The 72089-nt window shown below is 44.1% G+C and overlaps 2 protein-coding genes across 3 annotated transcripts; one reads left to right on the forward strand and one right to left on the reverse strand.

The window, feature by feature from the left end:
- The first annotated feature begins 38770 nt into the window (after positions 1–38770).
- LOC147991928 (NADH dehydrogenase ubiquinone 1 alpha subcomplex subunit) lies at positions 38771–41103 on the forward strand. The gene is made up of 3 exons (XM_087526534.1): positions 38771–39027; positions 39117–39200; positions 40827–41103. The coding sequence occupies exons 1-2, from the start codon at positions 38911–38913 to the stop codon at positions 39198–39200; spliced, it is 201 nt and encodes a 66-aa protein (XP_087382660.1). The 5' UTR covers positions 38771–38910; the 3' UTR covers positions 40827–41103.
- Positions 41104–42000: 897 nt separating this feature from the next.
- LOC147991929 (uncharacterized) lies at positions 42001–44521 on the reverse strand. 2 transcript variants are annotated; one of them, XM_087526533.1, is made up of 6 exons: positions 43961–44520; positions 43685–43879; positions 43442–43558; positions 43159–43344; positions 42914–43072; positions 42001–42820 (listed from the first exon to the last, which is right to left on the reverse strand). In XM_087526533.1, the coding sequence occupies exons 1-6, from the start codon at positions 44393–44395 to the stop codon at positions 42200–42202; spliced, it is 1713 nt and encodes a 570-aa protein (XP_087382659.1). In that variant the 5' UTR covers positions 44396–44520; the 3' UTR covers positions 42001–42199. The 2 variants fall into 2 exon arrangements, with proteins under 2 accessions (XP_087382659.1, XP_087382657.1); XM_087526531.1 differs by having other exon boundaries at positions 42001–43072; positions 43961–44521.
- Between the last annotated feature and the right edge of the window lie 27568 nt (positions 44522–72089).

Genomic DNA, 72089 nt, shown 5'->3' on the forward strand with positions numbered 1-72089 from the left:
CAAGCAGGAAAATGGTTCTCTTCGTCCCTCGCCCTTGGTACCAACGATACCGTCAACATAACTGATAGGCTATCCTCTGACATGCCTTGCTTACATGATCGTGCAAGACGTCATCGCCCTTCCTACTTTTAACCCACATGGTGGGCCCATAACCCACAGTTCCACAGGATCGAAACCTGACCCACCTGTACAATCATGTTTCTAATGGTTATTCCCCATGTTTGGCTTCATATTAAATTACGAGCCACCTTCCTAGTGCTCTATTCTGGTATCAGACGCTATACTTACTCTCGCCACTCTGAACCCCTTTCTCACTCTGGTTCAGACTTCGAGCAACTATCAATCTGCTTGGAACCTCTTATTGTACCTTCGTACCTCACTCTCGATGTATTTTATATGTTCAACTCGAGAGAAAATCTTATGCTCATTCATGGGTTAACCCCCAGATTGTTTCCCTCATAGGCATTTTGTCGTAGCCGAGCTGCCCCTTACCTATTCGTAAGTACGTTGCAGTTCCCAAAGAAAAGGATGACTTCACCATGATGACCTGAAGCAGAGAAATGAAGACATCAGTGTATTGGACCGGCCTCTTCGAAAAAAGCAAGCCAAGATGAGAAGACATGCTAGATTCGATACTAAACCTTCCCCTTACTCCCCTCTTAAATCTCGGGACGAGATTTCTTGTAGTGGAGGAGAATTGTGATGCCCGGATAATTAAGCTACAGTAATTCTCTGCTAATGATGCCACGTCACTTTGATTACTGCTGCCAACCTCTCGTTGATTCAAAAATCAATTCAAAATTCAAATTTAAAATAAAGTCAAACATTAAAAGTTTTCAAATGTCAAAACTAAGATGTTCAAAATGTGACAAATAAATCATAAGGAATAATGGTGGGGAAACCACATTTTTATAAAATGTTTAAATGCGCTAAACTAATTAAAACAGTAGCAAAGACAATTATTTAAATGCCTTTTATAATTAATAAAATATTAAACTAATTTATTTGTGGACTAAACCTTATGTGGTAGTAGTATATTTAGTTATACTAATTTAGGAGATACTCCTATATTTTAGAATTAAAATTAATGTAAGAATAAAATTTAAACAATAAAGAATAAAATAAGAAAAAGAAAAGGTAAGTAAAAAGAAAAGATAAAACCCCCATCCATTGGTCCAATTGGACCAGCCGGCCAACAAGCCACCATGGCCGGCCCAAAGCCCACCTAAATCCCCTGTAACCCTAGACGATCGTGAGTCCAGCCTCCTAATCAATCCCCATCTCTCCCGATCCCCTCGCTCCTTGCCTCTTTCCTCCTCGCGCCGCCACCCACAGAGGGAAGCGCTCGCGCTCGCGCTTGACCCCCTTTCATGCTCGCCCGACCATGCTGCCTCGCAGCTTCTCCCGCTGTCCTCGCGCCGCCGCCTGGATCTCCACGCCCGGCCATGGGCGGCGCTCACCGGCGCGCGTGTGTGCTCGCCTGAGCCGCCCGTCCACTGCCTCGTCACCGGCGCCCCTGCCTAGTCGGCCACCGAAGCAAGCTGGCCAGCACCACCGGCTCCTTCCGTGCGACGCTCGCACCCTCCTCTGTCGACAGGCCCGCACCCACCTCGTGCAGGGGAACTCGCGCCAGAGCCTTCCTCCTCAAGGCCATGGCGTCCGTCGTGGATGCACCATCTTCGCTGCGCCCTCCTTCTACTCACCATCGCTGTGAGCCCTCACGTCTTCCCGTCTCTCCCCTAGCTCGAATGCATGCCGTCTCGTGAAACCACCGCGCTGTCGTCCGCCATGACCGGGGCTCCACCTCCACAAGCTCATAGTGGCGCCCACACCCCCTGCGCGCCCTGGCCGAGCCGCAGCCGCCGCGCCCGGCGCCCGTCTGCACCGCTTGCTGCTGCTCTGGTCGGCGCCGCCTAGCGCCACTGCTGCGCGCCGCTGCTACTTCGGTGTAGCTGCAGCTGCTACGAGCTACTGCTCGCCCTGGCCGCCGGCGTCCCTGTACGCCGTGCGTGCTGAGGCCGCTACTAACTGGGCCGGCCCCCTGTTAATTAGTGGGAGCAAATCTCCCTTTATTACTAACCCCCACTGACCATTGGACCCCCCTTGTTAATTATTTAAGTTAATTAATCTAATTGCCTAGATATTTTAGTTAATAGACACGGACCGGTGGACCCCATCTAGTTAGATAAGCTACTAAAACTCAGTGTATAACATGTTCCTATGACACATGTGTCCCGCTGGTCCCTTTTGACCAGTCAAACTGCTGACTAGGATAACCCACACAATGACATGCGGGTCCCCTGAGACCTTTGACTAGTCAACGGTCTTAGTTGACTGCTGACTTGGCAGTCAACTAGACCCCACCTGTCAGCCCCTGTGCAAATAGCTGGGTACACTTATGTGTACCCATAGCAATTTAGCCATTTAATTTTGAAATAATAATAATTCCAGAATATTCTTAAAACTTTGAAAATTCATATAAAATAAATCGTAGCTCGGATGAAAAAGTTTTATACATGAAAGTTGCTCAGAACGACGAGACGAATTCGGATACGCATCCCATTCGTCTGCCACGCATCCCTAGCATAGCGAACACGCAACTTTTCCCCTCTGATTCATCTGTCCGAAAACGCGAAACACCAGGGATACTTTCCCGGATGTTTTCCCCCCTTTGCCAGTATCGCCTAGTACTGCGTTAGGTCACCCGTAGCACTGCATATTGCCATGTTATGCTTTGTGTTGCTTTGATTGCTCCATTATTTATTGTGTTCCCCCGTTACTTCTTTCCGGTAGACCCCGAGACTGCCGGTGACCCCAGTTCGACTACGGTGTTGACGACCCCTCTCTCTCTTGCCAGAACAACCAGGCAAGCCCCCCCTTTGATCACCAGATATCGCCTACTCTTCTCTATACTGCTTGCATTAGAGTAGTGTAGTATGTTACTGCTTTCCGTTATTCCTATCCTGATGCATAGCCTATCCTTGCTACTACTGTTGATACCATTACCTGCTATCCTACTGCTTAGTATAGGATGCTAGTGTTCCATCAGTGGCCTTACACTCTTGTCCGTCTGCCATGCTATACTACTGGGCCGTGATCACTTCGGGAGGTGATCACGGGCATATACAATATACTTTACACAGTTACCTTACCTGTGATACTGTTCGGAGATGGGGGCTGAAGGGGCAGGTGGCTCCATCCCGGTAGAGGTGGGCCTGGGTTCCCGACGGCCCCCGACTGTTACTTTGAGGCGGAGCGACAGGGCAGGTTGAGACCACCTAGGAGAGAGGTGGGCCTGGCCCTGGTCGGCGTTCGCGGATACTTAACACGCTTAACGAGATCTGGGTTTTTGATCTGAGTCTGTCCATTTGGTCTATACGCACTAACCATCTACGCGGGAGTAGTTATGGGTATCCCGGCGTCGTGGTATCAGCCGAAGCCTTCGTGACGTCAGCGACTGAGCGGCGCGCGCCGGGTTGGAACATAAGCCTGCTCTTGTATTAAGGGGGCTAGTTCTGCTCTCGGCCGCGTTCACAACGTGCAGGTGTGCTAAGGGCGATGGGCCCAGACCCCTGGGCGCTTAGGTTTAGACCGGTGTGCTGACGTCTCTGTTGGTCTAGGTGGGGCTGCGACGTGTTGATCTTCCGAGGCCGGGCATGACCCAGAAAAGTGTGTCCGGCCAAATGGGATCAAGCTATTGGGGAATGTGGTGCACCCCTGCAGGGAAGTTAATCTATTCGAATAGCCGTGATCTTCGGTAACAGGACGACTTGGAGTTGTACCTTGACCTTATGACAACTAGAACTGGATACTTAATAAAACACACCCTTCCAAGTGCCAGATACAACCGGTGATCGCTCTCTCACAGGGCGACGAGGGGAGGATCATCGGTTAGGATTATGCTATGCGATGCTACTTGGAGGACTTCCGTCTAGTCTCTTCTACATGCTGCAAGATGGAGGTTGCCAGAAGCGTAGTCTTCGAAAGGACTAGCTATCCCCCTCTTATTCTGGCATTCTGCAGTTCAGTCCACACATGATACCCTTATTCCATTTGTTACCCATGCATATGTAGTGTAGCTCCTTGCTTGCGAGTACTTTGGATGAGTACTCACGGTTGCTTTCTCCCTCTTTTCCCCCTATCCCTTCTACCTGGTTGTCGCAACCAGATGTTGGAGCCCAGGAGCCAGACGCCACTGTCGACGACGACTCCTACTACACCGGAGGTGCCTACTACTACGTGCTGCCCGCTGACGACGACCAGGAGTAGTTAGGAGGATCCCAGGCAGGAGGCCTGCGCCTCTTTCGATCTGTATCCCAGTTTGTGCTAGCCTTCTTAAGGCAAACTTGTTTAACTTATGTCTGTACTCAGATATTGTTGCTTCCGCTGACTCTTGTGCCTTCGAGCATTGTATTCGAGCCTTCGAGGCCCCTGGCTTGTAATATAAGCTTGTATTATTTTAATTTGTGTCTAGAGTTGTGTTGTGATATCTTCCCGTGATTTCCTGATCTTGGTCGTACACATTTGCGTGTATGATTAGTGTACGATCAAACCGGGGGCGTCACACCTGGGTATATAAGAAAACACTTTAACAGTTTTGATGAAATCCATCACTTCTTCTCCCCTGACGCCCCTGCTCCTCCTCGTTGCCGTCGCCGCCCGACGCCCCTGCTCCACCTTGCCGTCGCCGCCGCCACCGACGCCGTCAGGCTACTCAACGTCCTCGTCGCCACCGCTGACGCCCTCTGCCCTGACGACGGCGTCGACCCTCGCGCCCCTGCCGGCCCCGACGCCCCCTGTGAGCACCAGCCTGCTCCCGCGCCCTTCCCCTGTCCCGCGCCCCTGCGCCCCCACCCTGCCCCGCCGGCGCCGGCCCCTCCATCGTGCCCCTCCGCCCGTGCGCGGTGCTATTATATTTGTATATGTTTTTAGATGTTTTTAGATGCTATTCTTAGATGTTTTTACATGTTTTTAGATTATTTTAGTTTATGTTTAGTTTAGTTTTAAGATTAAGAAAATTTCGGATGTGTAGTTATATTTATTTAGATGTCTAGTTAATCTAGATGTTGTAATTTGTTTATAAAAATTGTGCACTTCTGTATAGAAACTTTATTTTTTTCATATGTACAAAAATGTAGAGTGAAAAAATTTATATATGAAAAAGTTACATTTTTAGAAAAGTTTTATATATCTAGCTAGGAAAGGAAAGAAGAAGAAAAGGAATGAGAGGAAAAAGAAAAATAAGAAGAGGAAGAAAGGAGAAGAAGAGGAGAAATAAATAAGAAGAGGAAAAAGAAGAAAAAGAAGAGGAGGAGAAGAAGAAAGCAATAGAGGAGAAGAAGAGAAAATTTCAAGCAATAGAGGAGAAGAAGAAAGCAATAGAGGAGAAGAAGAGAAAATTGAAATTTTCTCTTCTTTTCCTCTATTGCTTTCTTCTTCTCCTCTTTTTTTATTCTTTTTTTTCTTCGTTATCGATATGCCCCGTCCCGATAACTTGTTTAGTTTTAGGACTATTTTAGTTTATGTTTAGTTTAGGAAGAAGGAAAAAAAGTAGAAGAAGAGGAGAGGAAGAAGAGGAGAAATAAATAAGAAGAGGAAAAAAGGGGAAAAAAGAGGAGAGGAGGAAAGGAATAGAGGAGAAGAAGAGAAAATAGAAATCTATTCCTTTCTTCTTCTCCTCTTTTTTTCTTCTTTTTTTTCCTTCGATCTTCTCCTCTATTCCTTTCTTCTTCTCCTCTTTTTATTTCTTCTTCGTCTTCTTACTTTTTATCGGGTATGTCGTTGTCGATATACCCCGTCGCCGATAACTTTGACATGAGGGGGGGAGGGGTCGCCGAGGGTTCGAGGGGCGAGGGTCAGGACTAGCTAGGGTAGAGGGTCGAGGGTCACCGAGGGGTCGAGGGTCGCCGAGGGTTTGAGGGTCGAGGGGTCGTTGTATGTCGTCGTTGTCGATATACCCCCTCTCGACCGTGATAACTTATACCACGGGAGCACCCCCGGCCCTCTCGCTCGACCAAAACTCTTGAGGATACCGAAACCATAGAAAAAAACGATGTCGGTCTCCTACCCCCTCCCGCCGCGCCCCTACCGGACAAACTCTCTCGAGGCCACCAAAATTTACCAAGTAAAAAGAGCGTTGTCGTCGAGGCCACCCCATACCCTTGAAGCGTTGTCGAGGCCACCCCAAACCCTTGAAGCGTTGCCGATCAAGGCCACTCCAAACCCTAGAGAAGCAGCGTCGAGGCCACTAATTAATATGATTCCTTATTGTGATTAGCTAGCTAGTTCTACGTTTGCCACTAATATATCCATCTGTCATGTTTGAATAATAATTGCCATGTTGTAAAAATTTGCAGAAACTATGGACCCCCGAGACAAAGCAACAGAAGCGATTTTGGGGGACATAATCACACACGGAACTGAGGCCGTCTTGTCGTTTCTCAATGACACCGATGGTCTGGAAGGAGAGAGTGAAGAAGCAGACTACGGTGATCGAACAATGGAGGAGGAAGGACATGATCATGATGGCTCCGGTGACCCAATGCCGGTGCAAGAAGGACACCGTGATGACGGCTCTGGTGACCTAACGGAGTCCGGCCAGGTATATATATTAATTAAGCATGTGTTGACTATAGCTAGCTAATTGATGCATTAATTGTTTTTGGTATGTACACATATATTAATGAACTCTCATCTTTCTTCTTTTTTCTAGCCCTTCGGATCGAGCACAACTTCGGTAAAGAGACGAGGCCCGAAGAAAAAGTTGCGCTCGGATGAAAGGTTTGAGATCATAGAAATCGCGCGCGATGGCATGCCGATTGAACCCATCTAGACAAAGGTAGCATTTGCTGCTCAGTGCGGGGTTCTTGTTAGGGACAAGATCCCGATCAGCATCCACCAATGGTTAAAGCCAGCTAAAGAAGACCTTGAGGTGTCTTATGTCTCCGATATGCAGAAAGATGATCTTTGGATCGCGCTGAAGGCAAATTTCACCCTATCGCCAGAGGAGGATCTGGAGAAGCCAGTTAAAGAGCAATTGATCAAGTCTCATGCTCTTAAGAAGATGGCAGAACTATTCAGGAGGTGGAAGAATGAGCTGAAAAAATTTGTCGACAAAGAAGAGACACCAGAATTCATCGGCCGGTATGAGAAGATCAGAGATCACTGGCCCGCATTTGTGGCCCACAAGACATCGGACAAGAGTAAGAAGATGTCAGTGACAAACAAGAACAATGCTGCGAAGAAGAAGCTTCACCATTGCACGGGGTCAGGTGGATACCTCAAAGCCCGACTATTGTGGGACAAGGCTGAGAATGGCCTGCTTGATAAAGGGGTCGAACCAGAGACATTGAGGTGGCCAGACCGTTGCCGGACTTGGTTCTTCGGGGCTGGTGGAACCTTGGACCCTGTATCAGGGAAGTGCATTTGGACGGACGAGCAAATGAGAATACCAATCATGAGGCTTCAGGAGTATATCAATGCAGCCCAGCAAGGGACGTTCGTTCCAGACAGAGAGAACAACAAGCTCACAATGGCCCCGAGCACCCTGGACGGACACGAGGCACGCCAAGCTCCGTTCCGTGGAGGGCTGGGTTTCCGGATAGAGGCGGTTACAAATGCCAGGAGAGGAGGAAGAAAGTGGAGCAGATCCAAATTCAGGCGCTACACGCAAGGGTACAAGCGATAGAGCAACGAGAAGCAGATCGCAACAAGCGACCCGCCGAAGCTTCCCCCGAAGCTACCCCGCCATCTCAGCGGAGAAGCAGCGTGGCTTCCACCGAGCTGCAGCAGCTGGAGCCTGTCTTCACGGCTCCTGCTAGCTACCCCGTGGACTTAATCACGGAGTCTCAAAATTGCCACCTTATGACGCAATGGATGAAAATGAAAGTCAAGGCGGCTGTTGGCTCTGTTGCACCTCCTGAACCTGGCGCAACTTTTCACTGCCGGCCGATTCCAGAAGGATATCCTAGGGTGATGGTGGACAAAATAACGGAGGGATTTGAGGAGCTCCAGCTTGACCACCCTACCGGTGAAGGGGAGACTCGGCTGGGTTCTGCTCTGAAGACTCCATGCCTATGGCGGAAGGAGCTCATCAACCTTCCAAAATGGATGCCTCCGCCTCCTCCTCTGGCGAGTGATCAGGGCACTCAGCCTCCTTCTCCGGCGCGTGGCGGCACTCCGCCTCCTTCTCCGCCTGCGCCGGCGCGACCGAGCAGCCAGCCTACTCCTTCTCCGCCTCGTCAGCAAGGGCGGAAGAGCCCCGCCGCTGCTTCGGCTGCTCCGGCGCGTCATAGTCCTCCTCCTCGTAAGCAAGGAAAGAATACAGCCGTAGCCACTCCGTCTGCTCCGGCGTCTAGTAGTACATCCAAAGGCGGGAGGCAATACAGATTCGACCCTTCTCTGAAGACTCCAGAGACTTACCATACGAGAGGACCCCAGAGGAAAACGAGAAGATCGTGCGAGACGAAGTGAGGAACTTCTTTGAAGGGGTGAAAGCAAACAAACATCCACCTCCGGAGGAGAAGGTAGATCCGGTGAAAGCGAAGCGCACTCTAGAAGCCCTGAAGAAACCACCAAAGTCTCTGCTGAAAGGCAACTATGAGCGCATTATTGAAAGGTCATTTATCGAAGCGGAGCGATCAGGAAGTACTGTCAGTGATCAAAGGTTAGCGGAACGACGAGCTGGGGAAAAAATTGCCCAGCTCGGCGAACAAGCGAACCAATCGTTCCCCCCGCTCAAGGTGTCTAGCGATATCGTCGCTAACGATTCGAGGATGGTCCCGGTTATAACAATCTTGAAGATTACCTGCCCAACGATGTACATTATGAATTCTTGGAGGTGGAAGAACACATATACGAGTACGGGAAGCCTCTCGTCAAAGATGAAAGGTCTCTAACAACGATGATGCGAAGATTCCATGATTGGTACATGAAAATCTGCAGAGAGTCTGGGAGGAGGAATACTTTGATGCTAAGAGTTAAAGAGGAGCATGACCTCGTTGGAACTGATCTGTTGAATGTTCCATTTGAGGAGTTCTTCCAGTTTTTCAATCAGAGGGCCCTCGATAAATTAACGGTCACTTGCTACTGTCTATAAGTATGATACGTCTCCAACGTATCTATAATTTTGATTGTTCCATGCTATATTATATCCTGTTTTGGACATTATTGGGCTTTATTATACACTTTTATATTATTTTTGGGACTAACCTATTAACCGGAGGCCCAGCCCAGAATTGTTGTTTTTGCCTATTTCAGAGTTTCACAGAAAAAGAATATCAAACGGAGTCCAAACGGAATGAAACCTTCGGGAACGTGATTTTCGGAACGAACATGATCCAGAGGACTGGGACCCTATGTCAAGAAAGCAACCAGGAGGGCACGAGGTAGGGGGGTGCCTACTCCCCCAGGCGCGCCCTCCACCATCATGGGCCCTTTGTGGCTCCCCTGACGTATTTCTTCCTCCTATATATATACCAATATACCCTAAAACCATCGGGAAGCGGAATAGATCGGGAGTTCCACTGCCGCAAGCCTCTGTAGCCACCAAAAACCAATCGGGGCCCTGTTCCGGCACCCTGCCGGAGGGAGGAACCCTCACCGGTGGCCATCTTCATCATCTCGGTGCTCTCCATGACGAGGAGGGAGTAGTTCACCCTCGGGGCTGAGGGTATGTACCAATAGCTATGTGTTTGATCTCTCTCTCTCTCGTGTTCTTGAGGTGGTACGATCTTGATGTATCGCGAGATTTGCTATTATAGTTGGATCTTATGATGTTTCTCCCCCTCTACTCTCTTGTAATGGATTGAGTTTTCCCTTTGAAGTTATCTTATCGGATTGAGTCTTTAAGGATTTGAGAACACTTGATGTATGTCTTGTGTGGGATACCCGTGGTGACAATGGGGTATTCTATTGATCCACTTGATGTATGATATTATTATTATTGGGGATGTGCATATCCCCGTTGAGGTAACATAGTGTTATTCGAAATTTCTCTGGTTCCATGTTATTCGGAATGAGTTCGTTAACAAGACTTGATCAACCTTATTAGTGGATTCCTTTTGATGAGCATGAGATGGATGAAACTAGAAAACACAACTCTCTATATCCTCCTTTTACTTTCTGTTATTTATATTAAATAAAATAAAATAAGAATTTTCCGTCTATTTTCTGAATTATCCGTGCAATATAAAAACACCCCGAAAATAAAAGTTCTCCAAATGCCCTGAAATTTAAATATGATTTTTTCTGGAATATTTGAGAATATCTGGCACTGAGAACAAAGCAAGGGGAGCATCCACCTGGCCACGAGGGTGGAGGGCGCGCCCTACCCCCCTGGGCGCGCCCCCCTACCTCGTGGGCCCACGGTGGCTCCCCTCCACTTATTCCTGCACCCACACACTCCTTCTTGCTCCCACAAACACGATTATCCAGTTCAAACCCGAGTCCAAGCTCATTTTGTTGCCATTTTCGATCTCCTTGCTCAAAGCACCTCTCACAAAACTGCTTAGGGGGATTGTTCCTTGGTATGTGACTCCTCCATTGGTCCAATTAGTTTTTGTTCTATTGCTTTATTCATTGCAAATTTGTGCTGCTTAGGTGACCCTGTTCTTGAGCTTGCATGTCAAATTTATATGGTTCCAAGTAGTTTTGATGCATGACATAGGCTCTAGGCACTTATAGGAGTAGTTGCTTTCAATTTTGTTGAGTTTGGTTTACTTTTATTTGGAGTTACTAAAAATTTCAGAAATTTTCCAGAGGGAGAAATATGCTTAGGAAAATGTACCAAGGTGGTTCTTCAAGGAAGCAAGGACCCATGCTTGCAATGTGTGATGCTGACGATGAGCCACCAAGGGACGCTCCAGTGCGGCCTTGTGAATGGCCTTCGGAAAACTTTATGGATCGAGCGGGAATTAAGGAAGAATTTAACGCATATTTTCATAACGCTGATCTTGTGAGCTTCAAGGAAGAAAAGTGCCGCCAGTACCACCATCTCACTAGTTCCTTTGTGAGGAGGTTTGAATTTTCATCTTCACGTAATTCTCCAACTGTCCTGTTTGATCTTTATGAAAAATCTTATATGATGGACTTAGAGGATTTTACCACTGCTTGCAAACTTCCACAATGGGGTAGTGTTAGTGAACCTCACAAATCTGAATTTAGAGATTTTCTTGCTAGTATAACTGTGGGGGAATCTAGAGATATAACACAAGCTACCATAGGGAGCATTCACTTTCCTGCTATACATTATTTTGCTCTCTTCATAGGTAGGTGCATAAATGGTAAAGATGAAGCATGCCATATGTGTGTCCCTGACCTCAGTATTCTTAGGAGTGCTGTGTTAGGAGACAAATCTTATAATTTTGGAGCCATTGTTGCACGTAGGTTGCATAATAATAGATTTAATGGAGATTTCTTCGGTGGAATTTATGCAACCCGCTTAGCTGATTTTCTCGGTGTAACCATATGTAATGATGATATTGAATTGCCTCTTGCTTACCTTGACTTTAATGATATGGTTCACCACCAGTTTGTCGAGAGGAATGAATCACCTCTCCAGTATCGCTTAATCTTTGACAGACGTCGTGCTGTCCGTATTACTCTCCCTACTCCTGCCTTCTTTGATTATCAGACAGAAGGAAGACATTTTATTACCAGAGAGGAGGCAGATGAGTATGAGAGGAGGGCGGAGGCAGCTCGCCGCCACGCTGCAGCTCAGGAGACGATAGCCGCTGCATCGCAGTATGACCCCAACTATTATTATGGATATCCGCCAGGCCAACCGTGGCCATAGACCAACTTAGGCCAAATCCTAAGCTTGGGGGAGTACGTATTTCTCACCGACATTACATTTATGTTCACACACTCATTGTTAGATGTCGGTGCTCATATTTTTTCATTGTATCATCCATGCTAGTTTATTTCCTTTTTATGCTTTCTTCTTGTGTGTTTAATAAACCTTAAGAAAGACAAAAAAATAGTTGTAGCTTTTAGCTAGCTTTAATTCCTATGCCTGTAGTAGTAATTAAAAAGAAAACCCAAAAAGATTTCTTGTTCTTCTTTTTGCTTGTTGGGAGCTTTCCCGTGTAAATAGTTTTATTTCTTTTCTTTTCTTTGGGGGTCGATAGGAGAAGACCATAATTAAATTGTTGAAGTGGCTCTTGTATGCATTATTGTTGATCTGACAAAAGAGCCCATATTGCCTTGTCTTCTCCTGTTTATTGAATGCTCGTAGATTTCAGCTTAGTCCAATGCACGCGCACTATTATTATTATTCACATCATTCGGTCGTGCAAGTGAAAGGCAATTATGACAATATATGATGGACTGACTGAGATGAGAAAAGCTGGTATGAACTCGACCTCTCTTGTTTTTGTAAATATGATTAGTTCATCGTTCTTGATTCAGCCTATTATGAATAAACATGTTTGCAATTACAACTAGAGATCATAGTTTCTTGTGCCATGCTTGATTAGCTAGGAGCTTATAATGGTTTACCTTGCGTGCCAACATGCTATTAAAATGGTTGTGATGTGGAATGATAGGGTGGTATCCTCCTCTGAATGATTTAAGTGACTTGACTTGGCGCATGTTCATGCATGTAGTTGAAACAAAATCAACATAGCCTTCACGATATTTATGTTGATGGTGGATTATATCATACTCATGCTTGCATTCGGTGTTGATTAATTTTAATGCATGTTCATGACTGTTGTCGCTCTCTAGCTGGTCGCTGCTTCCTAGTTTTTTTCTAGCCTTCACTTGTACTAAGCGGGAATACTGCTTGTGCATCCAATCCCATAAACCCCAAAGTTATGCCATATGAGTTCACCATACCTACCTATATACGGTATTTACCTGCCGTTCCAAGTAAATTTGTATGTGCCAAACTCTAAACCTTGAAATAAATATCCGGTTTTGTATACTCGAATAGCTCATGTATCAACTAGGGCTGTCCGTATCTTCCATGTTAGGCGGGTTATTCTCAAGAGGAGTGGACTCCGCTCCTCACTCACGAGAAAGTGGCTGGTCACCGGGATGCCCAGTCCCATGCTTTATGCAAACTAAATCAAAATAACTGCAAACAAAACTCCCCCTGGGACTCTTGTTAGTTGGAGGCACTCGTTGTTTCGAGCAAGCCATGGATTGTTGCTTGTTGATGGAGGGGGAGTATAAACTTTACCATTCTGTTTGGGAACCGCCTATAATGTGTGTAGCATGGAAGATATCGCCATCTCTTGGTTGTTATGTTGACAATGAAAGTATAACGCTCAAAATATTATTCACCTCTATTTCAAAACCGAGCTCTAGCACCTCTATAAATCCCTGCTTCCCTCTACGAAGGGCCTATCTATTTACTTTTATGTTGAGTCATCACCCTCTTATTAAAAAGCACTAGCTGGAGAGCACCGCTGTCATTTGCATTCATTACTGTTAGTTTACATTGAGTATGACTTGACTGGATCTTTTTTACCATGAATTACAATGTCTAGTCAGTCCTTGATCTTTAAAGGTGCTCTGCATTTATGTTTTGCGGTCTCAGAAAGGGCTAGCGAGATACCATCTTGTTATATCATATTATGATTGTTTTGAGAAAGTGTTGTCATCCGAGATTTATTATTATTGCTCGCTAGTTGATTATGCCATTGATATGAGTAAACATGAGCCCTATGCGTTATTGTGAATATGGTTAGTGCATAATCTTTGCTGAAAACTTGAACGCTGGCTTTACATATTTACAACAACAAGAGAAAACAGAGTTTGTAAAAGTTTTTCTTTATCACTTTCAATTTATCAACTGAATTGCTTGAGGACAAGCAAAGGTTTAAGCTTGGGGGAGTTGATACGTCTCCGTCGTATCTACTTTTCCAAACACTTTTGCCCTTGTTTTGGACTCTAACTTGCATGATTTGAATGGAACTAACCCGGACTGACGCTGTTTTCAGCAGAATTGTCATGGTGTTATTTATATGCAGAAACAAAAGTTCTCGGAATGACCTGAAACTTCACGGAATGTCTTTTTGGAAATAATAAAAAATCCTTACAAAAGATGAAGACCAGGGGGCCCACACCCTAGCAACGAGGGTGGGGGGCGCGCCTGCCCCCCTGGGCGCGCCCCTACCTCATGGGCCCCCTGAAGCTCCTCCGACCTCAACTTCAACTCTATATACTCGTGTTCGGAGAGAAAAAAATCAAAGAGAAGGATTCATCGCATTTTACGATACGGAGCCACCGCCAAGCCCTAAAACCTCTCGGGAGGGCTGATCTGGAGTCCGTTTGGGGCTCAGGAGAGGGGAATCCGTCGCCATCATCATCATCAACCTTCCTCCATCACCAATTTCATGATGCTCATCGCCGTGCATGAGTAATTCCATCTTAGGCTTGCTGGACGATGATGGGTTGAATGAGATTTATCATGTAATCGAGTTAGTTTTGTTAGGGTTTGATCCCTAGTATCCACTATGTTCTGGAATTGATGTTGCGATGACTTTGCTATGCTTAATGATTGTCACTAGGGCCCGAGTGCCATGATTTCAGATCTGAACCTATTATGTTTTCATCAATATATGAGAGTTCTTGATCCTATCTTGCAAGTCTATAGTCACCTACTATGCGTTATGATCCGGCAACCCCGAAGTGACAATAATCGGGACCACTCCCGGTGATGATCGTAGTTTGAGGAGTTCATGTATTCACTATGTGTTAATGCTTTGGTCCGGTACTCTATTAAAAGGAGGCCTTAATATCCCTTAGTTTCCGCTAGGACCCCGCTGCCACGGGAGGGTAGGACAAAAGATGTCATGCAAGTTCTTTTCCATAAGCACGTATGACTATATTCGGAATACATGCCTACATTACATTGATGAATTAGAGCTAGTTCTGTGTCACCCTAGTTTATGACTGTTACATGATGAACCGCATCCGGCATAATTCTCTATCACCGATCCATTGCCTACAATATTTCCATATATTGTTCTTCGCTTATTTACTTTTCCGTTGCTATTGTTACAATCACTACAAAATACCAAAAACATTACTTTTGCTATCATTACCTTTTGCTACTGTTACCACTACTATCATATTACTTTGCTACTAAACACTTAGCTGCAGATATTAAGTTTCCAGGTGTGGTTGAATTGACAACTCAGATGCTAATACTTGAGAATATTCTTTGGCTCCCCTTGTGTCGAATCAATAAATTTGGGTTGAATACTCTACCCTCGAAAACTGTTGCGATCCCCTATACTTGTGGGTTATCACTTTGCTTCGATAACTAATAGATTTTTGCAATAAGTATTTGAGTTCTTTATGACTAATGTTGAGTGCATGGAGTATACGCACTCTCACCCTTCCACCACTGCTAGCCTCTCTAATATCGCGCACCTTTCGTCAGTATCATACACCCACCATATACCTTCCTCAAAACAGCCACCATACCTACCTATCATGGCATTTCCATAGCCATTCTGAGATATATTGCCATGCAACTTTCCACCGTTCCGTTTATTATGACACACTTCATCTTTGTCATATTGCCTTGCATGATCATGTAGTTGACATTTTAGTTGTGGCAAAGACACCATTCATAATTCTTTCGTGCAAGTCACTCATGCAGCATTGCTATCCCGGTATACCGCCGGAGGCATTCATATAGAGTCATAATTTGTTCTAGTATCGAGTTGTAATCATTGAGTTGTAAATAAATAGAAGTGTGATGATCATCATTCATAGAGTATTGTCCCCAAAAAAATAAAAAAAAGGGGAAAGGCCAAAAAAAGAAGACCCCAAATAATAATAATAATAATAATAATAAGGGACAATACTACTATCCTTTTTCCTCACTTGTGCTTCAAAGTAGCACCATGATCTTCATGATAGAGTCTCCTATGTTATCACTTTCATATACTAGTGGGAAATTTCCATTATAGAACTTGGCTTGTATATTCCAACAATGGGCTTCCTCAAATGCCCTAGGTCTTCGTGAGCAAGCAAGTTGGATGCACACCCACTTAGTTCTTTTTGTTGAGCTTTCATATACTTATAGCTCTAGTGCATCCGTTGCATGGCAATCCCTACTCACTCACATTGATATCTATTAATGGGCATCTCCATAGCCCGTTGATACGCCTAGTTGATGTGAGACTATCTTCTCCCTTTTTGTCTTCTCCACAACCACCATTCTATTCCACAAATAGTGCTATGTCCATGGCTCACGCTCATGTATTGCGTGAAGATTGAAAAAGTTTGAGAACACCAAAAGTATGAAACAATTGCTTGGCTTGTCATCGGGGTTGTGCATGATTTAAATACTTTGTGTGGTGAAGATGGAGCATAGCCAGACTATATGATTTTGTAGGGATAATTTTCTTTGGCCATGTTATTTTGAAGAGACATAATTGCTTAGTTAGTATGCTTGAAGTATTATTATTTCTATGTCAATATTGAAATTTTGTCTTGAATCTTTCGGATCTAAATATTTATACCACAATTAAGAGAATTACATTGCAATTATGCCAAGTAGCATTCCACATCAGAAATTCTGTTTTTATCATTTACCTACTCAAGGATGAGCAGGAATTAAGCTTGGCGATGCTTGATACGTCTCCAACGTATCTATAATTTTTGATTGTTCCATGCTATATTATATCCTGTTTTGGAGATTATTGGGCTTTATTATACACTTTTATATTATTTTTGGGACTAACCTATTAACTGGAGGCCCAGCCCAAAATTGCTGTTTTTTTCCTATTTCAGAGTTTCACAGAAAAAGAATATCAAACGGAGTCCAAACGGAATGAAACCTTCGGGAACGTGATTTTCGGAACGAACATGATCCAGAGGACTTGGACCCTATGTCAAGAAAGCAACCAGGAGGGCACGAGGTAGGAGGGCGCGCCTACCCCCCCCCCAAGCGCGCCCTCCACCCTCAGGGGCCCCTCATAGCTCCCCTGACGTATTTATTCCTCCTATATATACCAATATACCCTAAAACCATCGGGGAGGAGAATAGATCGGGAGTTCCGCCGCCGCAAGCCTCTATAGCCACCAAAAACCAATCGGGACCCTGTTTCGGCACCCTTCCGGAGGGGGGAACCCTTACCGGTGGCCATCTTCATCATCCCGGCACTCTCCATGACGAGGAGGGAGTAGTTCACCCTCGGGGCTGAGGGTATGTACCAGTAGCTATGTGTTTGATCTCTCTCTCTCTCTCGTGTTCTTGAGGTGGTACAATCTTGATGTATCGCGAGCTTTGCTATTATAGTTGGATCTTATGATGTTTCTCCCTCTCTACTCTCTTGTAATGGATTGAGTTTTCCCTTTGAAGTTATCTTATCTAATTGAGTCTTTAAGGATTTGAGAACACTTGATGTATGTCTTGCGTGGGATACCCGTGGTGACAATGGGGTATTCTATTGATCCACTTGATGTATGTTTTGGTGATCAACTTGCGGGTTCCGCCCATGAACCTATGCATAGGGGTTGGCACACGTTTTCGTCTTGACTCTCCGTTAGAAACTTTGTGGCACTCTTTGAAGTACTTTGTGTTGGTTTGAATAGATGAATATGAGATTGTGTGATGCATATCGTATAATCATACCCACGGATACTTGAGGTGACATTGGAGTATCTAGGTGACATTAGGGTTTTGGTTGATTTGTGTCTTAAGGTATTATTCTAGTACGAACTCTATGATAGATTGAACGGAAAGGATAGCTTCGTGTTATTTTACTACAGACTCTTGAATAGATCGATCAGAAAGGATAACTTTGAGCTGGTTTCATACCCTAACATAATCTCTTCGTTTGTTCTCCGCTATTAGTGACTTTGGAGTGACTCTTTGTTGCATGTTGAGGGATAGTTATATGATCTAATTATGTTATTATTGTTGAGGGAACTTGCACTAGTGAAAGAATGAACCCTAGGCCTTGTTTCAACGCATTGCAATACCGTTTACGCTCACTTTTATCATTAGTTACCTTGCTGTTTTTATATTTTCAGATTACAAAAACCTATATCTACCATCCATATTGCACTTGTGTCACCATCTCTTCGCCAAACTAGTGCACCTATACAATTTACCATTGTATTGGGTGTGTTGGGGACACAAGAGACTCTTTGTTATTTGGTTGCAGGGTTGCTTGAGAGAGACCATCTTCATCCCACGCCTCCCACGGATTGATAAATCTTAGGTCATCCACTTGAGGGAAATTTGCTACTGTCCTACAAACCTCTACACTTGGAGGCCCAACAACGTCTACAAGAAGAAGGTTGTGTAGTAGACATCAAAGTACTACTTCTGTCTTTAAGTCTCTATATATAGGCCAGCTCTTTCATTGCATGTATTTATAATTATCCTCATTATATTATGCAGATTGAAGATCGCCGAATTGAAGAAAAGACAAATCGGTGATATTGTGTTCATTAACAGAAATATCATAGATGCATATTCGGTTGAATTTAAGAAAAAAGAAACCAAGGCCAACTTGCTACGATCGTTGGTATTAAATCAAAACAAAGCTATAATACTCTTTCCTTACAACTTCAAGTGAGTGTTACTTTCTTGTGCATATTCGGTTTCCCTTATTAGTCGAGGTTATGGTAATGTAATTGATGAGTTATGCATGCGTGCGCAGGTTCCACTATATTCCCCTAGAGAATAAGCTCGAGCAGAGACTAGTAACCGTCTTAGACTCGAGACGAAAAGATCCCAAGAAGTATGCGGACATGACTGAAATTCTCAAGAAGTAAGTTAAATCGATCATTATCGCACCATATCGGCAACTTTGTTCACTTCCTGATATCAAGTAATTGTTTTCTTTGTCTGGCAGGGTTTGGAAAAAATTCACCTCAAAAGCTCCGGGACTACCGAAGAAGCTGGAATTTAAACACCCGAAAGTAAGTACTACTAGCATGTTCCGCGCATCTCCTAGTGAATCAAGTGCTAGTTTCATCAATACCATTTTAGCATGCTTTCTTATCAATTTGATTGACCTCTATTTCTTGTAAAGTGGTTGTGGCAGGAAGCCGGGAATAATTACTGTGGATACTACATTTGCGAGTCCATCTGCCACACGACCTGTGAGCGGGGCTACACTAAAAAACAATATGAAGTGCGTAAGCAATAATATTCATAATTTAACTTTATTTACCATCTTTTGTGTTGAGTTTCATTCATTCATATATATGTATTGACCCCCTTCTTCAAATTAGATGTTTCGGATGCGGGATGAACTCCTAGCACCAGATCGCATGCGAGGAATTCGAGAGGAATTGGCGGCATTCTTTCTTGACCACGTGATCGATAAAGATGGAGAATACTATGTGGACCCTGTGTTCATATATAATTAGGGGATTATATTGTAAGAGATCTTATATTATATATATATGTAGCCAGTAGCGTCGGATAGATATACGAAAACTTGTTATTCGACCAATCTCTTGGAGAAGGAGATGTCGACATCACTTCTCTCTGTATGCATATGTTCATGACGATCTTCTGTTTCCTTCATTTTTGCTTACTAGCTAGCGTGTCGAGTGCTCTCTATACGTATAGTACGTAGTGTCAACCAAGCACGGAGATAAGAGAGGACACTTCTCTCTATTAATTAATTAGCTACCTAACACAATATATGAAACACCTTAATTAACCATGCAAACCCCCCAAATCCCCCCCTTCAGAAAAAAACAAAAACCCTAGCCCCTGAACAGCTGACGCGTGGATGCCTATTGGTCCCGGTTGGTGCCACCAACCGGGACCAAAGGGCCTCCTGCCTGGGCTCGCCGCACCGGCCACGTGGAGGCCCATCTGTCCCGGTTCGTGTAAGAACCGGGACTAAAGGCCAAGGGCATTAGTAACGACCTTTTAGTCCCGGTTCCAAAACCGGGACAGAAGGCCCTTATGAACCGGGACAAATGACTCTTTTTCTACTAGTGATATGAACTAAACCTAAAAATACATACTACATATTCTATTTTATTGTTGTATAGTTGAAAATATTTATTGAATATAAGTAGCATAATATAATGGGTGAAAAAATCATGTGTGCTGAGTGGGTCTTTGATGTGGTGGCATGTGTGATGAGTTGAGATGTATGAATGTTGGATAAATAGATGTTGTGGACACTCATGTACTATATTTTAACAGTTTCGTGTCACATCACATAGCGAAAATATGGTGGTCTCATGTTGCTAAAGTAGATAATAGCTAGTGTCATGTTAGTGCCACGCTACATAGACATCTCGGAAGTGTCCTAATATAGCTTTGGTTTCACAATAGATGTATAGTTGGGTATTTGATGGCCATGTATTCCTATAACATATAAATAATTACATGGTCTGTCTCACTACGCGTTCGGTGCACGATAATCTCATAGGACTTGACAATGGTTGATACGTGCATTTTGTATCATGATTTCATAAGATAAATACTCTACTTCCATGCCTATTTGATCACCATTGCATCATTTTCACTTTAGTTCATCTTACATTGCAGAGAATTATCGAAAGGACGGCCGAAAAAGCTGCCATGGGAAAGAATAAAAGTTTCCTGAGGAAAATCACTTTCCGAGGAAAAATAAAATAAAAATATGGAAATAACTTTTGGACCAAAAGAAGTCATGGGCTAGTACCGAGAGCCCTCGATTGCTAAGGCACCTATGCCCACATGCCACTCCACGTGACCTCTCTAGAGCATTTGGCTCTTTCTCGCGGAGAAACCATATCAAGCGTTTTTAGGGGATTTTTTCGCCACCGCCTCGGGTGGAAACCTACTATTCTTTTCGGGTGGTTATTTCTACCAAAATATGCCCCCTCCGACCAGGGGAACATAATCTTATGGATGCTCCCGCATCCCTGTGATTTTCCAAGGAAGTCTCAAGCTTTAAGTTGGGGATGCCAAGCATCCCCATCTTCCTAAATTATCCAGTATGATTTTCTTCAACACTTTTTATCTTTATATTGTGTGTAAATTCTTGGAGCCTTTTTCTTTTTCTTCCCGGTAAAGAATAAACAGACATCATGCTGGTTTCGGATGGTATTTAGTGGTACAAGTATTTAGAATATGAACTTCACATATATCATTTAGAGTAAATATGAAATTACTGCTCGTTGTGCTTCACTTGTGTCTATTGAGCAAGATGCTATTGGATTTACATGTTCTTCTACCGATCTTTCGTTTGCTTCTCTTTATATCTTCACTTTGTTTTTGAAAGTGCGTGATATCGACCAGAGGGGGTGAATGGGCGATGTTTATCAAATTTTTCAAAGAAGTGAGTTCTTCGAAGAATAACAGCACTAGAAATGACTAGACAAAGCGAAACAACACTATGCATGCAAATCAAATCAGTAGCAACAAAGTCATCATGACAAAATAGAACATGCATAGGAAATAACCGATTGATCATACAAAGCATGCGAATGCAAAGATATTTAACCTACGTACAACAAAACTAAAGACAAATAGATCATTGCAAGAACTGATGAAGTCTTCAGACAAAGTCTTCAAGAGGAGGGAGACAGAGTCTTCAATACACATATGTGGAAATTAAAGAGTTGAAGAAATAGAACCGGATTTCTCGATGAAGACAATGGATTTGTTGGACCAATTCTAATTGCTATGACAACTATACACCTGGTTAGGGAGGCTTAAGATTTAACTAAGAAAACACTTAGTCTTCACCTTATTCCCCTTGAGCTAAGGTCACTTAGAACTCGCCCAATCACTTGTGGTAAGTCTTCAAGTTAAACTTTCAAAATCTTCACAGACTCATTCTATGGCACTCCACAAATTATCCTTGGATGCTAAGAACATGATGCCTAACCGTCTGGAAGATCACAATCTTCAAAGGTAACAAGCGTTAGATCACTCGTTACAATCTCTTTAGTGACGCTTAATTAATTTGGCTTTAGGTGTTTGGATTTTTCCTTACTTAGGTTTCTCTCAGGTTCTTCGGTGGATGGGTTGCTCTATTTGACACTTGTCAATCAACCACTCGGAGCAGCCAACCAACAAATGCTTGTGGGAGCGGCTATTTATAGCCTGGGGGGCAACCCGGCATGAAATGACTCACATGCCCTTCAGATATGACCATTGTCAAGATAAGATCCACATGACAGCTGGTGCTAGCACGACAATGGTCAGAACACTCAATTTCCTCATGGTAGGATAATCACACTGATGAACTTGACTGCACAGCAAGAGATTTCCAAAGTCTTCACACAAAAAAAGGTAGGTTTGAGCATCATTTTGGAAATAAGTCTATGTATCACCTAGACCCCACTTAATAGTATGGTGTTCCCTATGACTCAATATAAACGAAAAGGAACTATGAAAATAAAGTCTTCATGTTCCAGTTCGTCACTTCAATTTCTTCAAAGGGTGCACCAATGTCTTCAATGTAAACACTCATTTTTAGGGGTCATTTGTTTGGTTAAACCAAATCTTCAGGGAATTTATCTCGCCTATACACTCACAAACACATTAGTCCCTTAACCCATTTGTCTTCAATACTCCGAAACCACAAAGGAGGCACTAGATGCACTTACAATTTTCATTTGCTTTTTATTTTTTGTCTGGCTTGTTTCTTATTTGTTTTTTATTTGCTCCTTGTTTTCCTCTTATTTCCTTTCAAGAAAAAAAGTTCTTATTCATTTGTGTTCTGGTTTTCATTTGCTTCTTGTTTCTAAAAATGACAAAAATATTATTTTGCTTCTTCATTTGGTCCTTAGTTGGTTTTGTTTGACAAAGCAACCAAATCTTTCTTGGATTCTACATTTGCCTTTTCCTTTTGTTTTTTATTTTCAAAAAAACTCGTTTTTTACCTTATTTTCCTTTTATTATTTTTGCTTCTCTTATATTATGAAAACCAAAAGATTTTTCCCTTGTACTTTTGCTCCTTTCTTCGGTTCTTTTGTTTCTTCTTTGAATTTTTTGTTTGCTTCTTACTTGATGTTATGCTTCTTATGTGCTTCCTGGTTTAGAAAATGAAAATGCCAAAATGTTTTAGTAGTCTGATCAAGCCAATGATGCTTAGCTGGTCTTTTTGGTCTTCGAGCCAACTTCCGGAAGAATGTAAGTGAAAGAGAATGCACTCGAAGGCACACACTTATGTGAATTCGGTTGCTGACTCTAAGGGATAAAAATACTGAGTTCACCATTATAACTGAGACGTCGGGCCTATTCACCCCTTTCCCCTAGACTCCCAACAACCCTACACATATACTAGATTTTTTTTCATTGGCACTGGAAATAATGATTGTACTCCGTAAGTGTGAACAATCATACGAGAGAAAATCAAAATTACAATCCTTGGATTATTTTCATCATTGATAATAAATAAATAACTATTCCTATGCTGTATATGCCGCTTAGTTAGTTCTGTTGGAAATATGCCCTAGAGGCAATAATAAATTAGTTATTATTATATTATATTTCATTGTTCATGATAATCGTTTATTATCCATGCTAGAATTGTATTGATAGGAAACTCAGATACATGTGTGGATACATAGACAACACCATGTCCCTAGTAAGCCTCTAGTTGACTAGCTCGTTGATCAATAGATGGTTATGGTTTCCTGACCATGGACATTGGATGTCGTTGATAACGGGATCACATCATTAGGAGAATGATGTGATGGACAAGACCCAATCCTAAGCCTAGCACAAAGATCGTGTAGTTCGTATGCTAAAGATTTTCTAATGTCAAGTATCATTTCCTTAGACCATGAGATTGTGCAACTCCCGGATACCGTAGGAATGCTTTGGGTGTACCAAACGTCACAACGTAACTGGGTGGCTATAAAGGTTCACTACAAGTATCTCCGAAAGTGTCTGTTGGGTTGGCACGAATCGAGACTGGGATTTGTCACTCCGTGTAAACGGAGAGGTATCTCTGGGCCCACTCGGTAGGACATCATCATAATGTGCACAATGTGATCAAGGAGTTGATCACGGGATGATGTGTTACGGAAAGAGTAAAGAGACTTGCCGGTAACGAGATTGAACAAGGTATCGGGATACCGATGATCGAATCTCGGGCAAGTATCGTACCGATGGACAAAGGGAATTGTATACGGGATTGATTGAATCCTTGACATCGTGGTTCATCCTATGAGATCATCGTGGAGCATGTGGGAGCCAACATGGGTATCCAAATCCTGTTGTTGGTTATTGACCGGAGAGTTGTCTCGGCCATGTCTGCATGACTCCCGAGCCCGTAGGGTCTACACACTTAAGGTTCGATGACGCTAGGGTTATAGGGAATAGATGTACGTGGTTACCGAATGTTGTTCGGAGTCCCGAATGAGATCTCGGACATCGCGAGGAGTTCCGGAATGGTCTGGAGGTAAAGATTTATATATGGGAAGTCATCATACGGTCACCGAAATAATTCGGGGGTTACCGGTATTGCACCGGGACCACCGGAGGGGTTCCGGGGGTCCACCGGGAGGGTCCACCTACCCCGGAGGGCCCTATGGGCTGTATGTGGAGAGGGACCAGCCCCTTAGTGGGCTGGGCGCCTCCCCCCTAGGGCCCACGCGTTCCTTGAGAAAGCAAAGTTGAAAGATGATGGTAGCAATTACACGGACTGGGTCCGTAACTTGAGGATTATCCTCATTGCTGCACAGAAGAATTACGTCCTGGAAGCACCGCTGGGTGCCAGGCCTACTACTGGAGCAACGCCGGATGTTATGAATGTCTGGCAGAGCAAAGCTGATGACTACTCAATAGTTCAGTGTGCCATGCTTTACGGCTTAGAATCGGGACTTCAACGACGTTTTGAACGTCATGGAGCATATGAGATGTTCCAGGAGTTGAAGTTAATATTTCAAGCAAATGCCCGGATTGAGAGATATGAAGTCTCCAATAAGTTCTATAGCTGCAAGATGGAGGAGAACAGTTCTGTCAGTGAGCATATACTCAAAATGTCTGGGTATAATAATCACTTGATTCAATTGGGAGTTAATCTTCCAGATGATTGTGTCATCGACAGAATTCTCCAATCACTGCCACCAAGCTACAAGAGCTTCGTGATGAACTATAATATGCAAGGGATGAACAAGACTATTCCCGAGCTCTTCGCAATGCTAAAAGCTGCGGAGGTAGAAATCAAGAAGGAGCATCAAGTGTTGATGGTCAACAAGACCACTAGTTTCAAGAAAAAGGGCAAAGGGAAGAATAAGGGGAACTTCAAAAAGAACGGCAAGCAAGTTGCTACTCAAGAGAAGAAACCCAAACCTGGACCTAAGCCTGAAACTGAGTGCTTCTACTGCAAGCAGACTGGTCACTGGAAGCGGAACTGCCCCAAGTATTTGGCGGATAAGAAGGATGACAAGGTGAACAAAGGTATATGTGATATACATGTTATTGATGTGTACCTTACTAATGCTCGCAGTAGCACCTGGGTATTTGATACTGGTTCTGTTGCTAATATTTGCAACTCTAAACAGGGACTACGGATTAAGCGAAGATTGGCTAAGGACGAGGTGACGATGCGTGTGGGAAACGGTTCCAAAATCGATGTGATCGCAGTCGGCACGCTACCTCTACATCTACCTTCGGGGTTAATATTAGACCTAAATAATTGTTATTTGGTGCCAGCGTTAAGCATGAACATTATATCTGGATCTTGTTTAATGCGAGACGGTTATTTATTTAAATCTGAGAATAATGGTTGTTCTATTTATATGAGTAATATCTTTTATGGTCATGCACCCTTAAAGAGTGGTCTATTTTTATTAAATCTCGATAGTAGTAACACACATATTCATAGTGTTGAAGCCAAAAGATGCAGAGTTGATAATGATAGTGCAACATATTTGTGGCACTGCCGTTTAGGTCATATCGGTGTAAAGCGCATGAAGAAACTCCATACTGATGGACTTTTGGAACCACTTGATTATGAATCACTTGGTACTTGCGAACCGTGCCTCATGGGCAAGATGACAAAAACATCGTTCTCCGGTACTATGGAGAGAGCAACAAATTTGTTGGAAATCATACATACAGATGTATGTGGTCCGATGAATATTGAGGCTCGTGGCGGATATCGTTATTTTCTCACCTTCACAGATGACTTAAGCAGATATGGGTATATATACTTAATGAAACATAAGTCTGAAACGTTCGAAAAGTTCAAAGAATTTCAGAGTGAAGTTGAAAATCATCGTAACAAGAAAATAAAGTTTCTATGATCTGATCGTGGAGGAGAATATTTGAGTTACGAGTTTGGTGTACATTTGAAACAATGCGGGATAGTTTCGCAACTCGCGCCACCCGGAACACCACAGTGTAATGGTGTGTCCGAACGTCGTAATCGTACTTTACTAGATATCGTGCGATCTATGATGTCTCTTACTGATTTACCGCTATCGTTTTGGGGATACGCTCTGGAGACGGCCGCATTCACGTTAAATAGGGCACCATCAAAATCCATTGAGACGACGCCTTATGAACTATGATTTGGCAAGAAACCAAAGTTGTCGTTTCTGAAAGTTTGGGGCTGCGATGCTTATGTGAAAAAGCTTCAACCTGATAAGCTCGAACCCAAATCGGAGAAATGTGTCTTCATAGGATATCCAAAGGAGACTATTGGATACACCTTCTATCACAGATCCGAAGGCAAGACTTTTGTTGCTAAATTCGGAAACTTTCTGGAGAAGGAGTTTCTCTCGAAAGAAGTGAGTGGGAGGAAAGTAGAACTTGACGAGGTAACTGTACCTGCTCCCTTATTGGAAAGTGGTACATCACAGAAAACTGTTTCTGTGACACCTACACCAGTTAGTGAGGAAGCTAATGATGATGATCATGAAACTTCAGAACAAGATACTACTGAACCTCGTAGATCAACCAGAGTAAGATCCGCGCCAGAGTGGTACGGTAATCCTGTTCTGGAAGTCATGCTACTAGATCATGATGAACCTATGAACTATGAAGAAGCGATGGTGAGCCCAGATTCCGCAAAGTGGCTTGAAGCCATGAAATCTGAGATGGGATCCATGTATGAGAACAAAGTATGGACTTTGGTTGACTTGCCCGATGATCGGCAAGCAATTGAGAATAAATGGATCTTCAAGAAGAAGACTGATGATGATGGTAATATTACTGTCTACAAAGCTCGACTTGTCGCAAAAGGTTTTCGGCAAGTTCAAGGGATTGACTACGATGAGACCTTCTCACCCGTAGCGATGCTTAAGTCTGTCCGAATCATGTTAGCAATTGCCGCATTTTATGATTATGAAATTTGGCAGATGGATGTCAAAACTGCATTCCTGAATGGATTTCTGGAAGAAGAGTTGTATATGATGCAACCAGAAGGTTTTGTCGATCCAAAGGGAGCTAACAAAGTGTGCAAGCTCCAGCGATCCATTTATGGACTGGTGCAAGCCTCTCGGAGTTGGAATAAACGTTTTGATAGAGTGATCAAAGCATTTGGTTTTATACAGACTTTTGGAGAAGCCTGTATTTACAAGAAAGTGAGTGGGAGCTCTGTAGCATTTCTGATATTATATGTGGATGACATATTACTAATTGGAAATGATGTAGAATTTCTGGATAGCATAAAGGGATACTTGAATAAGAGTTTTTCAATGAAAGACCTCGGTGAAGCTGCTTACATATTAGGCATTAAAATCTATAGAGATAGATCAAGACGCTTAATTGGACTTTCACAAACCACATACCTTGACAAAGTTTTGAAGAAGTTCAAAATGGATCAAGCAAAGAAAGGGTTCTTGCCTGTGTTACAAGGTGTGAAGTTGAGTAAGACTCAGTGCCCGACCACTGCAGAAGATAGAGAGAATATGAAAGATGTTCCCTATGCTTCAGCCATAGGCTCTATCATGTATGCAATGATGTGTACCAGACCTGATGTGTGCCTTGCTATAAGTCTAGCAGGGAGGTACCAAAGTAATCCAGAAGTGGATCACTGGACAGCGGTCAAGAACATCCTGAAATACCTGAAAAGGACTAAGGATATGTTTCTCATATATGGAGGTGACAAAGAGCTCATCGTAAAAGGTTACGTTGATGCAAGCTTTGACACTGATCCGGACGATTCTAAATCGCAAACCGGATACGTGTTTACATTAAACGGTGGAGCTGTCAGTTGGTGTAGTTCTAAACAAAGCGTTGTAGCGGGATCTACATGTGAAGCGGGGTACATAGCTGCTTCGGAAGCAGCAAATGAAGGAGTCTAGATGAAGGAGTTCATATCCGATCTAGGTGTCATACCTAGTGCATCGGGTCCAATGAAAATCTTTTGTGACAATACTGGTGCAATTGCCTTGGCAAAGGAATCCAGATTTCACAAGAGAACCAAGCACATCAAGAGACGCTTCAATTCCATCCGGGATCTAGTCCAGGTGGAAGACATAGAGATTTGCAAGATACATACAGATCTGAATGTTGCAGACCCGTTGACTAAGCCTCTTCCACGAGCAAAACATGATCAGCACCAAGGCTCCATGGGTGTTAGAATCATTACTGTGTAATCTAGATTATTGACTCTAGTGCAAGTGGGAGACTGAAGGAAATATGCCCTAGAGGCAATAATAAAGTTATTATTTATTTCCTTATAACCGGAAACATAATACATGTGTGAATACATAGACAAACAAAGTGTCACTAGTATGCCTCTACTTGACTAGCTCGTTAATCAAAGATGGTTATGTTTCCTAATCATGAACAATGAGTTGTTATTTGATTAACGGGATCACATCATTAAGTGAATGATCTGATTGACATGACCCATTCCATTAGCTTAGCACCCGATCGTTTAGTATGTTGCTATTGCTTTCTTCATGACTTATACATGTTCCTATGACTATGAGATTATGCAACTGCCGTTTGCCGGAGGAACACTTTGTGTGCTACCAAACGTCACAACGTAACTGGGTGATTATAAAGGAGCTCTACAGGTGTCTCCAAAGGTAAATGTTGGGTTGGCGTATTTCGAGATTAGGATTTGTCACTTCGATTGTCGGAGAGGTATCTCTGGGCCCTCTCGGTAATGCACATCACTTAAGCCTTGCAAGCATTGCAACTGATGAGTTAGTTGCGGGATGATGTATTACATAACGAGTAAAGAGACTTGCCGGCAACGAGATTGAACTAGGTATTGGAATACCGACGATCGAATCTCGGGCAAGTAACATACCGATGACAAAGGGAACAACGTATGTTGTTATGCGGTCTGACCGATAAAGATCTTCGTAGAATATGTAGGAGCCAATATGAGCATCCAGGTTCCGCTATTGGTTATTAACCGGAGACGTGTCTCGGTCATGTCTACATTGTTCTCGAACCCGTAGGGTCCGCACGCTTAAGGTTACGATGACAGTTTTATTATGAGTTTATGCATTTTGATGTACCGAAGTTTGTTCGGAGTCCCGGATGTGATCACGGACATGACTAGGAGTCTCGAAATGGTCGAGACATAAAGATTGATATATTGGAAGCCTATGTTTGGATATCGGAAGTGTTCCGGGTGAAATCGGGATTTTATCGGAGTACCGGGAGGTTACCGGAACCCCCCCCCCCCCCCCGGGAGCTATATGGGCCTTAATGGGCCATAGTGGAAGAAGAGGAGAAGCAGCCAGGGCTTGGGCCACGCGCCCCTCCCCCCTAGTCCGAATAGGACAAGGATAGAGGGGGCTGGCGCCCTCCTCCTCTCTCTCTCTTTTCCACCTCATGAATCCTATTCCAACTAGGATTGGGGGAGAAGTCCTACTCCCGGAGGGAGTAGGACTCCTCCTGGCGTGCCATATGTGGCCGGCCGGCCTCCCCCTCTTGGTCCTTTATATACGGAGGCAGGGGCACCCCAGAGAGACAAGTTGATCCACGTGATCATATTCTTAGCCGTGTGCGGCACCCCCAGCCACCATAGTCCTCGATAATATTGTAGCGGAGTTTAGGCGAAGCCCTGCTGCAGTAGTACATCAAGATCGTCACCACGCCGTCGTGCTGACGGAACTCTTCCCCGACACTTTGCTGGATCGGAGTCCGGGGATCGTCATCGAGCTGAACGTGTGCTAAAACTCGGAGGTGCCGTAGTTTCGGTGCTTGATCGGTCGGGCCGTGAAGACGTACGACTACATCAACCAAACGCTTCCGTTGTCGATCTACAAGGGTATGTAGATCACACTCTCCCCTCTCGTTGCTATGCATCACCATGATCTTGCGTGTGCGTAGGAAATTTTTTGAAATTACTACGTTCCCTAACACAAGGCAACCCCCCTTGGCTGCCGCCCCCTCCTCAGATTGGATCTGAGGGGGCCGCCCCCCTCTCCCTTGCCCCTATATATATGTGGGGGTTGGGAGGGCAGCCGCACCCCAAGTTCTGGCGCAGCCCTCCCCCTCTCCCAAGTCCTCCTCTTCTCCCGCGGTGCTTGGCGAAGCCCTGTAGAATTACCACGCTCCTCCTTCACCACCATGCCGTCGTGCTGCTGCTGGATGGAGTCTTCCCCAACCTCTCCTTCTCCCCTTGCTGGATCAAGGCGTAGGAGACGTCACCGGGCTGTACGTGTGTTGAACGCGGAGGTGTCGTCCGTTCGGCACTAGAATCATCGGTGATTTAGATCACGACGAGTACGACTCCATCAACCCCGTTCACTTGAACGCTTCCGCTTAGCGATCTACAAGGGTATGTAGATGCACTCTCCTTTCCCTCGTTGCTAGATTACTCCATAGATTGATCTTGGTGATGCGTAGAAAATTTTAAATTTCTAGTACAATCCCCAACAAGTTCCACAAAAGACTAGCTCGGACCTTTATAGCAAACATTCCGTCTCTATGCAAATTCTGTAATCGTAGACAATGCTCACTTTTGGACATTTGGTCACGTTTACGAAATAAAAAAATCGCCCTTATACGGTTGATGGCATCAGCACGATTAGTCTAAGATATTCTTTACAAAACTAGGATAAGCATGGCTCAATATTAGAGCGGAAGTTAGTACCTGGTTAACACAGTTAGAACCAAATTCTTGACGGTAAACCCCTAACATCATATTAATTGTTGTAGGTTGGTTTTCCATCCTGGCTAAAAAATGGTTTTAAGAATGCATGCATAGAGTATACAACCTAGCAAACCAAATCAAGAAATAAGACATGAGAAAATGGCTCTCACAAAGTGTGCACAGTCAAATCATGCACCAATATCGTCATCAAGCATGGAAAGCCCCTAAATAGCATGTGTTCCATCGATTAAAAAAAATAAACCCTTTGAATTGCAGCCATCATTGGGTGTTATAATTGTATGAAGTTGATTTTTCTTATGTTTTTTTGATTAGAACAAAACAAACATAGTAATTATTTGTCCAAATCAAGTGAGAGGAAAGAAGAAAGCAGAGAAAAATACTCCCTCCATTCCATAATGTAGTGTCTATAGATTTTTTTTCTAAAGTCAAATTTCTCATACTTTGACCATGTTTATAGAAAAAAATATTTACATTGGAATACTAGATGCATATCAATGGATACACAATGAGTTATATTTTCATATTGTGTATACTTGATATTGTAGATAGTTTTCTCTATGAATGGTTTGTTAAGTTTGACATTTCAGAAAATATATATGCGGTATATTATGGAATGGAGGGAGTATGTAGTAATGATATGTGTAGATAATGTGGTGAGAGGGGAGAAGGAAAGAAAGAAGAAGCAAGGTAACTCCCTCACACTATACACACATAGATAGGGAAGCATTTTAGTTGGTAAACAACAAGTTTAATTATTATTTTCAATTATGAAACAAAAACTAAAAAAGTTCATTATTTGGATTTCCTACTTCTCATCTCTTTTTTGAAGAAAATTCATCTAGATTAACATTGTTTGGGTTGTCATATTGATTAATTATATTGCAGGTTAACTTCTCCTCAACCCTCCATTCCAAAATATAGTGCATATTTTGATTTCTAAAAGTCAAACATGCCCATGTTTGACCAAGTTTTAAGAAAAATATATCAACATGTAGCATCAGTATATTCATCTAAAGTATACTTTTATTTTATTTATTTACTACTTTAGTTGTTGGTAATTTATTCAATAAACTTGGTCAAAGATAGCCATGCTTGACTTTGTTTTTAAAACAAGTCAAAAGATTTGTCATTTTCATTAATTAAGAAGCGGACTTTTGAAATACCTAATACGCACCACACTGTCGAACAGAGGGAGTAATTCACAATTCCTGTCTCGCTGCCACCATAGTATCCCATTCGATTTGCGAGAGATTTATATCCCATTGTCATTTTGCTATACGGGGAAATGTTGGGCCACAGTCCAGTTACTGGTGCGCGTACCCATATGTCCCCATGCATGTTACCCCAAGTAACTATGCGGTCTGCCTGTCTGATGCATGGAAGCTGGTCCATGGCGCAGCACATGGCCGGCACCATCACTCCCCAAGCATCTGAGTAGCAATCAGTCGGTGGCATTTGGAGGTAGCAATCGCCATCACAAATACAGGAAAACGACCAACTCCCACGTACCACAAACAGCCACCCTACGCAAATGCATAAAAGCTGGTGGAGCATGGGAGCCTCTGCCTGCGACCACCGAGCTAGCCAGAGCCGGTCGATCGAGATCCCCGGCCGCTCGTGTCGCCCCCGGAGGAGGAGATCCGCTTCACCATCGTCTATCGGCTATCGCCATGGCGCATGCATGCATGATGGTCCAGCTTTGCTCCGCCGTGGACATGGCGACACGCCGCCCCCACTCCCCTGCCAAATAATCTATCTCCCTCCCTCGTGTTTTTTAACACAGTGCAGGCGTTCATATATACACGTATACACTTATCCTCATGAACACACGTATAACATGTATATGATATCCCTATAAGCATCTCTGAGAAACTGAATCAACATATTATCTTAAGATTAACGGAGCCATCAAAGACGCTTCATGGTCGTCGGATGTGAGCATCAAGACTTGAATCCTGATGGACTGAAAGTATTACTGTCCTTGCAACCATCTAACCATAGTTTAATTCGCTCTTCCTCTTCCCTGTGGGGCGTTTTGATGTGCGTCGTCTATGGTACCCGGCGCCTCACCTCGAACACATCGAGGCCCATCCATCAATAATTCTAGGTCCTGCCGTCAAAATCAAAACAAAATATAATCAAGTTCCGGATCCCGCATTTGCAAGCGTTGAATCATCACATGGAACACGCGGGGTCGCCTGATTAGGCTAGAAAACTCTGGCATTAGGCCGGATTACTTTTATTTGGCACGTGCAATCATGTCCCCGGCCGTCTCCATCGATGCTGCGTAGTATGTCTCGTCTTCGTCTAGCTACGGACGGTGGGGGTTTCATTTAAGGTGGACGGTGTTTCTCCTCGAATCATGACTTTGACAGTTGACAAGGAGTGTCTCTGTGTTTGTACCGCATTCTTGTTTTATTGTAGCTACTACCTACTATTGGCCACAGAAAAAAGGATGCACGAAAAGCTGGCTAACATCGTAATCTAAAATGATCACCCGACAAAATAAAAAGGTTAGTGCATATTTGTTGGAAAGTGCATGAAAAAGGTGCAGGTTTTCAAAGGAGAAAGCTATAACAATAACTCAATCAAGCCATCGTACGAGCCTCGTCTAGCTTGTGAAAACTGCTATTTTCTCCGTGGAAGACGATTTGTAGCACGCCCCTTGTTGTGCTCCCCCGTATAGATCTGGGTCGCGGGACTTATTGATCCTCAACACGGATTGGATTGGACGCGGGGATTCAGATTGTGAGAAAGCCCTAACCGGCGCTGGTCGGCCTCGATGGCGGCGATGCTCGAGGGTGTTGTTTGTTCTCCATGGAGACGTTCATCAATCCGCTTCCATCTCCATTACGTGATTTGTCTTCCGAGTGAAAACCCTAACTAGAATGGGCGGAGACGACATCGTCGGCGTCGTTCCCTTCTTAAAGGCGACACCTTAAGAGATAGCTGGCTGGTGGACACCGTTAGGTTGGCGTTGGCGATGATCTGGATCAGGAGGTGGTGTGGTGTGGCATCTACCGCGTCGACGATGACGGGTCTCGGCGGCTTGGTGCGACGGGGTCTCACGATGGACATGTGTTGATGGACGCGTGGGGTGGTGGCGTCAATGGCAGTTGGGCTTGACAAGGTCAACACGTGGATCTCTCCGGAAGTTGGGACGACAAAAGAAGGCGACGGATAATTCTAGAGCGTGTGCCAATGCACGTTGCGGTCTGTCAGACTGATTGATGATCTCGGTTCACCGTGGGGCTGCTTGGTGAGGCCACAACGGATTAGCTCATGTGCGTTGGTGCGTGGCCAAGGCACATCATCAAGCTACCAGGTGTAGCGATATAGATCGCCAGGAGCGTGGTTTTGGGTTGATTTATGTAGTTGTTTTTGCCAAATTATTAAAATAATTAATTAATTAAAGATGATCGTGTGTTATTGGGGTTATCCTCCTTTTCAGAAGAAAAAACAGACAAGACTCGCGGATTATAGAACGTAGGACCGCATCAACATTCAGACACTTGTGTATGTGTTTTATATTTATAACCCCCCCCCCCCCCTAAATTTCTGCATGGGCGCGTTTTCGCAGTCCACACACCCACATCTCCTATGCCTTTTCTTTTGACTTCCAGATTCAAATATATTACTATTGTATCTTTTAAACCGAAAGTTCAATTCATGTTTTTGCATATTTATGTTCCATGTGACAAGGGATTTGAAACAAGATCACTCTTTGAACTATGGGATCATCAAGATGGCATGCTTTGAGGTTTGTGATCAAAATTGCACCACCGTTTGGTACGAGAGATTCCATATCTGAAGAATGAAGAATCAAAATTTGAACTTGCCACGCCGAGGACAAGATTTGGTTCGAGTCTTCCTGCGAACGCAAGAAAGCACCTGAGGTAACAGCATCCTACAAATCTCCCTAAAACAACATCCTACAAAAATGGAGGCGGATATGGGCAGTAGAAAGAAAACCATGGAAAACAAACATGTCGTCGTGGAGCCGACACGTGCACGAACCGACCGACGAAGGCCCATGGCAAGCGATCACCTCCCCACCCACGCCGCGCGGTACCTACACCTACGTGCCGTGCGTGGCCGGGGGATTAATAATAATAACCTAGCCTAAACCGGGAGTCGACCGTCCGTACGGCTCAGGCAGGCGGCACGCACATGGAGTCATGGAGGACGACATGGGGGCGGGCGGAATCTGATGAATCGCCCGGCCCCGGAGCACACGCTGGGCAGCAGCAGGAGGAGTATTTTTCTCCCTCACGGGCGCCCGTGCGCGATCGTGTCACCGCCACGTGCTGCCCCTGCTCCGCCGCGGGCCTTTCCGGTCTCGCCCTGCCTAGGCCGTGGCGAGGCACCGAGCTAGGTACGTACGTACTGGGAGCGTGGAAAACGCATTGGATGCTCTGCCGGTCCGCATGAGCGGTGTCGACGATGCATGGTGGTGGCCATGGCCATGGTAGCCCGGCTGCCGCCTGCTAGAGCCTACGGAGAGGGAGGGAGATAGATACCGGTGGATACGCGGGCGAGCCCAGCTCAGTGCACCGTACGTGCGGTCGCGTACGGGGCGTCGCACGAACGGGGACATGGCCGGCCGGAGACGGAGACGCATGCAGTGATGCAGCGGCTGGCAGGGGGCCGCGGAGGACGGCCGTAGGCAGCACCGTCAGTTCCGCACCGCCACCGTCCCACATGCCACATGGCCTCCAGTGCTGGTGCTACGGCCGCGTAAATGTGAGTGACGGTGACGGTGCACCGCCCCTTTGTCTACCGGCCATTGGCTGGAGAAGTAAATGACCGGCTGGCCGCGCAGTGACGGACGGACGGACGGACAGTCTCTGGCGCGAGATGCTGTACCGTGCCGTCGCTCCGCGAGGAAACATCGACGAGACAGTTTACGTGTTAAGGACTACAGCAAAGCTGGAGAGTATCGCGTCGTGTCGTTGGAAACGGCGCAGCTTTGCAGCCCCCGAGAGGAGACATCGACGAAATTGTTTACCTGTTGGAGTAGTGTTTGTACTAGTAGTACCCCTACTATCTTTTCTCTCTCTCAAATCCCACAAATCAGACCATCTGCTAAAATAACCGCCGATTTGCGAGATCCATTCCGTATCCTGGCCCAAACAGATCAGTCAAATCGGGCCGTCCTGAATTTTGTTTTGTGGGATCCCGCATACGTGAGCCCGTTTCCTCCATATGTGCGGGAATTCACCTGATTTTGCAGGCTCTTCTTTCCGTCGGCGTGAACCATTTCCGCCCGCTTTCACTCTCCTCCTCCGCCGCAAATCCCCGCCCCATGGTGCTGCCTCCGGCTTGTGCTCGATTTTGGCCCAGATTGGTTTTTGGTGAAACTCATTTCGGCTTGTGTGCATATTGTAGATGGATTGAAGTTCGCCCTCATCGTCTTCATCCGATGATTCAGACGTAGAAGATTTTATCGTCGATGGGGATGATGAAAACCTAGTGTTGTTGCATCTCGTCGACGAATTTGAGGTGGGGCTGAAGAAAAAGCGGCGCGGATCGACGGTCAGCCAGCTATGCATTCCCCGCAACCAGGCTCTCAACAACAAAATGCTCATGGAGGACTGCTTCGCCAAGGCACCGACATATCCGGCTCACCTCTTTCGTAGGCGCTATCGAATGCGTAGGTCACTTTTCGTCCGCATCGTCGAGGCTTGCGAGCAAAATTGCCGTTTCTTCACCCTGCGTAGGAATGTCGCCGTTTTGATTGGTTTTGGTGCACATCAAAAAAATTCAGCCGCTATGAGAGTGATTGCATATGGTTTTCCGGCCGACTATGCAGATGAATATCTTCGCATTGGTGAAAATACCACCATCAAATGTGTCCATGTCTTTGCGAAGACAATAATCCGGGTTTTTGGCCCGGAGTATCTTTGTGCTCCAAACAAAGATGACGTAAAGAAAGTCATGACAATGAACGAAGCAAGGAGATGTCAGGGCATGCTAGGTAGTATTGACTGCATGCATTGGAAGTGGAAGAACTGCCCGGTGGCTTGGGCAAGACAATACACCGGCCACAAACGCACACCCACCAACGTGCTTGAAGCCGTGGCCTCACATGATTTGTGGATTTGGCATTGCTTCTTTGGTTTGCCGGGGTCTCTCAATGATATCAAAAGTTTTGCAGCGATCTCATTTGTTTTCTTAGCACGCTAGTGGCAAGTCTCCAGCTTGCAACTATACCGTCAACGGCCATGACTATACCATGGGGTAATATCTTGCCGATGATATTTATCCATCATGGTCAATATTTGTGAAGACCATTAGTGTCCTCGAAATCAAGATGCACATTTTTTTTTGCCGAAGCACAAGAAGCTTGCTGAAAGATTATTGAGAGGGCATTTGGTGTGTTGCAAACTTGGTTTGCCATTGCTCCAGGTCTTGCTCGCTTCTGGGATAAAAATCCCTTCGAAACATCATGACTGTTTATGTAATTTTACACAACATGATCGTCGAGAATGAGAGAGATTTCGGCTTTGACTACAACTATGGCAATGTTGGTAGTCGTGTGAAGCTGGCCAGTGATGCAGATGAGATCAATGCATTTCTTGAGACCTACCTAAAGATCGAGGACCGTGATTCACATAACCAACTTCAGCATGATCTTATTGAGCATCGGTGTCAGCTCTATGGGGGGCGATAGATCCCCATATTTGTACCCATTTCTATTTGTGTGAGATTTGAACAATTTCTATTTGAATACAAACATTTGTTGTAATGATGACTATCGTTGTATTGTGAGTTGGCTGACCTTTTGTATATTCATATGTTGAATTTATTTTAGATTTCATTCGATTGGTCATTATTGTGAAATGTGCAATTTGTCTGACGTTTCATGAAAAAATTACGGTGTGACAAGCGATCCGACCGAACAGATCCCGCAAACGCGGCCCGCAAAATTTTGCGGGATGCGTTTGCGAGCTCTGTTTGGCCGGAGCGCTAGCTGCACCGTAAAAACAATTCGTAGGAATCCTCATACGTGTTTTGTGGGACGCGGGGTTTACCGGATCCGCTAGAGATGCTCTCAATGGTTTTTCGGTTTTTCTTTAGGGGAAGAAAGCCACTCAACGGTGATGTATAACTTGTGGGCAGTGACGTGAAGGTCAGCCTCGTACTACTAAAATGAGCAGAAAAAACCTACTACAGGATCCCGCGAGGGCATACGGAAGATACGCTTGCCCACGCACCTTGTTGTCACAGCCCGGTGGCGGTGGGGAAAGGGCTCCCGGCCCGAGACAAAAGCGGCATCTCCATCCATCTCGCACGTCCCCGCCCGGCCTAGCTTTCCATGCTCGCTCTTGCTTCGTGCAAAGCAGCAATATTTTGGGGGCTTTCGGCACGGATCCAGGAGCCCTTGTCACCCACAGTATCCCTCTTTCTCCTTTTTCCATGATCCCGTTTAGTGTAAAAAAGAACACTGGAGTAGTGGAGTGGTTCCAAGTTTCAACTTGCAGCCCTTCCGGGATTCCATGAGCTGATGAGCACGACCAACGCACCTCCCAAACTCCAGTTAGCATTTTTTGGAGTGGCCAACAACATTTTATACAAATTCTATTATATAATTATTTCATATTTTTATATGAAAATATTTACATTTTCGTAGCGGAAAACACATTCATATTTCTCTTCTATGACGCCATTAGCCCAAACCCATTTTCAATTGGATAAGACCCCCATTTTCGTAAAGAAAAAAAAACTCGGTCAAGGATCCAGTTTCTGGACCGCCGAAGCCGGAAAGCCCGGCCCATGCAACCGGCCCAAGGTTCTCCACTCACAGACCAAGTCCAGAGCTGCCCATTCCCCACCCGCAACCGCTGGAGAGCTCGCGAATCTGCTCCTCGTCGCCGTCCCTGCCCGCCCCGATCCGTCCGCCGTCCGCCGTCTCCCCGTCCGGCTCCCGATGGCGCGGTTCCGGTTGCACTGGCTGGAGGCCATGCTGCCGCTGGGCATCATCGGCGGCTTCCTCTGCATCATGGGCAACGGCCAGTACTACATCCACAGGGCCGCGCACGGCAGGGTACCCTCCCTTCCCCCATCTCCCTCTCCCCCGAATCCCGATCCGAATCTCTCTCGTGCTGAGGCTTGCGCGTGGTTTGTTGGATGCAGCCGAAGCACATCGGGAACGACATGTGGGACGTCGCCATGGAGCGCCGTGACAAGAAGCTCGTCGACAAGCCCGCCGCCAACTAGGTGCGGATCTGATCCCACGCCTTCTGAATCTCCTGCCGGTGGCCCCTATCAGGTTTCTGGGGGCCTGGCTCTGACGTGAAATTCTAGGGTTTGGGCTGGTGTTAAGTTAGAGTAGTTCCCTTCTGTTGCTGGATACGAGGTGTTTATGTGGGGGGTTACAAATTGGGAGTGCCTGGTGGGAATTTGCGCATTTCTCCGTAGCTGGGTTGCCCTGTTTGATTGGTAGTGCGTTGCAGATCACTGGAGACTTCGTGATACTTGATTGTCATGTTTGGCTGTTATGCTTTGACTGAATTGGATTGCAGTGTGCTAGACTTGTACTGAATTTCTGATTTAGTTGTTACTCGTAGCCCCATTTTCGCTATCAAAGTGATGGTGCAGCTTGGGGTCTTGTGGTATTTGAATGTAAGGCTAGTTTAGAAGATGATAGAGCACGCAATGAGGTAAATGCCAACTGGTTGGGTCTTTGAGGTGGGAGAAGTGTTACTTCGGGGTTGGCAGCGCTTCCTCTGGTCGTCTTCTCAAGTCATTGCAGTGGAAAATAAAAACTGACTACTTCTGTTTCACAGCTTGCTTTGCCTAGTCTTTTGAAGAATGGTGATCTAGGAACTACATTTATCTAAGTAGTCTCTCTCCAGTCTCCTGTGAATACATGTAGGCTGGCCCCAGAATGGAAACCATGATTGTTTTTACACCCTCTAGCAGACTTGCAACGTGATCTTCATGTTACATTGTTCCCTATTTTCCTTTCATTATCTTGTGATTGCCCGGTCCATTCTTGTCTTCCTCAATTGTATTATCCTTCCCGTGCATTCGATCACTTCATGAATAACATTAGCATTGACGATAATTCTTTGTTTTAACTGTTTACCACTTCACATTGGCATTGTTTGAGCAATACTCTTAAAAATGTAGTTGGATTCATCTGAAGCAATATTGCCTTCGTTTTCCCGTTGCCTTACTACCAACAACCGCTATTGATATCACACTGCTCACCACAAGTTTTGTGTTGCCAAATGACTCTGATTGAATTCAATAGTTGCTGTTAACTGACATTAAGTCCCCCTTTTATGTCTGTGGGGCTGTGACTCAGGTTTTTAGTTAATGTTTCTCCTTGTACTCTTCTATTATATTCAAATTTGCTGAATCGAGGGTTTCCTGTCCATAAATGTCCTATAATCTTCAGCACTACCTTTTCACTTTCATCTCCAGAAAGAATAAAATACGAATGAAGTTCTTATTCAGTAACACGTGTATTTTCCCATTGTATTGGTGATTTTTTTCTTTTTTTGATGGTTTCTAATCTGGAACAAAACTAATGTTCTACACTTGGATATTCTAGAAGCAAGAATCCATGATGTTTATGTTTTGTCATCTGTTTTTGGCTTTGTCAAATCCGGGTAATGTCAGTTCAGTTATTGTCTAAAAAAAGGAACTGCGATGCATGTGACTTGTAGTTATGAAGTAGCTTATCTTTATCTAGCACTTACTCTGAAAAGTAGTGCCTTTGTTCCTCTTTGTTGTGCATCAGGATGCATTTTTCTTTCTCCTTTTGTGATGATGCTCACTGTACATTCTTGTGAGTTTTACGATTAGCCACTAAAAGAGCAACTCTTGTTTTTGTAGGATATTGGTCAGCAATTGATCTTTCTTGGATGTTGATGAAGCTCTTTCAGAAGCTCAGAAATACTGCTGCGTAGTTTCCTTGTATCAATGGGAAACTGGGGCTTCTGTTTTTGTTTTTGGTTTCCCAACGTTGGATGAATAATGTGTACCTAAAGTTAATCAAACAAAATATGTTTCCCTTGCAAATTATTTACCCTTTCCCTCCTTGATTGTTTGTGAACAATGTGTGATGTTTGTTGTATCTATTATGGATTTTTATATGGATATACTTAATCTACCTGTTCATGAGATCTAAATTAGCTGGTACAATTGTTCTGACCAGAGCTGAGTTGTGGCTCTTCAAAAACAATTTTTCTTCTGTATGGATGTGAGTGTTTGAAGGACAGGCCTGGCACAGTGGTGAAGTACTCCCCATGTGTGCCAACAGGTCTTGGGTTTGATGTGGCATCTCTGAATTGCACTGGGGTAAGGCTTGTCTGGTATAATCCTTCTCCAGACCCCACCTGGTGAGGCAGCTTTTAACATTGGGCAAGGCTTGCCTTGTACTGTATAACCCTTCCCTAGACCTCACCTGCTGTGGGAGCTTCTAACATTCGGTCAGTCATTTTTCTTTATGGATGTGAACGTTAATTGGAATCATATTTTTCCTAATTGTAGGGGCAACGAGTTTTACTAGAATTCCGCAGTTTGCACAGCTGACTTAAACTGGCCTTAAGTGTGGCAGTAGCTTGTGCAAGAATGTTACTTATTCTGAATGGAACAACCAAATTTTGTAGTTGAAGTTTTATGTGTTTTTGCCAAACGGATGCGATCTTCTTCCCTTGGTGGTCTGCCTCCCTTGCCGCTTCTCCGGCAAGTTTGTGGAAGGGCCTTAACTCTCTTATAGCCCTAACTGCATGGAGTATCGGGAAGCATAGCAACGCCGTTCTCTTTGACGACCTCCAGCCATCTGCCGACGAGCTCGTCTGCATCATCATGGAGGAGGCTCGGCTTTGGGCACTGGGCCGAAGCCAAAGGACTCGCATTAGTGATCTCCAACCGAATGTACCGAGGCTGAGCAACCTCCATCATGCTCATGCTGTGCTCCTGGGGATGCTGATACGTGTACGCCCCCTCGATCAGCAACCTGTACGTTCTCTCCACTTATCAATGAAACGGTATGCAACAATGCGTATTCATGAAAAAAGAGTTGATATTACATAAGGAACTAAGAATTACAGACCCACGGATATGATGCTCATATTAGATCTCACCCTGAACAGGCGAACTGGTAATTACACTGGGGAAAAAGGTAACAAATGAGACGAAGAGGCCTTCTCTACATGCGTGCGTGTACATACATGATTGTTTCAGCAAACACCAAAGGCCGTTCATCAGTCTTGGCATTGCTGCTGCTGGGAGGCCTTCTCCGGCGAGCAGTTATCTCGAATGGGGTTTGTCTGCTGTGAACCTTCATCTTCCTTTGGACTCCGGTGCATGGGCGACCCGGCAACTCCGATGGCAGTGTTGTCTGTGCTCCTCGACTCCGGAGCATTGTCGGTGCAGAGAGATGGGGGATTGGGGGTAGCAACCGGCACATTGTCGGCGCGGCGAGTGGGTGACTGTGGGGCAGCAACCGGCGCATTTTCGGTGCGACGAGAGGGAGATTGGGGGGCAGGAACAGCGGCATTGCCGGTGCGGCGAGAGGGCGGCTGTGGGGCAGCAACAGGCACATTGTTGGTGTGATGTGAGGGGGGTTGGGGAGGGGCAGTGCCCTTGGTAGCCGGTGTGTCGTGCTCGGCCTCTTCCTCCTCCTCCTCGTATTCTTCTTCCTCCTCCTCCTCGTATTCTTCTTCTTCTTCCTCCTCCTCGATGATGTCCTCTTGGAGGCCGACCACGGTTAGCTGGTTGAGGTCGACGATCTCCCGCAGGAACCGGTTCTCCCTGGCGTACACCGTGTTCTCGGTGGCCAGCCGCGCCTTCTCCGCCAGCAGCGTCTCCAGCTGCTTCCGTACCTGCATGCGCAGCAAGCAACCATGTCTTTGAGGAGTAGGAATGGCCGGTGCAAGGAGGAGGAGGGAGTGGCCAACCACAACATGCATGCATACCAGGTCCTCGTTCGCGGCGTGGTCGTGGTTGCCGGCCCGGTGCAGGCGGGTCTCCTCCTCCAGCTGCGCGCACCGCTCCTTGGAGAAGGCCAGGTCGGCGTTCACCGTCTTGAGTTCCCGCTGCAGCAGCTTCACCTTGGCCGCCATCACGTTCGCCACCTGATCCACGGCGGAAGCTGCTCTCATTCCATATAACCAAGAAACTCCAACGCCAGCGCACGCACGCAAAAGAGGAGGCACCTTACGTCGCGAGAAGCTTTGATCTGGGGCGACTCGAAGTCGGTCATCATCGGCGACATGAGTTCCGGGGTGCCCAGGTTCAGGTGCGCGCTCCGCATGTCCACGCTGCACGTCTTCCTCCTGATCTGCAGCTTCCTCCCGACCACCGCCGGCGTCCTGCTCTCCGCCATCGTCGCCGCGTGCAGGCCCTCCTGCAAAACCGTCCCCGTCGATCAATCTCTCATGCCCTGACAAGTCCACGATCGCTGTCTGTGCGTTTGGACGCCGGAATTAGCCAAAGAGACTTGCCTCCAGCGCATTCTTGATGTGCCCTCCCATGTCGAACTTTGGCCCTTCCGACCCGTTCTGGAACGTAGGGCTCTCCGACTTCCGGACCGGGTCGTAGGACCACCGTGACTGAGCTTGCTGACGAGGTGAGAAATGTTGTGAAGCAAATCAAAGCTTAAATGGAGTGGATGACATGGTGACTGAAGCAAAATCTGAAGGCGGCATTGCATATTTCCATGGAAAGAACAGGTGACCGATCCTTACCGGACTGCCGGCTTGTGTGACCAGAGGCTGGCTCCGGGCGTCCTCTGCGGGGGCACTCTCGTCGAGCATGGCCTTGGCTTGCTGCGCCAGAAGCCCCCACAGCCCTTGCTTCGTCTCGTCCTTCTTCACCGGCGAAAGCTTGGAGTCGTCGTTCGTGGCGCTCGACGTGGACGTGTACAGCATGGTCACGGGATCCTGCGAGGTCTCAGAGCAGACGGTTGCTCAGGCATCGGATTCGGCAACGGCCACGGAGGAGATGGGGGAGAGGGGGCGCACCTGCGCGAACAGGTCGTTCTGCCGGCCGGCGCGCGGGGACGCCCGTGGGGACGTCGACGTGATGGGGTCAGCCGGCCGGCCGGCGCGCGGGGACACGCGCAGGGACGACGACGTGGCGGGGTCGGCCGGCCGGGCGGCGCGCGGGGACACCCGCAGGGACGACGACGTGACGGGGTCAGCCGGCCGGGCGGCGCGCGGGGACGAGGAGGAGGATGCGGTGAAGCGGTCGGCGAGCGCCTGCATGTCCCCGCGCGCGGCGGAGGCGAGCAGGGTCTGCGCGGCCAGGGAGCGGTCGGGCCGGCGGCTGTCGTCGGCGAAGCGGGTGGCGCGCGGGGACGCGGTGGCGGGCGACGCGGAGTCGCCCGGCGACGGCTGCCGGTTGTCCTCCACGAAGGTGTTCGACCGCTGGATGCCCTGCTTCCTCCGGTACGCCATTGCCGCGCGCTGCCGCTCTCGGATGGAGTCGCAGTCCTACCGTGTTCCCAAGCATAGGTGGTGGCGCTGCGGTGCTCTCTTCCGTGGCATGGGTAGCTGCCATTCCACGCGCGGGCAGGGGGTAATGGGCAAGCCATGGCCGTTGCTTCGTAACCAACTCGCCCGCGTTTTTAGGCCGCGCGTGGGGCCATCCAGCACCCGTCTGCTCGTTTTGGACGTGAATTTTCATTGGAAAAAGTTTAAAATAAACCTCGAAAGTTGTAGACAAAAACTAAATCAAACCCTGAAATTTGAATCCCGAAAATTGACACTCTGAACTTGTAATCCCGTTCGTTTTTGATCCTAAACCTGCTTCGCACACCGGGAGTACTAAAATCCCGGCCGGGATAACTAGCTACTCTCACGGTCACGGGCAAGAATTTGGGCCGGCCCACTATCACACAACAAGAATTCGTGAAGTTAAAAAATGTTCGCACATTTCTAAAATTGTTCAGAAGTTAATAAATGTTTCTGTTTTATATTTTGGCACGAATTCAATTCATTTTGTGTTTAAAAAATGGAATTCTGAAATTCTATTTGCCTTTTAAAAAATTGGCGATTTAAAAAAAATCACATTTGTCAAAACATGTTCAGAACTCCAACAGTTTTTCACATGCTATGAAAAATGTTTTGGATTTTCAGAATCGTGTCACATTTTTTGAATATTTTTTGGAATTTCATAAATTATGTTTTTAAAAAATATTTCGGATTGTTAGTTGCAGACTCGACTGGGACGGCCCACCAGACATAAACGGAGTTTTTTTTCTTATCACGTGCCGTAAAAATTCTTTCTTTCTTTTTCTTAATGCGCGACGTAATAATTTCAAAAGAGAAAAATATGCCGTGGAGTCAAACTTGGGACCCGGCAAGGTTGGCCTAATTTCGCTAGCCACTACACCAGACGACTATGACTTACGTAATAAGAGGCCGAAAATATTTAATCAGAAACCAAAGCGTCAAACTTTGAAAACTTTTTTTAGGGGCAAACAAGTATTGAAAAGGTATTTATTTCTGAAATCTTTGAACATTTTATAAAGTGTGTTTTTGAAAATTTTGATTTTTTTTAAAACCAACAACTTTCAAAAAGAGAACACCTTTTGAAACATAAACATTTTTTAACCTGATTTTTTTGTAAAGTGCAAACACTTTTTGGAACATAATTTTTTTTCTGAAACCTGAACGAAATTTTAAAGTGCGAACACTTTTTGTACAATGTAAAAAAATTGTGTGTTGTAAAAAAATGTGTCATAACCTTAACAGAATACACGTGACATGTGTTTGAAAAAAGTGTATGCAAAATTAAAAATATTGAACCATGTAAAGAGCGTTCTCGTGTAGTTTTATAAAAATTTTATTGTCATTAAGAAAATGTAAAACGTGTATTTGGAAAAATATTACCGTGTATTCATTTTTTTTTGAAAACATTTAATTTAAAAATATCCATATTGTATTTGAAAATATCAAAAGTTCATCAAATATTTAATGTGTGCGTTAAAAACATACATTGGGTACTGAGAAAAATTAGAGCGTGCGCGTGAGCGACTGCCCTACTGGGCCAGCCCAATTTAGCAAATAATGGTGAAGGCCTCTCAAGGTTTAAAATGGACCGGGATTAGAGTGTTTGGTGTGTTGATTTCAGAGATTGAGAGTTTGATGTTTGGTTTAGCTTTTGCCTACAAATTCAAGGTTTGCTTTGGACTTTTTCCATTTTCATTTGCAACACTAAGAGGTATCATGCAGTCATATAATAGGATACATTGTACTCCCTCTGTAAATTAATGATATAATTATAAGAGAGTTTACATGGCTATTTGACCACTTAAGCATTCTTTAGCTGAAGGCCTGAATTGTCAATAGCTCCAACGTCGTCGCGACCTTGCCTATTGTTTCCCGTGGTAAGGGCATCTCCAAAAATCGGCCTCACTATCCGTTCACGGACCCAGATACGGGCTTGCGGCCATCCAATCCTATGCATCCAACGTCCGTCCTTGTTTTAATCTTCAAGCAGTCGGGAACACTCCAAAGTAACTATAAATGAGCATAATTTTTTGAATGTTGAAAAATACTCAAATGCGAAGCTATTTTAAATTTAAATATTACAATCCAAACATTAACTTTTCAACTAAAATAGTCAAACTTGAATTCAACTTATGCTCTAGTTGTCCCCTTTAACCACCCACGGGTGCTCAACCAGATCATTGTTCTTAAGATGCCGACGAGTTGCTCGATGGTGAATTTGTCGATGCATTTGGACAAACTCCTCAAACGTGGTCGGATTCTTAGTCGATAGGATCACACAAGATGTCATCATCATTCGCAAATTTCAGACCTCCGGCAGCCCCTTCACCCTCATCCTCCACAGTCATGTTGTGTATGATCACACAAGATGTCATCATCTCCCACAAGGTTTCTAGATTTCATATTTTTGCAGGTCCTCGAACAATTGCAAAACATGCTTGAAGCACTCCTAATGCCCTATCCACATCCTTTCTAGAGGTAATAATATAGTTGTTATTTATATTTCCTTATATCATGATAAATGTTTATTATTCATGCTAGAATTGTATTAACCGGAAACTTAGTACATGTGTGAATACATAGACAAACAGAGTGTCACTAGTATGCCTCTACTTGACTAGCTCGTTGAATCAAAGATGGTTAAGTTTCCTAGCCATAGACATGAGTTGTCATTTGATTAACGGAATCACATCATTAGAGAATGATGTGATTGACTTGACCCATTTCGTTAGCTTAGCACGATGATCGTTTAATTTGTTCCTACTGCTTTCTTCATGACTTATACATGTTCCTCTGACTATGAGATTATGCAACTCCCGAATACCGAAGGAACACTTTATGTTCTACCAAACATCACAACGTAACTGGGTGATTATAAAGGTGCTATACGAGTGTCTCCGATGGTACTTGTTGAGTTGACATAGATCGAGATTAGGATTTGTCACTCCGATTGTCGGAGAGGTATCTCTGGGCCCTTTTGGTAATGCACATCACTATAAGCCTTGCAAGCAATGTGACTAATGAGTTAGTTACGTGATGATGCATTACAGAACGAGTAAAGAGACTTGCCGATAATGAGATCGAACTAGGTATTGAGATACCGACGATCGAATCTCGGGCAAGTAACATACCGATGACAAAGGGAACAATGTATATCGTTATGCGGTTTGACCGATAAAGATCTTCGTAGAATATGTAGGAACCAATATGAGCATCCAGGTTCCACTATTGGTTATTTGCCGGAGACATGTCTCGGTCATGTCTACATAGTTGTCGAACCCGTAGGGTCCGCACGCTTAACGTTCGGTGACGATCGGTATTATGAGTTTATGTGTTTTGATGTACCGAAGGTTGTTCGGAGTCCCGGATGAGATTAGGGACATGATGACGAGTCCCGAAATGTTTGAGACGTAAAGATCGATATATTTGAAGGCTATATTCGGACATCGGAAAGGTTCTTAGTGGTTCGGGTATTTATCGGAGTACCGGAGAGTTACGGGAATTCGCCGGGGAGTATATGGGCCTTATTGGGCTTTAGGGGAGAGAGAGGGACTACCTAGGGCAGGCCACGCGCCCCCCAAGGCCTAGTCCGAATTGGACTAGGGGGAGGGGCGGCGCCCCCTCCTTCCTTCTCTTCTCTCTTCCCTTCCTTCTCTCCTACTCCTACTACTTGGAAGGGGGGAATCCTACTCCCGGTGGGAGTAGGACTCCCAGGGCGCGCCATAGTAGATGGTCGGCCTCCCCTCCTCCACTCCTTTATATACGGGGGAGGGGGACACCCCATGAACACACAAGTTGATCATTGATCTTTTAGCCGTGTGCGGTGCCCCCCCTCCACCATAATCCACCTCGGTTATATCTAGCGGTGCTTAGGCGAAGCCCTGTTTCGGTAGCAACATCATCACCGTCATCACACCGTCGTGCTGATGAAACTCTCCCTCTAAGCTCTACTGGATCGTGAGTTCACGGGACGTCACCGAGCCGAACGTGTGCAGATCGCGGAGGTGCCATACCTTCGATGCTAGATCGGTCGATCGTGAAGACATACGATTACATCAACCGCGTTCTCACAACGCTTCCGCTTACGGTCTACGAGGGTACGTAGACGATACTCTCCCCTCTCGTTGCTATGCATCACCATGATCTTGCGTGTGCGTAGGATTTTTTTTGAAATTATTACGTTCCGCAACAGTGGCATCAGAGCCAGGTTTATGCGTAGATGTTATATGCACGAGTAGAATACAAGTGAGTTGTGGGCGATACAAGTCATACTGCTTACCAGCATGTCATACTTTGGTTCGACGGTATTGTTGGATGAAGCGGCCCGGACCGAGATTACGCGTACGCTTACGCGAGACTGGTTCTACCGACGTGCTTTGCACACAGGTGGCTGGTGCTACCGCTTGAGCACTGCGTTGGTTTTCCCTTGAAGAGAAAAGGGTGGTGCAGTAAAGCAGCGTAAGTATTTCCCTCAGTTTTTGAGAACCAAGGTATCAATCCAGTAGGAGACCACGCGCGAGTCACCTCGTACCTACACAAACAAATAAGAACCTTGCAACAAACACGATAAATGTGTTGTCAATCCCTTCATGGCCACTTGCAAGAGTGAGATCTGATAGAGATGATAATAATAAGATAAGTATTTTTGGTATTTTTATGACATAGATTGAAAGTAAAGATTGCAAAATAAAATAGATTGGAAACTTGTATGATGGAAAATAGACTCGGGGCCATAGGTTTCACTAGTGGCTTCTCTCAAGATAGCATAAGTATTGCGGTGGGTGAACAAATTACTGCCGAGCAATCGATAGAAAAGCGAATAATTATGAGAATATCTAGGCATGTATATAAGCATCACGTTCATGACAAGTAGACTGACTCCTACCTGCATCTACTACTATTACTCCACACATCGACTGCTATCCAGCATGCATCTAGAGTATTAAGTTCATAAGAACAGAGTAACGCCTTAAGCAAGATGACATGATGTAGAGGGATAAACTCATGCAATATGCTACAAACCCCATCTTTTTATCCTCGATGGAAACAATACAATACGTGTCATTTCCTTTTGTGTCACTGGGATTGAGCACCACAAGATTGAACCCAAAACTAAGCACTTCTCCCATTGCAAGAAAGATCAATCTAGTAGGCCAAACCAAACTGATAATTCGAAGAGACTTGCAAAGTTAAACCAATCATACATAAAAGAATTCAGAGAAGATTCAAATATTGTTCATAGATAATCTGGATCATAAACCCACAATTCATCGGATCTCGACAAACACACCGCAAAAAGAAGAGTTACATCGAATAGATCTCCAAGAGAATCAAGGAGAACTTTGTATTGAGATCCAAAGAGAGAGAAGAAGCCATCTAGCTAATAACTATGGACCCGAAGGTCTGAGGTAAACTACTCACACATCATCAGAGGGGCCATGGAGTTGATGTAGAGGCCCTCCGTGATCAATGCCCCCTCCGGCGGAGCTCTGGAAAAGGCCCCAAGATGGGATCTCTTGGGTACAGAAGGTTGCGGCGGTGCAAATAGGGTTTCGTGGTGCTCCTGGATGTTTGCGGGGTATGTGAACATATATAGGAGGAAGAAGTAGGTCGGTGGAGCAACGAGGGGCCCACGAGGGGGGATGGCGCGCCCCCTACGTCGTGGCCGCCTCGTTGATTGCTTGACGTCCACTCCAAGTCCTATGGATCACGTTTGTTCCAAAAATCACGTTCCCGAAGGTTTCATTCCGTTTGGACTCCGTTTGATATTCCTTTTCTACGAAACACTGAAATAGGAAAAAACAGCAATTTGGGCTGGGCCTCCGGTTACTAGTTAGTCCCAAAAATAATATAAAAGTGTAAAATAAAGCCTATTAATATCCAAAACAGATAATATAATAGCATGGAACAATCAAAAATTATAGATACATTGGAGACGTATCAGCATCCCCAAGCTTAATTCCTGCTCGTCCTCGAGTAGGTAAATGATAAAAACAGAATTTTTGATGTGGAATGCTTTCTAGAATATTCTTCAATGAATTTTTCTCTATTGTGGCATGAGTTCTCAGATCCGAAAGATTCAGCATAAAAGTTTATTGTTGACATACAAAATAGTAATACTCCAAGTATGCTAATCAAGCAATTATGTCTTATCAAAATACCATAGCCAAAGAAAACTTATCCCTACAAAGTCATATAGTTTGGCGATGCTTCATTTTCGTCACACAAAATGCTCTCATCATGCACAACCCCGATGACAAGCCAAGCAATTGTTTCATACTTAGCCTTTTCAAACTCTTTCAACTTTTATGCAATATATGAGCGCGAGCCATGGACATAGCACTATGGGTGGAATAGAATATGATGATTGAGGTTGTGTGAGAAGACAAAAAGGGAGAAAGCCTCACATTGACGCGGATAATCAATGGGATATGGAGATGCCCACTGATTGATGTCAATGCAAGGAGTAGGGATTGCCATGCAACGGATGCACTAGAGCTATAAATATATGAAAGCTCATCAAAGAAACTAAGTGGGTGTGCATCCAACTCGCTTGCTCACGAAGACCTAGGGCATTTGAGCAAGCCCATCATTGGAATATACAAGCCAAGTTCTATAATGAAAAATTCCCACTAGTATATGAAAGTGACAAAATAAGAGACTCTCTATCATGAAGATCATGGTGCTACTTTGAAGCACAAGTGTGGAAAAAGGATATTAACATTGTCCCTTCTCTCTTTTTCTCTCATTTATTTACTATTTTTTCCTTTTTTGTTTGGGCCTTCTTTTTTTGGCCTCTTTTTTTCTTCTCTTTTTTTTCGTCCGGAGTCTCATCCCGACTTGTGGGGGAATCATAGTATCCATCATCCTTTCCTCACATGGGACAATGCTCTAATGATGATCATCACACTTTTATTTTCTTACAACTCGATACTTAGAACAAAATATGACTCTATGTGAATGCCTCCGGCGGTGTACCGGGATCGCAATGAATCAAGAGTGACATGTATGAAAAAATTATGAACGATGGCTTTGCCACGAATATGATGTCAACTACATGATCATGCAAAGCAATATGACAATGACGATGCGTGTCATAATAAATGGAATGGTGGAAAGTTGCATGGCAATATATTTCGGAATGGCTATGGAAATGCCATAATAGGTAGGTATGGTGGCTGTTTTGAGGAAGATATAAGGAGGCTTATGTGTGATAGAGCGTATCATATCACGGGGTGTGGATGCACCGGCGAAGTTTGCACCAACTCTCAAGGTGAGAAAGGGCAATGCACGATACTGAAGAGGCTAGCAATGGTGGAAGGGTTAGAGTGCGTATAATCCATGGACTCAACATTAGTCATAAAGAACTCACATACTTATTGCAAAAATCTACAAGTCATCAAAAACAAGCACTACGCGCATGCTCCTAGGGGGATAGATTGGTAGGAAAATACCATCGCTCGTCCCCGACCGCCACTCATAAGGAAAGCAATCAAAGAACACCCCATGCTTCAAATTTGTCACATAACATTCACCATACGTGCATGCTACGGGACTTGCCAACTTCAACACAAGTATTCATCAATTTCACAATTACGCAACTAGCACACTTCTAATGTTACCACCTTTATATCTCAAAACCATCTATCAAGCATCCAACTTCTCTTAGCATTTAAATTTATAACCAAAGTGAATTACCATGCTGTTTTAAAGGACTCTCAAAATGATATAAGTGAAGCATGAGATATCAATTATTTCTTAAAATAAAACCACCGCCGTGCTCTAAAAGATATAAGCGAAGCACTAGAGCAAAAACTATATAGCTCAAAAGATATAAGTGAAGCACATAGAGTATTCTAATAAATTCCAATTCATGTGTATCTCTCCCAAAAGGTGTGTACAGCAAGGATTATTGTGGTAAACTAGAAATCAAAGACTCAAATCATACAAGACGCTCCAAGCAAAACACATATCATGTGGCGAATAAAAATATAGCTCCAAGTAAAGTTACTGATAGACGAAGACGAAAGAGGGGATGCCTTCCGGGGCATCCCCAAGCTTAGGATTTTTGGTGTCCTTGGATTTTACCTTGGGGTGCCTTGGGCATCCCCAAGCTTAGACTCTTGCCACTCCTTGTTCCATAATCCATCAAATCCTTACCCGGAACTTGAAAACTTCACAACACAAAACTTAAAAGAAAATCTTTGTGATCTCCGTTAGTAAAAGAAAACAAACCACCACTTCAAGGTACTGTAATGAACTCATTCTTGATTTATATTGATGTTAAACCTACTGTATTCCAACTTTTCTATGGTTCATAAACTCTATTACTAGCCATAGATTCATCAAAATAAGCAAACAACACACGAAAAACAAAATTTGTCAAAAACAGAACAATCTGTAGTAATCTGTAGGTTTCGAATACTTCTGGAACCCCAAAAATTCTAAGATAAATTTCTGGACGTGAGGAATTTATCTATTAATAATCTTCAAAAATAATTAACTAAAATAGCACTCTCCAATAAAAATGGCAACAATTCTCGCGAGCGCTAAAGTTTCGGTTTTTTACAGATCGCAAAGACTTTCCCCAAGTCTTCCCAAAGGTTCTACTTGGCACAAACACTAATTAAAAGCATAAAACCACATCTAAACAGAGGCTAGATGAATTATTTATTACTAAACAGAATCAAAAATCAAGAAACAAAAATAAAATTGGGTTGCCTCCCAACAAGCGCTATCGTTTAACGCCCCTAGCTAGGCATTGATAATTTCAATGATGCTCACATGAAAGACAAGAATTGAATCACAAAAGGAGCATCATAAAACATGTAAAAACACATGTAAGTCTAACATACTTCCTATGCATAGGCATCTTATAGGCAAACAAATTATCAAGGCAAGCGAAAACTAGCATATGCAAGGAAGTGGAAAGAAACAATAGCAATCTCAACATAACGAGAGGTAATTTAGTAACATGAAAATTTCTACAACCATATTTTCCTCTCTCATAATAATTACATGTAGGATCATAAGCAAATTCAATAATATAGCTATCACAAAACATATCCTTAACACTATGCACATGTATGCAAATTTGACTCTCTTCCAAAATAGTGGGATTAAAATTAACTAAAGTCATGACCTCTCCAAACCCACTTTTATCAAAAATTTAATAAGATTGAACATTCTCCAAATATGTGGGATCTAAAGTTGACACTCTTCCAAACCCACTTTCGATAATATTGCAAACACAATTATCAATCTCGTATTCATCATGGGGCTTAAAAATAAATTTTCAAGATCAAAAGAAGAATCATCCCAATCATGATCATTGCAACAAATAGTAGTCATAGCAAAACTAGCATCCCCAAGCTTGAAGTTTTGCATATCATTAACACAATTGACATTAAGAGAATTTATAATAACATCATTGCAATCATGCTTTTCATCGAAGGAACTATCAAGTATGGGTGCAACAACAACGATCTCATGTTTAACATAAGGAACTATAGCAAATTCATCTTCATAAATATTGGCATCATGGCCACAAGAATAGCAAGCATCATGTTCATCAAGGGATATTTCAATCAAATCATCGGAATCATAATTATCTATAGATTCATGCATATCATTATTTTCTTCCGAAGCAACGGTCATTCTTTCAATAAATTCTTTGACATAGACATTACGAGCATAGTTTCATAGTAATATTTAAGTATGTCAAAATTTTCAGATTCGTAGATCATACTTTTCAATCAAAGAAGCAACTTCATAAGCACCCTTAAAAGCAACAAATTCTTCAATTTGTTCGATATTGTAGTAACTATAAACACCCTTTGCATAAGAAGATAAGATTTCATTATCATTAAACTCACATAGGTAGGGGAGGTGTTTTTAGGGTTCTTAGAGCAACAAGTAAAATCACAAATTTCACAAAGATTCCAAGCATAACATAGCAATCTGTTTATTTGACCCCATAAGAGTCTCCCTTTTTCAAACAAGCGGTGACGCACAAAATGAGCATGCTCATCTAAAGATTTCCCATCAACTAGGCTAGTTGGGGTTTCAGCACGAGCCCATAAGGATCAAAGATGATCAAAGTAGAACACTTTAAGTGGATCCATATCAATAGATTTTTAGCAAGCAAAGATGCAAGCAAATAGAAGGCACATGGAAACACAAAGAAAGATACATACGGGAAGAAGGCGAATGGAAAAAGGGCGAATAAAACGACAAAGGTGAAGTGGGGGAGAGGAAAACGAGAGGCAAATGGCAAATAATGTAATGCGAGGGATAAGAGTTTGTGATGGCTACTTTGTATGTCTTGACTTGTGCGTAGACTCCCCGGCAACGGCGCCAAAAATCCTTCTTGCTACCTCTTGAGCACTACATTGGTTTTCCCTTGAAGAGGAAAGGGTGGTGCAGTAAAGCAGCGTAAGTGTTTCCCTCAGTTTTTGAGAACCAAGGTATCAATCCAGTAGGAGACCACGCGTGAGTCACCTTGTACCTACACAAACAAATAAGAACCTCGCAAACAATGCGATAAAGGGGTTGTCAATCCCTTCACAGCCACTTGCAAGAGTGAGATCTGATAGAGATGATAATGATAAGATAAGTATTTTTGGTATTTTTATGATATAGATTGAAAGTAAAGATTGCAAAATAAAATAGATTGGAAACTTGTATGATGGAAAATAGACCCGGGGGCCATAGGTTTCACTAGTGGCTTCTCTCAAGATAGCATAAGTATTACGGTGGGTGAACAAATTACTGTTGAGCAATTGATAGAAAGGCGAATAATTATGAGAATATCTAGGCATGATCATGTATATAGGCATCACAGCCGTGACAAGTAGACCGACTCCTGCCTGCATCTACTACTATTACTCCACACATCGACCGCTATCCAGCATGCATCTAGAGTATTAAGTTCATAAGAACAGAGTAATGCCTTAAGCAAGATGACATGATGTAGAGGGATAAACTCATGCAATATGATGTAAACCCCATCTTTTTATCCTCGATGGCAACAATAGAATACGTGTCGTTTCCCTTTCTATCACTGGGATCGAGCACCGCAAGATTGAACCCAAAGCTAAGCACTTCTCCCATTGCAAGAAAGATCAATCTAGTAGGCCAAACCAAACTGATAATTCGAAGAGACTTGCAAAGATAAACCAATCATACATAAAAGAATTCAGAGAAGATTCAAATATTGTTCATAGATAATCTGGATCATAAACCCACAATTCATCGGATCTCGACAAACACACCGCAAAAAGAAGAGTTACATCGAATAGATCTCCAAGAGAATCGAGGAGAACTTTGTATTGAGATCCAAAGAGAGAGAAGAAGCCATATAGCTATTAACTATGGACCTGAAGGTCTGAGGTAAACTACTCACACATCATCGGAGGGGCCATGGAGTTGATGTAGAGGCCATCCGTGATCAATGCCCCCTCCGACGGAGCTCCGAAAAAGGCCCCAAGATGGGATCTCTTGGGTATAGATGGTTGCGGCGGTGGAAATAGGGTTTTTTGGTGCTCCTGGATGTTTGCGGGGTATGTGAACATATATAGGAGGAAGAAGTAGGTTGGTGGAGCAACGAGGGGCCCACGAGGGGGATGGCGCGCCTAGGGGGTAGGCGCGCCCCCCTGCCTCGTGGCCGCCTCGTTGTTTGCTTGACGTCCACTCCAAGTCCTCTGGATCACGTTTGTTCCAAAAATCACGTTCCTGAAGGTTTCATTCTGTTTGGACTCCATTTGATATTCCTTTTCTACGAAACACTGAAATAGGCAAAAAAAACAACAATTTGGGCTGGGCCTCCGGTTAATAGGTTAGTCCCAAAAATAATATAAAAGTGTAAAATAAAGCCCATTAACATCCAAAACAGATAATATAATAGCACGGAACAATAAAAAATTATAGATACGTTGGAGACGTATCAGCTGGCGGGTGTTAGTTTCTCCAACTTTAGTTGAACCGAGTGTGACTATGCCCGGTCCTTGTTGAAGGTTAAAACAACACTAACTTGACGAAATATCGTTGTGGTTTTGATGCGTAGGTAAGAACGGTTCTTGCTCAGCCCGTAGCAGCCACGTAAAACTTGCAACAACAAAGTAGAGGATGTCTAACTTGTTTTTGCAGGGCATGTTGTGATGTGATATGGTCAATATGTGATGAGATATAAATTGTTGTATAAGAAGATCATGTTTTGTTATCGGCAACTGGCAGGAGCCTTATGGTTGTGTCTTTATTGCATAAGATGCAAGCGCCATACAATTGCTTTACTTTATTGCTATGCGATAGCAATAGTTGGCGAGATGACCATGTGACGATACATTGGTAGAGATCAAGATGATGGAGATCATGGTGTCATGCCGGTGACGATGGAGATCATGACGGTACCTTGGAGATGGATATCAAAGGCACAAGATGTTGATGGCCATATCATGTCACATATTTTTATTACATGTGATGTTTATCCTTTATGCATCTTATTTTGCTTAGTTCGGCGGTAGCATTATAAGATGATCTCTCACTAAATTTCAAGGTATAAATGTTCTCCCTGAGTATGCACCATTGCCAAAGTTCGTCGTGCCGAGACACCACGTGATGATCGGGTGTGATAAGCTCTACGTTCACATACAACGGGTGCAAACCAGTTTTGTACACGCGGAATACTCGGGTAAAACTTGACGAGCCTAGCATATGCAAATATGGCCTCGGAACACTGGAGACCGAAAGGTCGAGCGTGAATCATATAGTAGATATGATCAACATAGGAATGTTCACCATTGAAAACTACTCCATCTCACGTGATGATCGGACATGGTTTAGTTGATTTGGATCACGTGATCATTTAGATGACTAGAGGGATGTCTATCTAAGTGGGATTTCTTAAGTAATATGATTAATTGAACTTTAATTTATCATGAACTTAGTCCTGATAGTATTTGCATAACTATGTTGTAGATCAATAGCTCGCGATGTAGCTCCCTGTTTATTTTTGATATGTTCCTAGAGAAAAACTATGTTGAAAGATGATAGTAGCAATGATGCGGACTAGGTCCATGTTGGGGATATACCCCGTGGTATGACCCGGCTGGAATTGGCGACTCACTGGTGACCCACCCGGAGCTTGGCGATTCACAGATAACCTGCCCGATCTTGACAACTCATTAGAAACCCGGCGAGAGGGTCAGATGGACAACAAGGCCCAAAGCCCAAAAGGCCGACTCACGTTATGATGGGCCGGATTAAGAGGAAAGGGATGACGAATATTTCCTTTACGAGGAAGCAAGACCCGGACTTGTAATCAACTTGTAAGAGAAGATAGACTAGTCCTAGTCCCACTAGGACTCCACATGTAACCCGCCCCTCTAACTTATATAAGGAGTGGCAGGGCTTCCCAAAGAGGGACAAGCAACAAACAATCTCTAGGGCTAGACACAAAGGGGGAGCCGGCTTATGCGGCGACTCTCTCATGAGCATAATAAGATCTAGCCACAAATAGCATGTAGGGCTATTATCGGATAATGTTTCCCGGGGCCCGAAGCTGTCTAAATCCTTGTCTTATTTGTGTCTCTTGATTCCACCCAACCCCTCTCAAGTTACCACATAGATGCGTTGGCCTCGCGACTAAGTCCTCACACTAAGGACATCTTTCGTGATAATTCCACGACAGTTGGCGCCCACCGTGGGGCCTGCGCACAGTGATGTTGAGTTCTTGGAGGGACATCTGCCGTGATAATTCCGACTGTTTTAAACGCTATACGGACGTAGGTTCTGCAAATCAACTGCGACCCGGAGAAGGAGAACTTGCCGAGCCGGATGCCGTTTCGCCAGGGTCTTCTGCTCTGCCTTTTCTCTATTACAGCAGCGACCAGCGTGGATATCTCACCTCTGGGGCTGCTGTGATCCACCCGCCGACCACTATTCTAGGTCTATTTCAACTGCCTGTCATGATCCGGATGATACGACGTGGGAATCAGATCAAGGATGACCCGGAACGGATTGGGACATAAGATTTGGCCTTCACTGACAAACCGGCCACTCCTCGCCAATTTTCCGTCAGGCCGGGCCTGAGCCGCCCCGGCCATGGGTGCCTGAGAGCCGCCACAGCGGCTGCGCTTGCGTCTTCTGTTTGCCTCTGTTGCGAGTCGCCAACCATCTCACAGGATTTCGTGTCAAGCCATTGCTCTAAGTGCCTTTGTATTGAACCGTCATCACCCATCCTCGCTCTAAGCCGCCTCGGCCTTGTGGGGATTTTTGCTGAGAGCCGCCGTTGCGGTTACATGCCAAAACACTGCCACTCGAAGCCCCCTTTCGATCACACGGCCTTTGCAGTAAGCTACCACCTTACCCGCTTCCGAGGTCCTCCTCACCGCTGCCATGACCCGCCAAGCACGCCACACGTTGAGCCACGTCAGCCTCGCTCCGTATTGAGCCCTTCTGCTATTAGTGCGCTTCGCCAGCACACCTCAACCCGCTGATGCAACCTGAGCCACCTCTGCCATGACCCGTATCGCCTCTTTGAGTCACCGGGGCTGAAGAAGTTTTGTGAGCCGTCCCGCGTTAAACCGGCACACGTTGAACCGCCGCCTGCCCTCAGGTCGACTCGCGTCCGTTTCAAGCTGTTCAAGTTGTCGCCTCCACCGTCTCAACCGTGCTGCCGCTGCAGTTTCTGAGCCGCCACCATGGTGATGCCTCTGTTTCACTGCTATGTTGAGCCGCTGGGACCGCGTTGAGCTACCTCTGCCGTGTTGAGCCACCCGAGCTATATTGAGTCGTCGATCTGCCTGCGCTGCCTCTGTTGCATTGAACGGATCATCCGTCATCCGGACAATCAGGTGATATCTATCCGTTTAAGTTTATTTTATTAGCATATATTGCTTTTTGTCAATGAACAATTACTCTGGCTTGCGATGCAGGACAATTGTTCACTTCAAAGCTGCGGCCTCTGCGACCTAGTTTACATCAACATAACGAGGCCGAGCCACCCGTCCGCGCGGTTTTACCGCGCCTGCGATCGACTTGCCCATCCGCACGACTTACTGTGCCATATGCGTTGGCAGTACTTGATGGTATGGTCACGTGTATAGCTATTATCAGGGAAGGGCAGCTGCTGGAGATGTTCAGATGAGATGCTATCAACATCCGAAAAATACCAGGAGAATTATTTACAAAGTGGCATTATACTGCGGAGATGAAGGCGTGCCAACATCATTCGACATAGGTGGTCGTCCTTACTCAACGGACTCCTGCACCGGCTTACAATGCCATGGCCGACTCGCCCGTCCGCACCGCCTTACAACGCCACGGACGACTCGCCCATCCGCCCTTGCGGCCGGTTCACGCGTCCGCACCGGCTTACAACACGGAGGACAACTTGCTCGCCTGCACCAGTTTACAATGCCTCGGCCGACTCATCTGTCTACATCCGTGGCCGACTCGCTCGTGATTGGTTTTAACTTCACCATAGTGATCATCAACTCCGCGGCGGATAATTTCTGGCTTAACATATCAGGTGAAATCCATCTAGTATATTTTTATATTATATATTGCTTTCTTTAAAAGAGCAATTACTCTGGCTTGCAAGTTTTCCAATGCAGGACAAATTGTCCACTGCAAAAAGGGATTATTATATCACTAAGTTATTGGATAACTCATGCCGGTTTATATCACGGTTAAATATGAAGAATCTCAAGCCAGCTCCTCAAGTCGTCTTGAGACTCGGGGGCTACAATGACATGACTCAGGAACTCCGGGTCATTGGAGGGAAGGATAACCCGGTTCCGGAGGCCACCGCCATATTGATGAAAGTTTAAAGGCCGTCAGAAAGTTGCCGGTTCAAATTAAAGATTCCGATTTAAAATCCGGTTCAAAGAGACACCTTTCTCCCGCAAGGCTTTGAAGCTTTCAAATCTGGTTCAACATCCGGCTCAAGGTAAATTTGTCTCTTACAAATCTTTGAAGCTCTCAAATCCGGTTTAAAGTTCCGGTTCAAAAAGAATTAATCTCTCGCAAGTTCGAGTTCTCAAACAAATTAAGGGTTGCCAAAAGAGAACTTGCTGGCATGATGCGCGGTTCAAACATGGGTATCCTGCCTTACGGCTTATCTTATTATGGTCATTTGGGGGCTTCCTGTTCAAACATAGGTCGTATTCGAACCAAAGAGAACATAGCTGTCGGTACCCTTTTGATCGGCACACTGCCAAACTCACTAGGGGGCTTCTTGATCATATTCGAATCATATCTCAACCCCTTTGGGTCCGACGTGGATCGTATTCGAATCAGCATCGTTAAACAACTCTCAAGGTCATTTGGGGGCTTCCTGTTCAAACATAGGTCGTATTCGAACCAAAGAGAACATAGCTGTCGGTACTGATACGTCTCCAACGTATCTATAATTTTTTATTGCTCCATGCTATATTATTTACTGTTTGAAAACATTATTGGGCTTTATTATCCACTTTTATATTATTTTTGGGACTAACCTATTAACCGGAGGCCCAGCCCAGAATTACTGTTTTTTACCTGTTTTAGGGTTTCGAAGGAAAGGAATATCAAATGGAGTCCAAACGGAATGAAACCTTCGGGAACGTGATTTTCTCATCGAATACAACTCAGGAGACTTGGACCCTACGCCAAGGCACGTAACAGGAGGCCACGAGGTAGGGGGCGCGCCCTACCCTACAAGGCGCGCCCCCACCCTCGTGGGCCCCCTATTACTCCACCGACGTACTTCTTCCTCCTATATATATATCCACGTACCCCCAAACGATCAGAACAGGAGCCAAAACCCTAATTCCACCGCCGTAACTTTCTGTATCCACGAGATCCCATCTTGGGGCCTGTTTCGGAGCTCCGTCGGAGGGGGCATCGATCATGGAGGGCTTCTACATCAACACCATAGCCTCTTCGATGAAGTGTGAGTAGTTTACCTCAGACCTACGGGTCCATAGTTAGTAGCTAGATGGCTTCTTCTCTCTTTTTGGATCTCAATACAATGTTCTCCCCCTCTCTTGTGGAGATCTATTCGATGTAATCTTCTTTTTGCGGTGTGTTTGTTGAGATCGATGAATTGTGGGTTTATGATCAAGTCTATCTATGAATAATATTTGAATCTTCTCTGAATTCTTTTATGTATGATTGGTTATCTTTGCAAGTCTCTTCGAATTACCAGTTTGGTTTGGCCTACTAGATTGATCTTTCTTGCAATGGGAGAAGTGCTTAGCTTTGGGTTCAATCTTGCCGTGTCCTTTCCTGGTGACAGTAAGGGCAGCAAGGCACATATTGTATTGTTGCCATCGAGGATAACAAGATGGGTTTTCTTCATATTGCATGAGTCTATCCCTGTACATCATGCCATCTTGCTTAAGGCGTTACTCTATTTTTAACTTAATACTCTAGATGCATGCTGGATAGCGGTCGATGAGTGGAGTAATAGTAGTAGATGCAGGCAGGAGTCGGTCTACTTGTCTCGGACGTGATGCCTATGTACATGATCATGCCTAGATATTCTCATAATTATGCTCAATTCTGTCAATTGCTCAATAGTAATTTGTTCACCCACCGTAGAATACTTATGCTCTCGAGAGAAGCCACTAGTGAAACCTATGGCCCCTGGGTCTATCTTCATCATATTGTTCTCCTACTACTTTGTTATTTACTTTGCCTTTATTTTACTTTGCATCTTTATCATAAAAATACCAAAATATTATCTTTATCATATCTATCAGATCTCACTCTCGTAAGTGGCCTCATAGGGATTGACAACCTCTATTTGCGTTGGTTGCGTGGATTTATTTGTTTTGTGCAGGTACGAGGGACTTGTGCGTAGCCTCCTACTGGATTGATACCTTGGTTCTCAAAAACTGAGGGAAATACTTACGCTACTTTGCTGCATCATCCCTTCCTCTTCAGGAAAAACCAACGCAGTGCTGAAGAGGTAGCAAGAAGGATTTCTGGCGCCGTTGCCGGGGAGGTCTTCGCAAAAGTCAACATACCAAGTACCCATCACATACCCTTATCTCCAGCATTACATTATTTGCCATTTGCCTCTCATTTTCCTCTCCCCCACTTCACCCTTGTCGTTTTATTCGCCCTCTCTCTCTATCCTCCCTCTCTTTCTCTATTTGCCTCTTTTTACCCGTTTGCTTTTTGTTTGCTTGTGTGTTGGATTGCTTGCTTGTCATGATGGCTCAAGATAACACTAAATTGTGTGAATTTACCAATACCAACAACAATGATTTTATTAGAACTCTGATTGCTCCTCTTACCGATGCTGAATCTTGTGAAATTAATACTACTTTGCTGAATCTTGTCATGAAAGATCCGTTTTCTGGCCTTCCTAGTGAAGATGCCGCTACCCATCTTACTAGCTTTGTTGATTTGTGTGACATGCAAAAGAAGAAAGATATGGATAATGATATTCTTAAATTGAAGCTATTTCCTTTTTCGCTTAGAGATCATGCTAAAGCTTGGTTTTCGTCTTTGCCTAAAAATAGTATTGATTCATGGAATAAGTGCAAAGATGCTTTTATCTCTAAGTATTTTCCTCCCGCTAAGATCATCTCTCTTAGAAACGATATTATGAACTTCAAGCAACTTGATCATGAACATGTGGCACAAGCTTGGGAGAGAATGAAATTAATGATACATAATTGCCCTACTCATGGTTTAAATTTGTGGATGATTGTTCAAAAAATTTATGCCGGATTGAATTTTGCTTCTAGAAATCTTTTAGATTCGGCCGTGGGAGGCACTTTTATGGAAATCACTTTAGGAGAAGCTACTAAACTCCTAGATAATATTATGGTTAATTATTCTCAATGGCACACTGAAAGATCTACTAATAAAAAGGTGCATGCGATAGAAGAAATTAATGTTTTGAGTGGAAAGATGGATGAACTTATGAAACTATTTGCTAATACGAGTGTTTCTTATGATCCTAATGATATGCCCTTGTCTACTTTGATTGAGAATAATAATGAATCTATGGATGTGAATTTTGTTGGTATGAACAATTTTGGTAACAACACGTATAGAGGAAATTTTAATCCTAGGCCTTATCCTAGTAATCCCTCTAATAATTATGGTAATTCCTACAACAATTCTTATGGAAATTATAATAAGATGCCCTCTGATTTTGAATCTAATATTAAAGAATTTATTACTTCGCAAAAGAATTTTAATGCTATGATTGAAGAAAAATTGCTTAAGATTGATGATTTGGCTAGGAGCGTTGATAGAATTTCTCTTGATGTTGATTCTTTGAAACTTAGATCTATTCCTCCTAAGCATGATATCAATGAGTCTCTCAAAGCCATGAGAATTTCCATTGATGAGTGCAAAGAAAGAACCGCTAGGATGCGTGCTAAGAAAGATGCCTTTATAAAAGTGTGTTCTTCTAGTTCCTATGAAAATAATGATGAAGATCTAAAAGTAAATGATGTGTCCCCTATTAAATCTTTGTTTTGCAATATGAATCTTGATAATGATGGGACTGAATATGATCCACCTTTACCTAGAAGGTGTTCTAAGAATTCGGAATCTGTTGATCTTGATGCTAAATTTGATAAAAGTGGGATCGAAGAAATTAAAACCCAAGATGTTGCTAAACCCACTATTATGGATTTCAAGGAATTTAACTATGAAAATTGCTCTTTGATTCATTGTATTTCCTTGATGCAATCCGTGCTAAATTATCCTCATGCTTATAGTCAAAATAAAGCGTTTACTAAACATATCGTTGATGCCTTGATGCAATCTTATGAAGAAAAACTTGAATTGGAAGTTCCTATCGCTAGAAAACTTTATGATGAGTGGGAACCAACTATTAAAATTAAAATTAAATATCATGAATGCTATGCTTTATATGATTTGGGTGCTAGTGTCTCCACGATTCCAAAGACTTTGTGTGATTTGTTAGGTTTCCGTGATTTTGATGATTGCTCTCTAAACTTGCACCTTGCGGATTCCACTATTAAGAAACCCATGGGAAGAATTAATGATGTTCTTATTGTTTCAAATAGGAATTATGTGCCTGTAGATTTTATTGTTCTTGACATAGATTGCAATCCTTCATGTCCTATTATTCTTGGTAGACCTTTCCTTAGAACGATTGGTGCAATTGTTGATATGAAGGAAGGAAATATTAGATTCCAATTTCCATTAAGGAAAGGCATGGAACACTTTCCTAGAAAAAAGATTAAATTAAATTATGAATCTATTATGAGAGCCACTTATGGATTGCCTACCAAAGATGGCAATACCTAGATCTATTCTTGCTTGTTATGCCTAGCTAGGGGCGTTAAACGATAGCGCTTGTTGGGAGGCAACCCAATTTTATTTTTATTCCTTGATTTTTTCTCCTATTTAGTAATAAATAAATTATCTAGCCTCTGTTTTGGTTGTGTTTTTTGTGTTTAATTAGTGTTTGTGCCAAGTAGAACCGTTGGGAAGACTTGGGGAAAGTCTTGTTGAACTTGCTGTAAAAAACAGAAACTTTAGCGCTCACGAGAACTGCTGCCATTTTTATTTTAAGAGTGATATTTAGTTAATTCTTTTTGAAGATGATTAATAGATAAATTCCTCACGTCCAGAAATTTATTTTAGAATTTTTGGGGTTCCAGATCATGTGCTAGCTACAGATTACTACAGACTGTCCTGTTTTTGACAGATTCTGTATTTCGTGTGTTGTTTGCTTATTTTGATGAATCTATGGCTAGTAAAATAGTTTATAAACCATAGAGAAGTTGTAATACAGTAGGTATAACACCAATATAAATAAATAATGAGTTAATTACAGTACCTTGAAGTTGTAATACATAGATACATGACGAACTTATAACAAGGGGATAATTACTTTAAGAGAAGCTTCCATGATAAGGTATACATCGGGCCCATGGGCATGAACACAGGGTTCAAGGTCGACTCCCACTTGTTCAACGTATAACCTTTCATTCACCTCTCGTATTTTGAAAATGACATTAGTTGTTGAAAGTCTTTACCTGGTGCGATGCCAGATAAGTATGACCCGAGAAAACCTTTTGGTTCATACAGTTTGGGGAAGGCATAGGTTCAACCCGTCAGGGTATCGTGGAAACATATACCACAAGCTTCAATCTTAAATACCACCAGCTCGAAAACAGAGCATGGTTGAGAAAATAGAGGATACAATTTACCAAAAGCATTATGTATCCGAGGAAAGGCTCACAAGGTTACTGAATAAGGAGGACACTGTCGAATAATAATCCAATAAAGGATCCGACGGTCCATAGCGGAGCTGATGTGAGCATCGGCACACCATCAGTTGAAGAAAGGATGCAAGGCATCAGATTATAGAACACCCGAATGATTCAATGCTTAGATATCAAAGGAATTATGTTTTCCAAATAGAAGGATCAGAAGCAGACGCTCTGATCAAGGGTGGATAAGTTCAGTAGACCTATGGGTACAATTGACGGTAAACAGATTGGTCGAGAACAAGCTCATGTTCAAAAATGACGTCTGAGCCAGAAAGATAATTTAAAAGGATCAACTGATGATTGCGTGCATTCGCACTCATGTTGAATCAATAGGATCAAAATGACGGTGTCTAAGGATAGTAACGAATATCGCCAGACATATGGAAAGCATCCATAATGCAAGCAGACAAGTATTGCAGAGTAATAAGCTACTAAGGATTTTTTTGGAGGATTGAATAGTATTTCGAAGACCATTGTGAAACACATGAACAGCTAGGGATGGGCGGATACTCGGCAAGTGCGAGCAATTATTCGTAGGGGTATTTATGTAGCAAGGGACTCAAGGCAGTAGGCACAAAGTATTCTCAGGACAAAGGAGAGAATTTCGGGGTATTTTGTAATAACAAGACCAATGGGGAATGATTATATAAATGATAAGTGTATGTATTTATCCAAAAGGATATTTGGTGGTAGGGAATTGCAAAAGCAACAGGCACAAGTCTCGAAAGAATATCGGAGAATAACTTCGAAATCTTCTGGTGCAGCAAGCGATCATCTGGAGTGCGGGGCTCTCCGGGAGAAAGTCTCTCGAGAACCTAAAGTTAGTCTTTTTAGCAAGATCATTTAACCAGAATAGGGGAGAGGTTAGAGTCCTAGAGTAAGGATTGAGGAGTAAAAAATCCTAATACCACCCAGATGGCGACGTGGGCCCGTAAGGCACACAGCCATATTAGTAAAAGTTTTGTAATGTCTAGACTCGACTTCGGCCAAGGAGTTGGGAAGGGGGATTCCTACAGGCAGTCGGCTCTGATACCAACTTGTGACACCCCCGATTTGACCGTACACTAATCATACACGCAAACGTGTACGATCACGATCAGGGACTCACGGGAAGATTGTTGGGTTTCGTAGTAATTTCAAAAAATTTCCTACGCACACGCAAGATCATGGTGATGCATAGCAACGAGAGGGGGAGAGTGTGATCTACGTACCCTTGTAGATCGACAACAGAAGCGTTTGGTTGATGTAGTCGTACGTCTCCACGGCCCGACCGATCAAGCACCGAAACTACGGCACCTCCGAGTTCTAGCACACGTTCAGCTCGATGATGATCCCCGGACTCCGATCCAGCAAAGTGTCGGGGAAGAGTTCCGTCAGCACGACGGCGTGGTGACGATCTTGATGTACTACCATCGCAGGGCTTCGCCTAAGCACCGCTACAATATTATCGAGGACTATGGTGGAAGGGGGCACCGCACACGGCTAAGAATATGATCACGTGGATCAACTTGTGTCTCTAGGGGGTGCCCCTGCCTCCGTATATAAAGGTTCAAGGGAGGGGGGCCGGCCGGCCAGGAGAGGCGCACCAGGAGGAGTCCTACTCCCTCTGGGAGTAGGACTCCCCCCTTTCCTAGTTGGAATAGGATTCGTGAGGTGGGAAAAGAGAGACGGAGAACGAGGGGGGCGCCGGCCCCCTCTCTCCTTGTCCTATTAGGACTAGGGGTGGAGGGGCGCGCGGCCCAGCCCTGGCTACCTCTTATATTCTTCCACTAAGGCCCACTAAGGCCCATATACCTCCCGGGGGGGTTCCGGTAACCTCTCGGTACTCCGGTAAAATCCTGATTTCACCCGGAACACTTCCGTTATCCAAACATAGGCTTCCAATATATCAATCTTTATGTATCGACCATTTTGAGACTCCTCGTCATGTCCGTGATCACATCCGGGACTCCGAACAACCTTCGGTACATCAAAATGCATAAACTCATAATATAACTGTCATCGTAACCTTAAGCGTGCGGATCCTACGGGTTCGAAAACAATGTAGACATGACCGAGACACGTCTCCGGTCAATAACCAATAGCGGAACCTGGATGCTCATATTGGCTCCTACATATTATACGAAGATCTTTTATCGGTCAGACCGCATAACAACATACGTTGTTCCCTTTGTCATTGGTATGTTACTTGCCCGAGATTCGATCGTTGGTATCCCATACCTAGTTCAATCTCGTTACCGGCAAGTCTCTTTACTCGTTCTGTAATACATCATCCCGCAACTAACTCATTAGTTGCAATGCTTGCAAGGCTTAAGTGATGTGCATTACCGAGAGGGCCCAGAGATACCTCTCCGACAATCGGAGTGACAAATCCTAATCTCGAAATACGCCAACCCAACATGTACCTTTGGAGACACCTGTAGAGCTCCTTTATAATCACCCAGTTACGTTGTGATGTTTGGTAGCACACAAAGTGTTCCTCCGGCAAACGGGAGTTGCATAATCTCATAGTCATAGAAACATGTATAAGTCATGAAGAAAGCAATAACAACATACTAAACGATCGGGTGCTAAGCTAATGGAATGGGTCATGTCAATCAGATCATTCAACTAATGATGTGATCCCGTTAATCAAATAACAACTCTTTGTCCATGGTTAGGAAACATAACCATATTTGATTAACGCGCTAGTCAAGTAGAGGCATACTAGTGACACTCTGTTTGTCTATGTATTCACACATGTATTATGTTTCCGGTTAATACAATTCTAGCATGAATAATAAACTTTTATCATGATATAAGGAAATAAATAATAACTTTATTATTGCCTCTAGGGCATATTTCCTTCAGTCTCCCACTTGCACTAGAGTCAATAATCTAGATTACACAGTAATGATTCTAACACCCATGGAGCCTTGGTGCTGATCATGTTTTGCTCGTGGAAGAGGCTTAGTCAATGGGTCTGCAACATTCAGATCTGTATGTATCTTGCAAATCTCTATGTCTCCCACCTGGACTAGATCCCGGATGGAATTGAAGCGTCTCTTGATGTGCTTGGTTCTCTTGTGAAATCTGGATTCCTTCGCCAAGGCAATTGCACCAGTATTGTCACAAAAGATTTTCATTGGACCAGATGCACTAGGTATGACACCTAGATCGGATATGAACTCCTTCATCCAGACTCCTTCATTCGCTGCTTCCGAAGCAGCTATGTATTCCGCTTCACACGTAGATCCCGCCACGACGCTCTGTTTAGAACTGCACCAACTGACAGCTCCACCGTTTAATGTAAACACGTATCCGGTTTGCGATTTAGAATCATCCGGATCAGTTTCAAAGCTTGCATCAACGTAACCGTTTACGATGAGCTCTTTGTCACCTCCATATACGAGAAATATATCCTTAGTCCTTTTCAGGTACTTCAGGATGTTCTTGACCGCTGTCCAGTGATCCACTCCTGGATTACTTTGGTTCCTCCCTGCTAGACTTATAGCAAGGCACACATCAGGTCTGGTACACAGCATTGCATACATGATAGAGCCTATGGCTGAAGCATAGGGAACATCTTTCATTTTGTCTCTATCTTCTGCAGTGGTCGGGCATTGAGTCTGACTAAACTTCACACCTTGTAACACAGGCAAGAACCCTTTCTTTGCTTGATCCATTTTGAACTTCTTCAAAATCTTGTCAAGGTATGTGCTTTGTGAAAGTCCAATTAAACGTCTTGATCTATCTCTATAGATCTTTATGCCTAATATGTAAGCAGCTTCACCGAGGTCTTTCATTGAAAAACTCTTATTCAAGTATCCCTTTATGCTATCCAGAAATTCTATATCATTTCCGATCAGTAATATGTCATCCACATATAATATCAGAAATGCTACAGAGCTCCCACTCACTTTCTTGTAAATACAGGCTTCTCCAAAAGTCTATATAAAACCAAATGCTTTGATCACACTATCAAAGCGTTTATTCCAACTCCGAGAGGCTTGCACCAGTCCATAAATGGATCGCTGGAGCTTGCACACTTTGTTAGCTCCCTTTGGATCGACAAAACCTTCCGGTTTCATCATATACAACTCTTCTTCCAGAAATCCATTCAGGAATGCAGTTTTGACATCCATCTGCCAAATTTCATAATCATAAAATGCGGCAATTGCTAACATGATTCGGACAGACTTAAGCATCGCTACAGGTGAGAAGGTCTCATCGTAGTCAATCCCTTGAACTTGCCGAAACCCTTTTGCGACAAGTCGAGCTTTTTAGAAAGTAATATTACCGTCGGCGTCAGTCTTCTTCTTGAAGATCCATTTATTCTCAATTGCTTGCCGATCATTGGGCAAGTCAACCAAAGTCCATACTTTGTTCTCATACATGGATCCCATCTCAGATTTCATGGCTTCAAGCCATTTTGCGGAATCTGGGCTCACCATCGCTTCTTCATAGTTCGTAGGTTCATCATGATCTAGTAGCATGACTTCCAGAACAGGATTACCGTACCACTCTGGTGCGGATCTCACTCTGGTTGATCTACGAGGTTCAGTAGTATCTTGTTCTGAAGTTTCATGATCATTATCATTAGCTTCCTCACTAATTGGTGTAGGTGTCAGAGAAACAGTTTTCTGTGATGTACTACTTTCCAATAAGGGAGCAGGTACAGTTACCTCGTCAAGTTCTACTTTCCTCCCACTCACTTCTTTCGAGAGAAACTCCTTCTCCAGAAAGTTTCCGAACTTAGCAACAAAAGTCTTGCCTTCGGATCTGTGATAGAAGGTGTATCCAATAGTCTCCTTTGGATATCCTATGAAGACACATTTCTCCGATTTGGGTTCGAGCTTATCAGGGTGAAGCTTTTTCACATAAGCATCGCAGCCCCAAACTTTCAGAAACGACAACTTTGGTTTCTTGCCAAACCATAGTTCATAAGGCGTCGTCTCAACGGATTTTGATGGTGCCCTATTTAACGTGAATGCGGCCGTCTCCAAAGCATAACCCCAAAACGATAGCGGTAAATCAGTAAGAGACATCATAGATCGCACGATATCTAGTAAAGTACGATTACGAAGTTCGGACACACCATTACACTGTGGTGTTCCGGGTGGCGCGAGTTGCGAAACTATCCCGCATTGTTTCAAATGTACACCAAACTCGTAACTCAAATATTCTCCTCCACGATCAGATCATAGAAACTTTATTTTCTTGTTACGATGATTTTCAACTTCACTCTGAAATTCTTTGAACTTTTCGAATGTCTCAGACTTATGTTTCATTAAGTAGATATACCCATATCTGCTTAAGTCATCTGTGAAGGTGAGAAAATAACGATATCCGCCACGAGCCTCAATATTCATTGGACCAGATACATCTGTATGTATGATTTCCAACAAATCTATTGCTCTCTCCATAGTACCGGAGAACGGCGTTTTAGTCATCTTGCCAATGAGGCACGGTTCGCAAGTACCAAGTGATTCATAATCAAGTGGTTCCAAAAGTCCATCAGTATGGAGTTTCTTCATGCGCTTTACACCGATATGACCTAAACGGCAGTGCCACAAATAAGTTGCACTATCATTATCAACTCTGCATCTTTTGGCTTCAACATTATGAATATGTGTGTTACTACTATCGAGATTCAATAAGAATAGACCACTCTTCAAGGGTGCATGACCATAAAAGATATTACTCATATAAATAGAACAACCATTATTATCTGATTTAAATGAATAACCGTCTCGCATCAAACAAGATCCAGATATAATGTTCATGCTTAACGCTGGCACCAAATAACAATTATTTAGGTCTAATATTAACCCCGAAGGTAGATGTAGAGGTAGCGTGCCGACTGTGATCACATCGACTTTGGAACCGTTTCCCACGCGCATCGTCACCTCGTCCTTAGCCAATCTTCGCTTAATCCGTAGTCCCTGTTTCGAGTTGCAAATATTAGCAACAGAACCAGTATCAAATACCCAGGTGCTACTGCGAGCATTAGTAAGGTACACATCAATAACATGTATATCACATATACCTTTGTTCACCTTGCCATCCTTCTTATCCGCCAAATACTTGGGGCAGTTCCGCTTCCAGTGACCAGTCTGCTTGCAGTAGAAGCACTCAGTTTCAGGCTTAGGTCCAGACTTGGGTTTCTTCTCTTGAGCAGCAACTTGCTTGCTGTTCTTCTTGAAGTTCCCCTTCTTCTTTCCTTTGCCCTTTTTCTTGAAACTAGTGGTCTTGTTGACCATCAACACTTGATGCTCCTTTTTGATTTCTACCTCCGCAGCTTTCAGCATTGCGAAGAGCTTGGGAATAGTCTTATTCATCCCTTGCATATTGTAGTTCATCACGAAGCTCTTGTAGCTTGGTGGTAGTGATTGGAGAATTCT

The sequence above is a fragment of the Triticum urartu genome, chromosome 1A (genome assembly GCF_056163025.1).
Source record: "Triticum urartu cultivar PI428250 chromosome 1A, HENAU_Tu73, whole genome shotgun sequence".
In the NCBI taxonomy this organism is placed as follows: Eukaryota; Viridiplantae; Streptophyta; class Magnoliopsida; order Poales; family Poaceae; genus Triticum; species Triticum urartu.

Coding starts and splice junctions, on each gene's coding strand:
- LOC147991928 (XM_087526534.1), top strand. CDS start 38,911: ATGGCGCGGTTCCGGTTGCACTGGCTGGAGGCCATGCTGCCGCTGGGC. Junction 39,028..39,116: donor ACAGGGCCGCGCACGGCAGG/GTACCCTCCCTT, acceptor TGTTGGATGCAG/CCGAAGCACATCGGGAACGA.
- LOC147991929 (XM_087526531.1), bottom strand. CDS start 44,395: ATGGCGTACCGGAGGAAGCAGGGCATCCAGCGGTCGAACACCTTCGTG. Junction 43,880..43,960: donor AGAACGACCTGTTCGCGCAG/GTGCGCCCCCTC, acceptor GAGACCTCGCAG/GATCCCGTGACCATGCTGTA. Junction 43,559..43,684: donor TCACACAAGCCGGCAGTCCG/GTAAGGATCGGT, acceptor TCACCTCGTCAG/CAAGCTCAGTCACGGTGGTC.